The sequence below is a fragment of the Camelina sativa genome, chromosome 11, assembly GCF_030686135.1.
Source record: "Camelina sativa cultivar CO46 ecotype springtype chromosome 11, ASM3068613v1".
Classification (NCBI taxonomy): Eukaryota; Viridiplantae; Streptophyta; class Magnoliopsida; order Brassicales; family Brassicaceae; genus Camelina; species Camelina sativa.
In genome coordinates this window covers 16,977,966-17,050,054 of record NC_141890.1, presented here as the reverse complement: position 1 = coordinate 17,050,054, position 72,089 = coordinate 16,977,966, and the positions used below count along the sequence as shown (strand labels likewise).

The following is a 72,089-nucleotide window of genomic DNA, read 5'->3' as shown; positions in this document are numbered from 1 at the left end:
GCAGAACCTTACTGGTTTAAAACATAGTCCATGTTTTATCCTTCCTTGGTCGGCTTCTTAGGTCACCCAACCTCTTCCAGCTCCTTTGCTTATGAGGTTTGGTTTGATAAACCTTACTCATTTCTCGCCACTTAGCATAACAATACTTCTTCCTTGCCCTCCATTATTTTCTTGCACCCTCTTTGTCTATTCATAGATAATTACATCTTCTACGCATTATCTTCTTACACCCTCTTTTGCACTTAATTCCTGGACCATGCATTACTTTTTGCATTTTCTTGCTCATACTTGGTTCGACCTTCTCAATTTTGTTTTGCCATTTTTGATTGATTCGCACTGCTCCTTTGCTCCTCTGATTTCTTAGGATTCGCCTCATCCTTCTCCATCAATTCTCTTCTTTTTGCTCTCTCTCTTTTTTTTTTTTTTTTTTTTTTAATTGGTTCCCTTTTCTTGGTTAAACTTTCTTGGACTTTTCTTGAATTCTCTTGCACTTCTTCTCTTTTGTCTGATCGCGCTTTGTGGTGACTTACGTGAATCCTTCATCAATCACGCTAATGCAAGCTAATTATGCAATTAATTAACTATGCAACCTATAAAACTCAAGCAAATCAAAGCAAGCAGTTAAACATGCAAAGATTAGCAACAAACACACAACACCACAAACACGGCTAAAGAACACAAAGTACTTTACAAACGAAGAAAGATACAAAGGTTCTACACCACTTAGCCGAGACTTCAAGGGTTTGGATCATAGACAACACAACAAAGGTTAAGTCTAGAAGCTTACACACTATGAAAATTACCCAACCCTTACACTTAAACCTTAGAGAGAAACTTCCCTTACACAAACATTCTACTGGTTCCTGCGCTTGGTACACTCTTCGCAAGTGCACACACAAGCCCTAACTGGTTCATCAGGTCGCGGTTCAGCGGGAGACTCGGTCGAGGTAGAGGCAACAGACAATGAGGTTCGAGCTTGATCCATCGGGTTCTCTTCATCTCGAACAGCTCGGTCTAACGGGTTCTCCCCCGTATACACAAATTGGCTTGATGGGTTCTCTCCCTCTCGCACAACTCGGTCCGGACAACTGTGAGTAAAATGTCCACTCCTTCCACATTCGGTACAGATAACATGATCTGGGATCAACAGACGTTGTGGTCTTGTCCTCCAGCAATGGTTATTCAAATGTCCCGGCATCCCACACGAATCGCAGGGCCTTGAATGCCTCATGTAATCTGGGTTCGGACACTGATAGGCAAAGTGACCTCGCATACCACAATCTTCACACACCGTATTCTCTGGGGAAAACATACGTCTGAGTGACGTCCTCCAACAATTCCTGGTCCAATGACCAACTCCCTCGCATAGATTGCAATAAGGCTGATTCCTTATGTTGACTTGGTTTGGATACACCACTCTCTTTAGGGCAGTGGCTCTAGTCCTCAGTCGGCCCCTCGGTTGCATAGTCACAGACCGCGCGTCCTGCTGCTCTCTCAGCTGCATCTCCTTATATGACATCCTTGGCCTTTTTGAACTGCTCTCTCCTTCCTCGAACCTTACATGCCCTCGGTTCAATCTCCTTAGCTCAGATATCCTCTCCCACTCTAGATCTCTTAGTTCCTCCTCTTGATCAGCTAACACCATCCGCAAAGGTATGGCTCAAATAGGACTGTTGTGTCTCGGCACAACCTGGTCCGGTACTGCTTGGTCTGGCACCACTTGATCTGGTCCATCTTGGTCTCTCACAACTTGGCTTGAACTGGCCCTTGGTCTCGCATTTTCTCTGTGCTCCCTACTGGGATCAGCTTCTTGGTCATGGTCTCTTGGCATCACTCCTTGATCACTCCTTGGTTCTACCACCAAAGTTGGTATCCCCTCGTCATCACTTGACAGAATTTCGATCATCTCCACAAACTCTTCCCTTCTTGTCGTCGGCTCCTCCGACTTAGAGTCTCCGTCACCTGGATTCTCTTGCCTCTCGGTTTCTGGTACTATAGGCTCACCTTCAACTCCATCCGCTCTCTCCGGTGAGTGTAACTCGTTCAGCCTACGAAGAACTTCTGCGACCGTCTCCGCTTTCTCCTCCACTGGTTGTCCAACACTGGTACCTCCGGTCTCGGGTGTTGCCCCATTCCCACTAGCAGCAACTTCTTCTCCTGGTGCATACACCTCCGTCAAGAAGTTCAGAATACTCTCGAGTTCCTCCGGGTACTCTCTCATATAATCTTCGGGATTAACATCGCCATGATGATCCTCCACAAGTTCCAACAACAACTTTTGTAACTTATCGGCGAGCTCAATCTCCACCTCTCCGTGATCTCCAATTGGAACAGTTTGAAAACTTCCTTGAGCGTCTATCCAGACTTGGATACGACTCGGCTCACCAATCTCCAACACGACCGTCTGATCATCCTGATCCACTTCCACCTCCTCAGGTCCGTCTAGACATTCGGATGGATCGGTCTCAATAGACATGTTGTCATCGTCTCCGATCAACCGCCAATCCACACTCCAAGTGTTCAGATCAATTGGCTCGTGGCTACTCTCTGACTCTGTCGACAAATACCCATTGTGATGCTCATAACCCTCATGTCTCGGCCCCTCTTCCCCTGAACCATCCCTACAACCTGAATCACCTGAATACATCTAAACCCACACAAAACAAGGTCAGATGCTAACCCATTCTAAGTTTCAACTTACAACTAGACAAGCAAACAACCAGATAAAATTTTTTGTTTTTGCGACACATTACTCGATAAAACTTTAAAATGCACAAGTGCTCGCGGGTTCGAAAACACCGCTCTGATACCACCATTGTAACGCCCCCGAACTGACGTACGGCCGGACAGAACCGTGGACGGCACCGAGACGCTACTTGTTTGGGAACTGCACAATGGTGGTCCGGTCGAGGGACGGAAGCTGCAGCTTCCCGAACAGTCCTCCTGGACGCGACTCCGCGCGCGGCCGAGGTTCGCTTAGGCTTTGCAACCCTTGTGTCCCACGCACGTTGTGTTGACCTGGACAAGGCCGAGTACCATTTGCAACTTGCCATGTTTTCCCCGAAAACCGAATATATTATTTTAATAAATCATTTTATTGAAAACAAGTCATCAAAGCAATATACATAGGTAGTCAGATAAGTTTACAAATATCGTTTAGGAAAATATAGGGTTTTTATAAAGAACACAGAAAAGCCCTATCCGGTACCCTAAAGTTTGCTCCAGCTCTAGACTCACTTAGGCTTCCTGCACAACAAAAATATTATCATGAGTAATCTAAGATTACTCAGTGAGCCTGGGCTCCCCTTTCCTAAACAGGATTCTACTTCCCCAACCCGACTACCCCAACAGGAAAAGGAAACAAGCAAGGCAGACAAGCCATCAACAAACAAAGCTAAAGAATTACATGAAAGCCTACGCTAACATCATGCAAGACTAAGCAATGCTAAACTATCAACATGCAAGATGAAGCTATCAACATGCAAGCAAGCAATTAACAAACAATCAGAGCAACACAGCAGAAACAATAGCGGAAGCAATAAACTACAACCAAGCGAGAGAGATTAGAACGACACGACTCTACTCGGACGATCTATACATCGCTAAATACAGAAGAGACAACTAAAATAAAACAAGGGACACTTGAAATATTCTAGACTCTTTCAGCTCAACAACAAACAAGACATCTAGAGTACTACAAGGAATACTTGAGATACTTTAGACTCTTTCACCTATGGGCCCTCGATAATCTGTTCCGTTCCACAACACTTCCCATATTGAGACCACGAAGGTAACCAACATGAGCCCCCACAAAGGCTAGTAGCTAGCTATCCGTGACATTGTCCCACGCGAGTGGTCATCGGGAACTCTCGCGAGACAAAACGCAATTGGAACAGAAGATCGACTACACTATTCTAGCTAGGACCCAAGAAACAAATTCAAGATACTTAGCTAAAATACACCAAATAACTCAAGCATGAAATCAAGCAAAACAAGCAAGAAAATCAACCAAGAGAACATGCAACAATCAACAAGCAACTAGAATGATAATTCATGTACTTAGATTGTTCTACATGCATGCAACCCATTTATAAAACTTAAGCAATTAATGAAACAAGTTTAAAATATGCATGCAATCATATTTTAAGCAATTTAACCCATATAAATGCTTTAAATCCTTTTACACATGCAAGCTAACCTCCACCGGTTTTATGCAATAAAGATTGCGAATAAGCTTCAACAGTTTACTTGTGCATGTAATCGATTTTATGCAAGAACTATTGCAAACAAAATATTTCCAACTTAACCATGCATGCAACCCGTTTATCCAAATTTTAAGCAACTCCAATTACTTAACATGCACCCAAGTTCATTTTCTCATGGTGATCCCTATCTCAAATTCAATGTGCCTTTAAACATGAACTTAGCATGAATCCTACCATATTTCGCATGCATCAAAATTAAACTGATTCTAACATGAATCTGGTTTAAATGCATCACGCAAAGGGTACACGCAAAGATCTAAAGATCCATGCTGTGTCCCACACACAATTACCACATAACTTACCTTGGGGCAACAGATGATGGTTGGACTTCACTGCACCACAGATCAGACAACTCCCTCTTCTTGCGACCACAACAACTCTTCACAGCTCTTCTCCAATTCTCTCCTTGGTCCGCAACACTTCTCTCCTCTTGCCTCAACAACTTCACCCTCTCGAACCACTCTCTCTTCTCTTGGATTTGAGAGCAAAAAATCGCAACTTTTAGTGTTTAGGGTTTTCGAAAATGAGAGAGAATGATCTCAAGAATCCTATTTATAGGTCGAGCATCTCCCTTTCTTACCTTAGTGCGATTTGACAAATGGCAAGCATGAGCTTGCATGTGGCGCGTGTAAGCCACTCGCCAGCCACTTGGCGAACATGAGCGTGCATGTGGAGCGTGAAATAAACTCTCCTTTGCATGAAATTTGATTGGTCCAACTCTTAGAGACGTAATGATTATACCACCACTAGTACTTCATTCTTCAACCCAAAAACCGCACTGTCCTGCCGTACGGCACGTACGGTATCGCCCGGACATCTCTCAGCCATGGTTCGTTCTCGATCCAGATTGCGTTCGGCTCCTCCGGACTCCCTCGGTCGTCTCTCGGACAACTCTCGGCTTTCTCTCTCGGGTCCTTCATGTCCTTTCCGGTACTTCCCTCGGACCGTACCGTCCTTCCCGGCACCTCACGGACCGTACTGGTCTTTCGGTTACTTCTCGGTCTGTACTTTCCTTTCTGGTACTTCTCGGACCGTCTCTTCCGCATACGCGGTTTTCTGTGTAAACGGTCAACTCCCGTTCAGTCTTAAGGTCTCGATCGTACATCCGGCCACTCTGGTCTTGGCTTGGCTATCCTCCGATTTGTGCATTTTTCCTCGGACTTCCTTCGGCCATTCTCCTTTGTTTTTCTTCCTCTTCCTCTTTAATTCTTTTCCAGGCCATTTCCTCGAACTTTTCTTTTCGGGATTTCTACCCTTAGTGAGGGTCATTACATTCTCCCAGCCACCTCCCTACCGAAATTATGCGCATGCTACCTCCCTACCAATCAGCGTACCATCCGGAGTTTCCATGTGCGGACAGTATGGTCGGAAAAAAAGTAAACGTGGCTTGGCGGTTGGACTGGGGATCTGTACAGATACCTCTGTACATCGTCGAACTGATGTGCGGGATAACTCTCTACCGGCCAACTGTTGTATTGGGCAGATATTATAGCTTAGCATGCATTTCATGACATTGTACGACCTAAGGGAATTGTTATTGATGGCTACTTGGATTTCAGGAACGGAGAGTGATCATGAAAAAGGAACTGCTTAGGCGCGAGACTCATGGCCGGGAAGTTGAGTGGTTGTGTAAGGGTAGCTATGATCGATTATACAACTTGTACTAGCTTATATTCAAACTCATAAGTTGTATCGAATCCTTCGATTATTTGATACAATATCTGAATGTTTGCTTTACTCTAATTTATATCTTATAGACACTACATATTGAATCTCAGAATAAACGAATGAACTTTATTAAAGAATGGACCATAGAATATGACTAAGTAGCGAGTAAAGGACGAGAGAACCTCACTGGCCGTAGAATGTTCCGGGTTGGGGTCTTTCAAGTTGGTATCAGAGCAGGCTTGGTTCTAGGACTGGTAGTGCGGGTTTTGGGTATCACCACTCATCGACTTAATGGGATCTCGCGGTAGTTGTTCTTACTGTTAGCGGTTTATTTAACTTAACCGTGACTAAAATGCATGAGTTTTGCAGACGGGTAAGAGAACAAGGAAAAGAAGAAGAAGGACAAGGGGATGGCGTATCAGACCATTGACGCCACAGACACAGTAGTCAACGCGGGGGCAGGAAACATGGTCGCCCAGAAACCAGCTGGACCTGTGGCTGGAGAGAAGCAACCTGATAATGATATTCCGGAAAGTAGTGGTGCCACCCATGTAAATGGGCAACCAAATGCAGTACCATCGTCCCAGGAACAATGGGATACGATGAAGGCAATGATGGCACAGTTGGACGTGCTCACAAAGGCATTGGTACCGGATCCTGTGGTACCAGCGGTGCGTAGCAAGATTGTTACGGAGACCACTGAAATAGTCATGAGGATTCTCCGAAAAAGAGAAAGGACTACTTGGATGCGTTGGAGCATGTCTCTAGACTGAGGACAAATCATTTCCTAGGGAGTTCGGATTCGATCGTGGCTGACGAGTGGAGGAGTCGACTTGTGAGAAATTTTAATTCCACTCGCTACCCGGAGGAGTATCGAAAGGACATTACCGTCCATTTCCTTGAATAGGAAGCACATAAATGGTAGTTGACGGTTGAGAAACGGAAAGGTGGTCAAGTCCTAACCTTTGCAAACTTTGAGGCGGAATTCAACAAGAAATTCTTTCCAGCGGAGGCATGGGACCGACTGGACAGTGCGTACCTGAACCTGGTACAAGGGGATATGACAGTGCGTGCATATGATGTTGAATTTAGCTGCCTTAGGCGCTATGTTGGAAAGGATATCGAGGATGAGAAAGCACAAGTCCGTCCTTTTATCCAAGGACTATGGGTGGCAATCCGTAACCATTGCTTGATCGGTGTCTTTAACACGGTCGTTGAAGTGGTGGAAAGGGAAGCAATGATTGAAGTTGGTATGGAGGAAGAGAAACAACTTAGGCGCGAGAGGGTTTCTTTGCGTTCGACCCACCCAGCCAAAACCACAGACAGGAAGAGAAAATGGGATAAGGTGGACAACTCAAGGTCCGGCGCTAAGTATGGGGAGTGTAGGAATTGCGGAAACCACCATAGTGGTTCTTGCTGGAAGGCCGTAGGTGCATGTGGTTGCTGTGGGAGCAAGGATCATGCGATCCGGAACTGTCTAAGGTTGGAAAATGGGGATGGGCCAAGGACTTGCTATATGTGCTGAAAAGAGGGACATTTTAGGAGGGAATGTTCGAAGCTTGACGTGGGAAGACTGACCCAACAACATGGGTCCCGTGGCAAGGATTCTTTACCTCAACCACCAAAGAGACAGGCTGTCGCACCACGCGTGTACGAGCTGTCTGAGGAAACTGCTGCTGGGGATTTCAGGGCAATTACTGGTATGTTACGAGAACATTTCTAAGTTCAGTTCTTGCATTACATAGCATCATAATGCATGTGAAAGGGGGATATGGGTACTTAGCGTTCTAGAGGAATGTGTAGGGACCTTAAGTATAGGTGGTGTGGAAACGCACACCTTGTTTGATTCGGGGGCCACACATTGTTTTGGTGAGCCCTGAAATGATAGGGAAGGTGGGTTCATTAAGGTACCAAACACTGGATATGGAATGGTCCGAGCAGCCGGCGGGCAGGCCATGTACCCGTTCGATATGGTTCGGGGAATCTTGGTTATCGTCAATGGTGTTGATATGCCTACTGATCTGATCATTGTTCCACTCATGAAACACGATGTTATCTTGGGGTTGGACTGGTTGGGAAAGTACAAGGCTCACATTAATTGTCATCGAGGGCGAGTAAACTTTGAAAGGAAAGAAGGAACATTGAGATTCCAAGGAATAAGATCAACTTCAGGAAGTTTGGTTATCTCGGCAATCTAAGCGGAAAGGACGCTGGAGAAAGGATGTAAGGCGTACTTAGCCTCAATAATAACAACAGAAGTTGGGGAAAATGCGTAGTTGAAAGATATTCCAATAGCAAGTGAGTTTGCTGATGTGTTTGAAGCAGTACGGGGAGTGCCGCCAAATCGGTCAGATCTATTTACCATCGAGCTAGAACCGGGGATGAACCCTATATCAAAAGCGCCTTACCGGATGGCACCAGCAGAAAAGGCGGAGTTAAAAAAACAATTGAGACAATTGTTGGAGAAAGGGTTTATCAGACCAAGTAGTTCACCATGGGGTGCACCGGTCTTATTCGAAAAGAAAAAGGATGGTAGCTTCAGGCTATGCATTGATTACCGGGGGCTGAATAGGGTTACAGTGAAAAATAAGTACCCATTGCCCCGGATAGATGTATTGTTGGATAATCTTCGAGGTGCAAAGTGGTTCTTGAAGATAGACTTGGCCTCGGGGTTTCATCAAATTCCAATAGAGCCAACTGACATTCGGAAAACGGCTTTTCAAACAAGGTACTACCACTTTTAGTTTGTGGTCTTGCCATTCGGATTGACAAACGCACCGACAACCTTCTTTAAGATGATGAATGGTGTATTCCGAGAATTCTTAGACGAGTTTGTCATCATCTTCATTGATGACATAGTAGTTTATTCGAAGGATTGGGAAACCCATCAGAATCACTTGAGGGTAGTGTTGGAGCGGCTAAGAGAGCATAAGATTTTCGCAAAGTTAAGCAAATGTTCGTTTTGGCAAAGGAGTGTTGGTTTCCTTGGACACATTGTCTCGGACCAAGGAGTGTCTGGGATCTGGAAAAGATCAAGTAGTTAAAGGACTGGCCAAGTCCATAGAACATGCTAGGGAACCACCAAACATCCTAGGGAACCACACTGTAACGCCCATGATCCTGAATAGGATCGTAGGCTGTGGCTTGGTCCGGGATGGTAGGGAGATCTCAGACAAGTCGAGGAAGAGCTACTCGCTAGCTCGGTCAATGGGGAAAAACGAGCCAAGTATGGGACAAAGATCAATCAGCTCCGGACAGCTCTCGGCCAGCTGCAGACAGCTCTCGGCCAGCTGCGGACCGTTCCCGACCAGCTACGGACAGCTCGACCAGCTAGTGTCAGCTAGACAAGCTGCCAGGGAGCCCAACCCAGCTCAACCCAGCTCGACCCAACTCGACCCAGCTCGACCCAGCTCGACTTAGCTCGACCAGTTGGAGGGTAGTGGATGGTGTACAGGTCAGCTGGGGAGCTCGTGACCGAAAGGGCACGGCCGAACGGCCATGGCCGAATGGGTATGGCCGAGCGGACACAAGCGAACAGGAGAAACTGAACGGATTCGTCCGAAGGGTGCCTTTTGAGGCCAAAACCGCGGCCCAGGACCCTATATAAAGAGGGCATTTCTCTCATTTGGAACACACCATCGGAAACAGAGAAAAAACACCAAAAACTCGAGTGTTCGAGTATAAGATCAGGAAGAAGGTTCCAAGAGATAGAGAGATCGGCGAGTAAGGTTAAAAGGGTCGGAGGTACGGTACAGTACCGACCTTACGGGCTCTAGGGTATGGGTAGTTGCACCTAGCATGAGCATATATAATGCTTCGGTTGGTCCAGTTGGTCAGAGGAAAGGGAGTATGGCTCGGAAGTGGATCGGAAACCTCTAGGTTCGCCGTAATACGACCGAACTGATGCGCATGCTACCTCCCTACCGATCAGCGTACCATCCGGGGTGTCTGGGTACGGACAGTTTGGACAGAGAAAAGTAAACGCGGCTCGGCGGTTAGACGGGGATCTGTACAGATTCCTTGGTACACCATCCAAATTGATGCGCGGGATAACTCTCTACCGGCCGACCTCTGTACTGGACGGTTATTAGTACTTAGCATGCATTGCATGACATGTACGACTGAAAAGGGAATTTTATTGATGCCTACTTGGATTTCAGGAAAGGAGGGTGATCGCGGGAAAGGAAGTGCATAGGCACGAGACTCATGGCCGGGAAGATGAGTGGTAGTGTTAAGGGTAGCTAGGATCGATTATACAACTTGTATTAGCTTATTTTGCAAACTCATAAGTTGTATCGAATCTTTTGATTACTTAATGAAATATCGAATGTTGCTTTACTCTAAGTACTATATCATATAGACTCTATGTAATGAATCATGGGATGTGCGAATGAATGTTGGTTAAAGAATGGGCCCTAAAATATGACTAAGTAGCGTAATGGGACGAGAGAACCTCTCCGACCATAGATGGTCGGGGTCGGGGTCGGGGTTTTTCAAGTTGGTATCAGAGCATGCTTGGTTCTAGGACGGTAGTGCGGGTTTTGGGTATCACACCACTCATCGGCTTAATGGGATCTCGTGGTAGTTGTTGTTACTGTTTGCGGTCTATTTAACTTAGTCGTGACTAATGCATAAATTTTGCAGATGGGTAAGAGCAGCAAGAAAAAGAAAAAGAAGGGCAAGGAAGTGGACGATGAGACCATTGGCGCCGCGGAGACACTAGTCGATGTGGACGCAAGGAACATGGGCACCCAGAATCCAGTCGGACCTGAGGCTGGAGAGAAACAACCGGATAATGATAAGCCGGAGAGTAGCGGTGCTACGGACATGAATGGGCAACCAAATGCCGTACCATCGTCCCAGGAACAGTGGGAAACGATGATGGCCATGATGGCACAGCTGGACGTGCTCATCAGAGTAAGTCCCGAAGATTCTCCAAGAAAGAGAAGGGACTACTTGGATGCATTGGAGCATGTCTCGAGACTAAAGACAAAACATTTTCCGGGAAGTACGGACCCGATCATGGCTGACGAGGGGCGGAGTCGACTTGTAAGGAATTTCAATCCCACTCGCTTCCCGGAGGAGTATCAAAAGGACATTGTCGTCCATTTCCTTGAAGAGGAAGCACATGACTGGTGGGTATCGGTTGAGAAACGTACATGTGGTCAAGTCCTAACCTATGCGGACTTTGAGATAGAATTCAACAAGAAATTCTTTCCCCCGGAGGATTGGGACCGACTGGAAAGTGCGTACCTGAACCTGGTACAAGGGGATATGACGATACGTGCGTATGATGCTGAATTCAGTCGCCTTAGGCGGTTTGTGGGAAAGGAAATCGAGGATGAGAAAGCACAAGTCAGTCGCTTTATCCGCATACTAAGGGTGGACATCCGCAACCATTGTGTGAACGGTGTCTTTAACTCGGTCGTGGAAGTATTGGAAAGGGCGGACATTATTGAAGCTGGGATAGAGGAGGAGAAACAGTTTAAATGCGAGAGAGTTTCTTTGCATTCGACCCACCCAGCCAAAACCACCGACCGAAAGAGGAAATGGGACAAGGTGGATAATGCAAAGTCCGAATCTAAGTATGGGGAGTGTAAGACTTGCGGAAAGTACCACAACGGTTCTTGCTGGAAGGCCGTGGGTGCATGTGGTCTATGTGGAAGTAAGGATCATGAGATCCAGAACTGTCCAAGGCTGGAAAATGGCAATGGGCCAAGGTCCTGCTACTTGTGCAGGAAAGAGGGACATTTTAGGAGGGAATGTCCGAAGCTTGCTGAGGGAAGACAGACCCATCAACGTGGAAACCGTGGTGAGGAATCCATACCACCACCCCCAAAGAGATAGGCTGTTGCACCACTTGTGTATGAGCTGTCCGAGGAAACTGCCGCCGGGAATTTCAGGGCGATTACTGGTATGTAACGAGAACCTCTCTAAGTTCAATTCGTGCATTACATAGCATCATGATGCATATGAATGGGGGATATGGGTACTTAGCAATCTAGAGGAATGTGTAGGGACCTTAAGTATAGGCAGTGTGGAAACGCACACCTTGTTTGATTCGGGGGCCACACACTGTTTTGTGAGCCCAGAAATGATAGGGAAAGGTGGGTTCAGACGAGAACCAAGAACCGGATATGGATTGGTCCGAGCAGCCGACGGGCAGGTGATGTACCCGTACGGTGTCGTTCGCGGCATCTCGGTCATCGTCAATGGTGTTGATATGCCTACTGACCTGATCATTGTTCCACTCATGAAACACGATGTTATTTTAGGGATGGACTGGTTGGGAAAGTACAAGGCTCACATTGACTGTCACCGAGGGAGAGTAAACTTTGAGGGAAAGGAAGGAACATTGAGATTCTAGGGAATAAGATCAGCTTCGGGAAGTTTGATCATCTCGGCAATCCAGGCGGAAAGGATGCTGGAGAAAGGTTGTGAGGCATACTTAGCCACAATCACAACCAAGGAAGTTGGGGGAAAATACGGAACTGGATGATATTCCGATAGCCAACGAATTTGCCAATGTGGTTGAAGCGGTACGGGGAGTGCCGCTGGATAGGTCAGATCCGTTCACCATCAAGCTGGAACCGGGGACGACCCCTATATCTAAAGCGCCTTACCGGATGGCACCGGCAAATATGGTGGAGTTAAAGAAACAATTGGGAGAATTGTTGGAGGAAGGATTTATCAGACCAAGCAGTTCACCATGGGGTGCACCGGTCTTGTTTGTAAAGAAAAAGGATGGTAGCTTCAGGCTATGCATCGATTACCGGGGGCTGAATAGGGTGACAGTGAAAAATAAGTACCCATTGCCCTGGATAGATGAGCTGTTGGATAATCTCCAAGGTGCAAAGTGGTTCTCGAAGATAGACTTGGCCTCGGGGTACCATCAAATTCCGATAGAACCATCAAACATTCGGAAAACGGCTTTTCGGACGAGGTACGACCACTTTGAGTTTGTGGTCATGCCGTTCGGACTGACCAATGCACCGACAGCCTTCATGAAGATGATGAATGGTGTGTTCCAGGAGTTCTTAGACGAGTTTGTCCTCATCTTTATCGATGACATACTTGTTTACTCCAAGGATTGGGAGGCCCATCAAAGTCATTTGAGGGCAGTCTTAGAGCGGTTAAGGGAGCACAAGCTTTATGCGAAGTTAAGCAAATGCTTGTTCTGGCAAAAGAGTGTCGGATTCCTTGGACACATTGTCTCGGACCAAGGAGTGTCCGTGGATCCGGAAAAGATCAAGTCAATAAAGGACTGGCCGCATCCGAAGAATGCCATCGAGATACGAAGTTTTCTCGGGTTGGCCGGTTATTACCGAAGATTTGTCAAGGGCTTTGCAAGTATGTCTCAGCCAATGACGCGGTTGACGGGGAAAGATACCAAGTTCCTATGGACGAAGGAATGCGAGAAAAGTTTCTCGGAGTTGAACGGGATGCTCACAAGTGCTCCGGTACTGGTGCTACCGGAAGCGGACGAGCAATACGTGGAGTACACCAATGCCTCTATAACCGGGCTAGGTTGTGTGCTAATGCAGAAGGGTAGTGTAATCACATATGCTTCAAGGCAACTGCGTAAGCACGAGGGGAATTACCCAACGCATGACTTAGAGATGGCCGCGGTGGTGTTCGCGTTGAAGATTTGGTGTTCATATCTCTATGGAGCCGAAGTTCAAATCTTCACCGACCACAAGAGTCTTAAATATATATTCACCCAGCCAGAGTTAAATCTAAGGAAAAGACGGCGGATGGAATTTGTCGCGGACTATGACATAGATATTGCCTATCATCCGGGAAAGGCGAACCAGGTAGCAGATGCCTTGAGTAGGAGACGCTTCGATGTGGAAGCTGAGAAAAATCAAGAAGCATTGGTTTATATGGTGGGGACCTTGCATTTAAACGCATTATCGCATGAAGTGGAGCCATTGGGCTTAGGAGCAGCTGATCAAGCAGATCTACTTAGTTGAATTCGTTTGGGTCAAGCAAAAGACGAGGAACTTAAGGGTTGGTCGGAGAACAATAAGACTGAGTTCCAAACATCGAACAATGGAACCATTGTGGTGAATGGACGGGTGTGTGTGCCGCAAAGTAAGGAGCTAAGGGATGAAATTCTAAGGGAAGCACACCAGTCTAAGTTCTCGATCCACCCTGGTTCGACCAAGATGTATCACGATCTGAAACGATACTATCACTGGAAGGGAATGAAAAGAGATGTGGGCGCGTGGGTTGCCAAGTGTAAAACCTATCAACTCGTCAAGGCCGAGCATAAGGTACCAAGCGGTTTAGTCCAAAGTTTACCCATGCCGGAATGGAAATGGGATCATGTGACGATGGACTTTGTGACCGGATTGCCTATGAGTAAGGGAAAAGCACGATGCGGTCTGGGTGGTGGTAGACAGATTGACCAAATCTGCGCACTTCATCGCAATTGCAGAAACAGATGGAGCCGAGGTGATTGCGGTCAGATACATCAAGGAGATTGTCCGGTTTCACGGAGTGCCGGTGAGCATTGTCTCGGACCATGATACACGGTTTAACTTGCTCTTCTAGAAAGCTTTTCAAAAGGCCCTGGGAACAAGGGTGAACCCGAGTACGGCGTACCACCCACTGACTGACGGGCAATCCGAAAGAACAATTCAAATGCTCGAGGACATGTTGCGAGCATGTGTACTGGATTGAGGCTGGGAAAGTTACCTGAACTTGGTGGAATTCGCATACAACAACAGCTACTAAGCTAGTATCGGAATGTCGCCTTATGAAGCGCTGTATGGCCGGGCATGTCGAACGCCTTTGTGCTGGACGCCGGTTGGGGAACAGACGTTATTCGGACCCAAGATTGTGGACGAAATGGCCGACAAGTTAAATTTCTTGAAAATCAAATGGAGGGAAGCCCAAAACCGACAGAAGAGTTATGGGGACAAGCGTCGGAAGGAGTTGGAGTTTGAAGTGGGCGACCTGGTGTATCTTAAAGCCATGACATACAAGGGGAAAGGACGTTTCACTAAAAGGAAAAAGTTAAGCCCAAGGTATGTTGGTCCATACAAGGTGATTGAATGAGTAGGTGCGGTGGCCAATAAACTGGAGTTACCACCGAAGTTAGACGCCTTCCATAAGATCTTCCATGTATCACATCTTCGAAAATGCCTAAGTGAAGAGGATGAGGTAGTCGAAGATGTCCCATCCGAGTTGTAAGAAAACTTGACGGTGGAAGCATCACCTATTCGGATCATTGATCGAATGGTAAAGGAAATGCGCAGGAAAAAGATGAGCATGGTAAAGATCTTGTGGAACTGTGGTGGACAAGAAGAAGCCACTTGGGAGACTGAAAACAAGATGATGGCCGATTATCCTAAGTGGTTTAAGGAGATGGGTGAAGATCAACTTGATCCGGATTCGGGGACGAATCCCTTTCAAGGAGGGGAGACTTGTAACGCCCTGAATAGGATCGTAGGCCGTGGCTTGGTCCGGGATGGTAGGGACATCTCGGACAAGTCGAGGAAGAGTTACTCGTTAGCTCGGTCAATGGGGAAAACGAGCCAAGTATGAGACAAAGATCGGTCAGCTCTGGACAGCTCTCGGCCACCTGCGGACAGCTCTCGGCTTGCTGTGCACAGCTCTCAGCCAGCTGTGGACCGTTTGCAGCCAGCTAGTGTCAGCTAGACCAGCTGCTAGGGAGCTCGACCCAGCTCGACCCAGCTCGACGCAGCTCGACCCAGCTCGACCAGCTGGGCGGTAGTGGACAATGTACAGGTCAGCTGGGGAGCTCGTGACCGAAAGGGCTCGGCCGAATGGCCATGGCCGAACGGGTATGGCTTAATGTACACAAGCAAACAGGAGCGACTGAACGGATTCATCCGAAGGGTGCCTTTTGGGGCCAAAACCGCGGCCCAGGACCCTATATAAAGACAACATTTCTCTCATTTGGAACAAACCATCGGAAACAGAGAAAAAACACCAAAAACTCGAGTGTTCGAGTACAAAATCAGGAAGAAGGTTTGGAGGTACGGTTCAATACCGACCTTATGGGCTCTAGGGGATGGGTAGTTGCATCGAGCATCAGCATATATAATGCTTCGATTGGTCTAGTTGGTCAGAGGAAAGGGGGTGCGGCTCGGAAGAGGATCAGAAACCTCTAGGTTCGCCGTGATACGACCGAACTGATGCGCATGCTACCTCCCTACCGATGAGCGTACCATCCGGGGTGTCCGGGTACGGACGGTTCAGACGGAGAAAAGTAAACGTGGCTCGGCGGTTGGACGTTGATCTGTACAGATTCCTCAATACATCGTCCGAACTGATGTGCGGAATAACTCTCTACCGACCGACCTCTGTACTGGATGGTTATTAGTACTTAGCGTGTTGTGCATGACATGTACGACTGAAAAGGGAATGTTATTGATGCCTACTTGGATTTCAGGAAAGGAGGGTGATCGCGGGAAAGGAAGTGCTTAGGCGCGAGACTCATTGACGGGAAGATGAGTTGTGGTGTTAAGGGTAGCTAGGATCGATTATACAACTTGTACTAGCTTATTATGCAAACTCATAAGTTGTATCGAATCCTTTGATTACTTAATGAAATATCGAATGTTGCTTTACTATAAGTATTATATCATATAGACTCTATGTAATGAATCACGGGATATGCGAATGAATATTGCTTAATGAATGGGCCCTAAAATATGACTAAGTAGCATAATGGGACGAGAGAACCGGGGATCCCACCCATTATCGACTCGTCAATCGACCACAGACCGGGCTGATACTTCCAAACGACTTGTTGACCACTCGACCGATCAATCCAACCTCCGGCTCGTATCGTCGATTATTCGATCACCTGATCCGACTAGCGATTGAATCATCAATCAACCCTCGTTTGATCCGTCCATTGACGCCGATCGTCGATGACCTTTCGATCGGTCCGATGATATGATCGAACCGTCGATCATCCTGCGATCAATTCGACTCCATGGACGAACTGTTTCTTATCGTTCGATTGGTTCGACCCAATTGTTGAACCGTCGCTCATCTCATTGTACCGTCGATAGAGAGGTAGCATGCGCATCAGTTTGGACGATGTACCGAAGTACTCGCCTATCCGCACCCCATTTTCTTTTTAGGCATAGATGGACGATGGATGGACGATGGTGGTGTCTTGGAAATGATGGCCATGCCCTCTATTTATAGGGTCTTGGCCGAAGTCTAGGCCCCAAAAGGCACCTGTCCGACAAGACTGTTTGATCGCTCCCATTCGATCGCACACGTTCGGTCGTGGTTGTCCGGCCGTGCATGTTCGGTCGTGGCTGTCCGGCTTGGTCGAGCTCCTTGGCAGCTGGCCGATAGCTATCCAGAGCCGGCCGATAGCTGTCCGTAGCCGGCCGATAGCTGTCCGCAGCTGGCCAAGAGCTGTCCGTAGCTGAACTAACTTGTTCATCGAGTTTGTTCAGCTCGCTCAGCTCCTATTCCAGCTGATTGAGCTAGTAGCTATCTAGCTATTGTCTTTCTTAAAACAAATTGCCCCCCTTTAAGATCGCGGGACGCAGGTGTTACAAGTACTTGAGAGACTCCGACCCGGACGTCCCAGCGTCCGCGGTCACCGCTTCCATTCCCGGCCGAACATCCATTGATTACTTTGCTTTTGTTCGCGGCCTTGCCTTGTAATCGTTTATACGCAGCGGTATGTAACTTTACCCTTGACCATCCCTTTGTGCTTAGCCATACAACCAACCAACCCCACAGGCTTTGCACACATTAGGGATGAGGACTTATAGTCCCTTCGGTACATGGTGATCGGTTGCGCTATCGGCTTCCCGAACCACTCAAGTTCTCGAAGCTTGGCATTAGACGTGCCATTAGTTGACATGTCGGTCATACCTTGGTACCTTGATCAACTTGTCGGTCTTGGTATCAGAGCTTGGTCCGATCAGACGATCCGATCCCATAATCGAATCGCCGATCGACCACAGACCGGGGTGATACTTCTGAACAACTTGTCGACCATCCGGCCGATCAATCCAATCTACGGGTCGTATCGTCGATCATTCGATCACCCGATCCGACTAGCGATTGAATCATCGATCAACTCTCGATCGATCCGTCCATTAACGCAGATCGTCGAGGACCTTTGGATCGGTCCAACACTATGATCGAAACGTCGATCATCCTGCAATCAGTTCGACTCCATGGACGAACCGCCGCTTATCCTTCAATCGGTTAGAACCGATTGTCGAACCGTCGCTCGTCTCATCATAGCGTCGAAGAGCATTCGATCGCTCCCATTCGATCGCGCATGTTCAGCCGTTCCTGTCTGGCCGTGCCTGTGTGGCCATGACCGTCCATCCGTGTCTGTTCCGTCACCGCATCCCATGACCTCCCACGAGCTCCCCAGTTGACCCGCACACTGTCCACCATCGTCCAGCTGGTCGAGCTTGGTCGAGCTCCTTGGCAGCTGGTTGAGCTAGTGTAGCTGACTGGCAGCTGGTCAAGCTCACGCTAGGTGGCCAACAGCTGTCCGAAGCTGGCCGACAGCTGTCCACAGCTGGGCGATAGCTATCCACAGCCGGCTGATAGCTGACTGCAGCTGGCCGAGAGCTGTCTGTAGCTGAACTAACTTGTTCATCGAGTTTGGTCAGCTTGTTCTGGTCATATTCCAGCTGATTGAGCTAGTAGCTTAGCTACTTAAGCTCATCTAGCTATTGTTTTTCTTACAACATATTGCCCCCCCCTTTAGGATCGCGGGATGCGTGCGTTACCTGTCTACCCCCCTTAAAATGAATTTGTCCTCGAATTCGGTGGGTGTACAGATTCTCGACCTTCGTCCACTTGAGACTTGATCTATTCTCGATCTTGCTATTTTTGGGATTTGGTCATTTTCCTTGGTCTACGTCTTTCCCGACGCGATCTATTTCTCTTGATCTTGGTCACTCTCCGAATAGATCAAGTCTTTTCCCGTCCTAGTTCCATATCGACTAGGACAATTTCCCGACCGTTTTTCCCCGGACTCGGTTGCCATTACCGATCTTTGATTGTATTTTCCCTGACCTTTTGGTCGATATTTCCCGACGTTGGTCCTTCGCGGACGCGGTCGTAATTCCCGACCTTTGTCTTTCCCGGACGCAGTCGTAACGGTCGATATACTATGTGTTCGATGTTCTGAACAATCGCTAGATTCACGAGCGCATCTTGGCAAACACATTCCTGTTCCCAAGAATGTTTTCGATCTTATCAGGGATTTCTATTTCGTCTGAACACATAGCATAATTGCAGACTTCCTCAAAGGATCATGCATGCTCTAATACCAACTTCAAAGACCCTGACCCGGACATCCCAGCGTCCGCGGTCATGGCTTCCATTCCCGGCCGAACATCCATTGTTTCGTTTACTTAGCTTTGGCCCGCAGCCTTGTCTTGTGAACCTTTATACGCAGAGGAATGTAACTTTACCCTTGACCATCCGTTTGTGCTTAGCCATACAACCAACCAACTGAAAGACCCCGACCCCGGACCATCTATGGCCGGTGAGGTTCTCTCATTCCCATTCACTACTTAGTCATATTTTTAGGGCTCAATCTTTAAACAATGTTCATTCGCACATTCTGTGTTTCAATACATAGAGTCTATATGAAATAATCTTAGAGTAAAGCAACAATCGATATTGTATTAAGTAATCAAAGGATTCGATACAACTTATGATTTTGCATAATAAGCTAGTACAAGTTGTATAATCGATCCTAGCTACCCATATCACCACCACTCATCTCCCCGGCCATGAGTCTCGCACCTAAGCAGTTCCCTTTCTGCGACTATTCTCCTTTCCTGAAACCCAAGTAGCCATCAATAACATTTCTCTTAAGTCGTGCAAGGCCGTACAATGTCATGCAATGCATGATAAGTCATAACATCATTCCAGTACAGTAATTGGCCAGTAGAGAGTTATCCCGCGCATCAGTCCGACGATGAACCCAGATATCTGTACAGATTTCGGACCAGCCGCCGAGGCCCATTTACTTTTCTCTGACCATACTGTCCGTACGTGGACACTCCAGGTGGTACGCTGATCGGTAGGGAGGTAGCATGCGCATTAGTTCGGTCGTATCATGGTGAACCTAATGGTCCCCGATCCACTTCCAAGCCGCACCCCCTTTCCTCCGACCAACTAGACCAACCGAAGCATTATAAATGCTTATGCAGATACAACTACCCCGTTCCCAAAAACCCATAAGGTCGGTACTGTACCGTACCTCTGACCCTTAGGCCTTATCGCCGAACTCTATATCTCGGAACCTTCATCTCTATCTTATACTCAAACTCGAGTTTTTAGTAAGTTTTTCCTGTTTCCGATTGTGTCTTGGAAGGGAGAGGTATGCCCACTATATATAGGGTATGGGAGGCGGTTTTGGCCCCAAAAGGCACCCATCGGACGAATCCGTTCAATCGCTCCTGTTTGATCGTGTACGCTCGGCCATACCCGTTCGGCCATGCCCATTCGGTCATGAGCTCCCCAGCTGACCTGTACACCGTCCACTACCGTCCAACTGGTCGAGCTGGGTCGAGCTGGGTCGAGCTCCCTGGCATCTGGTCCAGCTGACACTAGCTGGTCGAGGTGACCGTAGCTGGCCGACAGTTAGTCGAGCTGTCTGCAGCTGGCTGAGAGTTGTCCGCAGCTGGCCGAGAGCTCTCCGCAGCTGACCGAGAGCTGTCCCATACTTGTCTGGTTTTTCCTCAATGTTCGAGCTAACAAGTAGCTCCTTCCCGACTTGTCCGAGATCTCCCTACCATCTCGAACCAAGTCCCAGCCTATGATCCTATTCAGGATCGTGGGCGTTACAAGTCTCCCCCCCCCTTGAAAGGTATTCGTCCCCGAATCCGGTTCAAGTTGATCTTTTCCCATCTCCTTAAACCACTTAGGATAATCAGCCTTCATCTTGTTTCCAGTCTCCCAAGGTAGCTTCTTCGCGTCCAACACAGTTCCATAAGATCTTCACCATGTTAATCTTTTTCCTGCGCATTCCTTTTTCCATTCGATCAATGATCCGAATAGGCGTTACATGAAAAACCTTATGAAAGGCGTCTAACTTCGGTGATAACTCCAGTTTGTACGCCACCGCACCTACTCGTTCGATCACGTTGTACGGACCAACGTACCTTGGGCTCAACGTTTTCCTCTTTCCTCATGGCCTTAAGATACACCAGGTCGCCCACTTCAAACTCCAACTCCTTCCGACGCTTTTCCCCATAACTCTTCTGTCGTTTTGGGCTTCCTTCAACTGGATTTTCAAGAATTTTAACTTGTCGGCCGTTTCGTCCACAATCTCGGGTCCGAATAACGTCCGTTCCCCAACCGGCGTCCAGCACAAAGGCGTTCGACATGCACGTCCATACAACGCTTCATAAGGCGACATTCCGATACTACCTTGGTAGCTGTTGTTGTATGCGAATTCCACCAAGTTTAGGTAATTTCCCAGCCTCCGCCCCAATCCAGTACACATGCTCGCAACATGTCCTCGAGCGTTTGAATTGTTCTCGCAGACTGCTCGTCAATCTGTGGGTGGTACGCCGTACTCAGGTTCACCCTTGTTCCCAGGGCCTTTTGAAAAGCTTTCCAGAAGAGCGAGGTAAACCGTGTATCACGGTCTGAGACAATGCTCACTGGCACTACGTGAAGCCGGACTATCTCCTCGATGTATCTGACCGCGATCACCTCGGCTCCATCTGTTTCCGCGATTGCGATGAAGTGCGCAGATTTGGTCAATCTGTCTACCACCACCCAGACCGCATCGTGCTTTCGCTTACTCATAGGCAATCCGGTCACAAAGTCCATCGTCACATGATCCCATTTCCATTCCGGCATGGGTAAACTTTGGACTAAACCGCTTGGTACCTTATGCTCGGCCTTGACGAGTTGACAGGTTTTACACTTGGAAACCCACGCGGCCACATCCCTTTTCATTCCCTTCCAGTGATAGTATTGTTTCAGATCGCGATACATCTTGGTTGAACCAGGGTGGATCGAGAACTTAGACTGGTGTGCTTCCCTTAGAATTTTGTCCCTTAACTCCTTACTTTGCGGCACACACACCCGTCCATTCACCACAATGGTTCCATTGTTCGATGTTTGGAACTCGGTCTTATTATTCTCCGCCCAATTCTACTAAGTAGATCCGCTTGATCAGCTGCTCCTAAGCCCAAAGGCTCCACCTCTCGCGACAATGCGTTTAAATACAAAGTCCCCAGCATCTAAACCAATGCTTCCTGATATTTCTCAGCTTCCACATCAAAGCGTCTCCTACTCAAGGCATCCGCGACCTGATTTACCTTTCCCGGATGATAGGCAATATCTAAGTCGTAGTCGCGACAAACTCCATCCACCGTTTCTGCCTTAGATTTAACTCCGGCTGGGTGAATATGTATTTTAGACTCTTGTGGTCGGTGAAGATTTGAACTTTGGCTCCATAGAGATATGAACGCCAAATCTTCAACGTGAACAGCACCGCGGCCATCTCTAAGTCATGTGTTGGGTAATTCCCCTCGTGCTTACGCAGTTGCCTTGACGCATATGCGATTACACTACCCTTCTGCATTAGCACACAACCTAGCCCGGTTATAGAGGCATCGGTGTACACCACATACGGCTAGTCGACTACCGGCAGCACTAGTACCAGAGCACTTGTGAGCATTGCCTTTAACTCCGAGAAACTTTTCTCGCATTCCTCCATCCATAGGAACTTGGTATCTTTCCCCGTCAACCGCGTCATTGGCTGACACATACTCACAAAGCCCTTGATAAATCTTCAGTAATATCCGGCCAACCCGAGAAAATTTCGTATCTCGGTGGCATTCTTCGGACGCGGCCAGTCCTTTATTGACTTGATCTTCTCCGGATCCACGGACAGTCCTTGGTCTGAGACAATGCGTCCAAGGAATCCGACACCCTTTTGCCAGAACGAGTATTTGCTTAACCTCGCATGATGACAAACTCGTCTAAGAACTCTCGGAACACACCATTCATCATCTTTATGAAGGCTGTCGGTGCATTGGTCAGTTCGAACGGCATGACCACAAACTCGAAGTGGCTGTACCTTGTCAGAATTGATGGTACCCCGAGGCCAAGTCTATCTTCGAGAACCACTTTTCACCTCGGAGATTATCCAACAGCTAGTCTATCCGGGTCAATGGGTACTTGTTTTTCACTGTCACCCTATTCAGCCCCCGGTAATAAATGCATAGCCTGAAGGTACCATCCTTTTTCTTTACAAAAAAGACCGGTGCACCCCAAGGTGAACTACTTGGTCTAATAAACCCTTTCTACAACAATTCTCCCAATTGTTTCTTTAACTCCGCCATTTCTGCCGGTACCATCCGGTAAGGCGCTTTAGATATAGGGGTCATCCCCGGTTCTAGCTTGTTGGTGAACGGATCTGACCTATCCGGCGGCACTCCCCATACCGCTTCAAACACATTGGCAAATTCGTTGGCTATCGGAATATCATCCAGTTCCGTATTTTCCCCAACTTCCTTTGTTGTGATTGTGGCTAAGTATGCCTCACAACCTTTATCCAGCATCCTTTCCGCCTGGATTACCGAGATAATTATACTTCCCAAAGTTGATCTTATTCCCTGGAATCTCAACGTTCCTTCCTTTCTCTCAAAATTGACTCTCCCTTGGTGACTGTCAATGTGAGCCTTGTACTTTCCCAACCAGTCCATCCCCAAGATAACATCATGTTTCATGAGTGGAACAAGGATCAGGTCAGTAGGCATATCCACACCATTGACAATGACCAAGATTCCTCGAACTGTACCGGACGAGTACATCGCCTGCCCGCTGGTCGCTCGGACCATACCATATCCGGTGTTTGGTTCTTGCCTGAACCCACCTTTTCCTATCATTTTCGGTCTCACAAAACAGTGTGTTGCCCCCGAATCAAACAAGGTGTGCGTTTCCACACCACCTATACTTAAGGTCCCTACACATTCCTCTAGAATGCTAAGTACCCATATCCCCTTTTTTTACATGCATTATGATGCTATGTAATGAACGAATTGAACTTAGAAGGGTTTACATAACATACCAGTAACCGCCCTGAAATTCCCGGCAGCAGTTTCCTCAGACAGCTCATACACGCGTGGTGCAACAACCTGTCTCTTTGGTGGTGGCGGTAAAGATTCCTCGTCATGGTTTCCACATTGGTGGGTCTGCCTTCCCTCATCAAGCTCCGGACATTCCCTCCTAAAATGTCCCTCTTTTCCACACAGGAAACAAGCCCTTGGCCCATTGCCATTTTCCATCCTTGGACAGTTCTGGATCTCATGATCCTTACTTCCACAGCGACCGCATGCACCCACGGCCTTCCAACAAGAACCGCTGTGGTAATTTCCGCAAGTCTTGCACTCTCCATACTTAGCTTTGGACCTTGCATTACCCACCTTATCCCATTTCCTTTTTCGGTTGGTGGTTTTGGCTGGGTGGGTCGAACGCGAAGAAAATCTCTCGCGTTTAAGCTGTTTCTCCTCCTCTATCCCAGCTTCAATCATGGTCGCCCTTTCCACTACTTCCACGACCGAGTTAAAGACACCATTCACGCAATGGTTGCGGATGTCCACCCTTAGTCTGTGGATAAAGCGGCGGACTTGTGCTTTCTCATCCTCAATTTCCTTTCCCACAAAGCACCTAAGGCGACTGAATTCAGCATCATACGCACGTACCGTCATATCCCCTTGTATCAAGGTCAGGTACGCGCTTTCCAGTCGGTCCCAAGTGTAACAACCTGATTCCCTGGGACGTACGTGGTACATGAGATGGTACTTACGCGGTATATGAGATGGTACGTACGCGGTACATGAGATGGTACGTACGCGGTACATGAAATGGTACATACGCGGGTACATGGAAAGTACCGATAGGGGTACATGAGAAGTGTCGATAGCTGTACATGGGAAGTGCCGATAGCGGTACATGAGAAGTGCCGATAGCGGTACATGAGAAGTGCCGATAGCGGTACATGAGAAGTGTCGATAGCGGTACATGAGAAGTGCCGATAGCGGTACGGTAACCAGTGTTGAGAAGTACCGATAGTGGTATGTAAAGTGTCGATAGCGGTACAAAACTCGGAACGAGAATAGGACGAATCATGGTCCGTAAAGGACAATGGCCGTGATTCGATAGCCGATACATCCAGATGGAAATAGAGAGTTCGAGACTACCGAAGTAGTGAACAGATGTTTGAACTGAAGAAAAAGGGAGTTCGTGACCTACATTGTAGATAAGGCAGGCATGTAAGTTTATGGATGAAAATGGGAGTGAAATTCCTAGTGATAGTGATAGTGATAGTGGGAGTGAAAGTCCTAGTGATAGTGATAGTGGGAGTGATAGTGAAGTAGACTATCCGGAAATGGTCGCATCACTGAACGATGGATCGGGCCGATGGACAAGGATGGATCGGTTAGACTATGGGCCGATGGGAGTCCCGGGAACTCGGAAATCTTGCAAAGATTTAAGCTGCCTCACGAGAAAGGAAACCCGAGAGAAATGGAAACTCACGGAAAAGGATAGGTGCGAAAAATATGGGAAGTTAGGGGGTGATAAGGCTTATTGTTTTGGGGCAACTCGATGTGGTTTAGTCGACCCTATAAAAGGAATAGAAACCCTTAGAGAAATTCTATAGAATTCGCACAACATCCGAGAGCCGCCGTGAAAGAGAGAGAGAGAGAAGAGTTCCATCGAAGCTTTAACAGAGAGATCCTCAGTCTAGATTGAGAGAAGAACGGTAAGTCTTCCCCCACCTTGATCTGTCGATAGTTATGGGTTATACATCGCTGGTTAACGATGTAGATCTGTCCGTGTAGAGGCGGGGATCAGTTTTGGGCATAGGAACCAAGAGATTAGCACTGTAGGTCAAAATCAGAGGTGAGTGTGTGACTGTGGCCGAGTTCCATGGTTGATTCTCTTGACCTGTGGTTTATTTAATCTTGTTAATTGCTTGTCTTGGTTAATGGTTAATGTGTTCTATTGCAATATGAATGGTGGTTGGTCTACACGACTTAGACAACTATCCTATGTGAATTATTTGACTTGCATGACTTGATTGAAATATACCCTGTGTCGGATTGAGATTGTTGAACTGAAGGTAGTGAGACGGGATAACCGCTCCACTAAGTAAACTTGTTTGCTTACGCCTCCTTTTATGGACGCAGGAAAAGAAAGGTCCGATGATCAGGACTTTAGTGGCTGACCAGCTTGTGTGACCGAGGCAAGGGAGGAAGAGGAAGGTGGCTTTGGGTAGTTTAATTATGGTTTTTATTTCTAAGGGTTTCTATTGTTACCATGCATGGGATGGGAATGTTGTTAAGGATAAATTGAGCCTATGATTTAATGAATGAGTATTTTTAAGTTATTTCACCTGTTATACCTATTCGGTGTTGCACAATATTAAACGAACGAATAGAATTGCATAGGCCCTAAGAAACTTTTACTGTCCGATACGGACATGTACGGTATTTTAGGGTCAGGGTCTTACATTTGGTATTAGAGCACGGTTATAATTCTAGGACATGGTTGTGTAACGGGTGCATGGGTTATTATTACTAAAAAGCCATCCTTCCTTGCCAAGAACGTCTCACGGTAATACTGGTCATGTTTAGATCATAGGGTGTGAGAGACTAAGTTGGTTTGGACACTAATTTAGAATCGGTTATGGTATTCCAGATGGCACCCAACACTCGTAACTAGGCTAATACCATGGCTAGACCAGGAGCCGGAGGGAACGTTGAGGGAACATCGAACCCTGCAGCGGTGAATGCTGGGCTAGTAGGTGCGGGGACCGGTACGGAAACCGGAGGACATGGTACCCATGGAGTCTGTATAGGAGCTACACCAACAATGGGTACGGGTGCTAATGCGACTGCAACCGTGGGGATGGGGCAAGTATTGGAGACCTTGGTCCAGATATTGAACCGAATGACACCACCACCGGCGCAAACCCGCCTGTATCAAACATGGTGCCAATGGGAATGGCAACTTCTTCGTACTTGACTATCATGGACCACATGTTAAAGTTTGGTACGCAATATTTTAGTGGTGGGGCGAATTCTATCGAGGCTAACGAATGGAGAAGTCGCCTTGAGAGGAACTTTGACTCCGTGCGTTGTCCGATGGAGTATCGGAAGGACATTGCTACCCACTACCTGTCCGGGGAAGCCCATGCATGGTGGACAGGCATGGTAAACCGTATGGCAAACCCGAATTGTTCATGGGAGACTTTTCGTGGGATGTTCCTTGCGAAGTATTTTCCGCAAGAAGCTCTTGACCGTCTTTAATCAGAATTCTTGGATCTGAGACAAGAGTACCGAACCATGCGAGAGTATGAGACCGAGTTCAACCGGCTCAAGAGGTATGCTCCAATGCATCCAAGTAGTTCCCGGAAAATGTTTTGTCTTTAGTCTCGAGACATGCTCCAATGCATCCAAGTAGTCCCTTCTCTCTCTTGGAGAATCTTCGGGACTTACTCCGATGGTCCCCGTAACAATCTTGCTATGTACCGTTGGTACCACAGGATCCGGTACCAACGCCTTTGTGAGCAAGTCCAGCTGTGCTATCATGGCCTTCATCGTTTCCCACTGTTCCTGGGACGATGGTACGGCATTTGGTTGCCCATTCACGTCCGTAGCACCGCCACTCTCCGGCTTATCAATATCCGGTTGTTTCTCTCCAGCCTCAGGTCCGGCTGGATTCTGGGTGTTCGTGTTCCCTGCATCCACATTAACTAGTGTCTCCGTGGCGCCAATGGTCTCATCGGCCACTTCCTTGCCCTTCTTTTTCTTTTCCTTGCTGCTCTTACCCATCTGCCAAACTCATGCATATTAGTCACGGTTAAGTTTAAATAAACCGCAATCGGTAAGAACAACTACAACGAGATCCCATTAAGCCGATGAGTGGTGATACCCAAAACCTGCACTACCAGTCCTAGAACCAAGCATGCTCTGATACCAACTTGAAAGACCCCGACCCCAGACCATCTATGGCCGGTGAGGTTTTCTCATTCCCATTCTGTAAACAATTTTCATTCACACATTCTGTGTTTCAATACATAGAGTCTATATTAAATAATCTTAGAGTAAAGCAACATTCGATATTGTAATCAAGGGATTCGATACAACTTATGAATTTGCATAATAAGGTAGTACAAGTTGTATAATCTATCCTAGCTACCCATGTCACCACCACTCATCTCCCCGGCCATGAGTCTCACGCCTAAGCAGTTCCCTTTCTGCGATCACTCTCCTTTCCAGAAACCAAAGTAGCCATCAATAACATTTCTCTTAGGTCGTGCAAGGCCGTAAAATGTCATGCAATGCATGATAACTCATAACATCATTCCAGTACAGCAGTTGGCCGGTAGAGAGTTATCTCGCGCATCAGTTCGACGGTGTACCCAGATATCTGTACAGATTCCGGACCAGCCATCGAGCCGGGTTTACTTTTCTCCAACCATACCGTCCGTACGTGGACACTTCGGGTGGTATGCTGATCGGTAGGGAGGTAGCATGCACATCAGTTCAGTCGTATCACGGTGAACCTAGTGGTCCCCGATCCACTTCCGAGCCGCACCCCCTTTCCTCCGACCAACTAGACCAACCAAAGCATTATATATGCTTATGCAGATGCAACTACCCCGTTCCCAAAAACCCATAAGGTCGGTACTGTACCATACCTCCGACTCTTAGGCCTTATACTCTATATCTCGGAACCTTCTTCTCTATCTTATACTCGAACTCCAGTTTTTAGTATGTTTTTCGTCCATTGACTCGGATCGTCGATGACCTTTGGATCGATCCGATGCTATGATCGAGCCGTCAATCATCCTGCGATCAGTTCGACTTCCTAGATGAACCGCCGCTTATCCTTCGATCGGATCGACCCCAAAAGTCTCCAATGCGACCAAAGCTCACCCAAAAGCCCCATAAGGCCATATAAACCACAAATCGACCACATGTAAGCAAGGAATCAATCATACAGCTCAAAGAATATTAGAAACATAAACTTATCAAGCTTAGATCAGCCATGGTCATGCACTCAGCTCTATAGCAGGAAGTATCTGACCAAAAACTTAGGAAAAACACACATAGCAAACCTCTCTCATGCCCCTTGTCTCAAATCTTCACTCCCACGGACAAATCCCTCAAGAAAACAGGTACAAACGGTTTAGGGAAGAACCTATTGGAACTCTCAGGAACTTTTCATGAAACGTTTTCTCTCTCAGATACAAAGGGGGACGAAAATTGGAGATTAAATCCTAAAAACGTCGGCCACAACCTTTATAATCCCTAAATTGAACCAGAAATAAACCAAGAAATCTTGTTATCGAACTGAATTCCTGACCAAACTTGGTGTCGAGCGACACCCTTGCCACAATTCCACTTTTTGGTTCACGGGCATTACAGTTCTCCCCCACCAACATAGATTCGTCCTCGAATCTTGAACAACCATCAGCCATGGACTTCCGTGCAACCGTCTCCATGGCCCGCACCTCTTCCGACTAATTTGTGAAGGTTACCTCCAGGTGATGAACTCGCGTTCCAAGCACTATTTGCTCTCGAATTTTGGACTTTCCTTTACTCATAAGTTTCAACCTTGCGTTTTTATTGGCTTCTCACCAAGCCTTAGCCTGCATGCCATTAGTATTGGCTCTTCAACGGGCCTAAGCCACATGCCATAAAATATAAGGGAAGTCCAATATTCTTCTCTTGGGTTGCCATCTACATTGCGCCTCTGGATCGTCATCCAAAGTCGATATACCAGCCACACTCTCAAGTCACAAAGTCTCTGTATATGACAGTACTAGGAGATTCCAAAGATTCCCCAAAGAGTCGTTAAGGACCAATTTTTCATAGAGCAAATAATTCTGAACACGTCTGAGTCCTATCTCCTAACCAGGTCTCCCTCATGTAGCTTGCATAAAACATCACAATGTCCTACCAACCACATATCCTCTAATTGGGATACCTCATGACGACACAGTGGTCATCAACATACCAAAATAGCCGCCACTAAGGCTAACAAATGTCCTAAATAGGACCGCGACAAAGGCCAACAAATGTCTAAATAGACCGCCACCAATACCTAACAAATGTCTTAAACAAGACCGCGACCAATGCCAAGTAATTTTCCTAACAAGGACCGCCACCCAGACCACACATCCCGAAGGACCATCACAAAAACCACTCATCCCGAAGGACCGTCACAAATTAACATTGTAATAGCAACATCTTTCATTTGTGCATCAAACATAGCTCTATACTTGTCCACTTGGCTCATAGGGTGGAGGCACAAATAGAGTCTCCTTGGAAACATATTTACTCTTCTTGGGAGCTTCATAAATGGTCTTATCTTTCTTTGGTTCCTCAACCATTTTACTCTTCCCTTTGTCAACCACAACCTTTTCAGCTTCTATGTCTTTACCACAATCTTTTTCTATCAACTCATCTTCATCTTCATTCTCAACCACTACCTCCCCTCCCTTAGGCTCAATGTACCTATTGATCTCTTGAGTAGGCTGAGTCTTACCACTTCTAAGTGTGATGGCATTAATATACTCTTTTGGGTTTGGTTCTGGGTTTCCCGGCAATGAACCCATTGGCCACTTTGTAGAAGAGGAAGATTTTCCATGGACCTGTGTTTGCAACCTCTCAATTTAGCATTTAACACTCTATACACATCATCAACCTTGGTGTGCATAGCTTTCATTTTTGAGTGGCCAACTCAATAGCACTTCTTCCTTGACCTTCTAGTAGTTGGCGAAGTAGAGCAAGAATCATCTTATCCATCTTGTCATTCAATGCCTTTGATCTCCTTGTCGTGCTACTCATTAATATCAGAATGATCCCTTGGAGTTATATCATAATCCTCCCCATAATTTCCATCACTTTGATCAAGATTCTCCACTAAGGTCATACCAACAACAACATAGGAAATCACCATTACTTGCTGTATCAACCAACATTCTTATCTTTGGGAGTACCCCTTTGTGTACTGTGCTTAGAATAGATTCTTTAGAGAAACCATGATGAGAACATTGAATAATATAGCTCTTGAATCTCTCTCATGCTTCACAAAAACTCTCATTCCCCTTTTGAGCAAAGCTTGATATTTCATTTATTTACCTTTTGTTCTTGTAGTAGAGAAGAACATGGATAGGAAAGCTCTCTTGCATTGATCCCAAGAGGTGACTCATCCCACTGGTAGGTTCTTCTCCAGAGTCCTAGCTCGGTCTCCAAGAGAAAATGGAAAGAGGCAGAGTTTGAATGCATTTTCAGAGATACAATTGATTTTGATTGTTCCACACATCATATCAAACTGATCCAAGTGGTCAAGAGGGTCTGCCATAGGTAAGCCATGGAACTTTGAGCTTTGCACCATGTTGATAAGACTTGACTTGATCTTATAGTTATTGTTCTCAACAAGCGGTGCTCTAATCCCCATGCAGTGCCGATGAATGTTCGGTTCATCAAAGGTGCCAGTGACTCTTGGTTGTCTTGGAGGATGGATATGAGCTTTTTCAACATTGGGCTGGTCATTTCCATTATGACCATCAACAGGAGGAGGGTTGTTCTCCATATCTTGTCATGCTAGCTAGCGATTCTCTCATTCAAAACGGCGAATATCTTCAACACACTCAAATAAATTGGCTTAGACTTGACTTCTCAAGTTCATACACCTTGCAAAGGAGAATCCAAAACACCAAAGCAAACCAAGTAAGTAATAATGTAAAGAAAATGTTTAGGCTCAAGCAAAGATTAAATTCTAATGGTGAAATCTATTGCAAATAGGCAACAATGCCAAATTTATGTAGTACTTATCTCTATTCATTTAATATCGAACCACAAATTTGCAAAGATTCAAACACTAAGAATACATAAATATGCTCAATCTAAACTTAACAAATGATTGTTTTATGAAACAACTTAACTAACAAGCTAGTTTAAAGAAAGCAAACAAAGCAAACTCAAAACAAAGCAAACACAAACTTAAAACTGCTTTTAATCAAGGTAAAACAAATGAACCTTGGGCAAGGTTAATAACTTGGTAGATGTAATGTCGCGATCCTGCATAGGATAGTAGGCCGTGACTTGGTCCGAGAATGGCAGGGAAGTCTCAGACAAGTCTAGTAGGAGCTGCTCATTAGCTCGGACAGTGGGAGAAACCGAGCCAAGAACGGGAATAGAGATCAACCAGCTGCCAAGGAGCTCAACCCAGCTTGATGGATATGTACCTTTTGGGGCCTAGACTTCGGCCAGCTGCCAAGGAGCTCAACCTAGCTTGATGGATAGGTACCTTTTGGGTCCTAGAATTCAGCCAGAACCCTATATATAGATGCATGGCCTTCATTCCAAACACACCATCGGAAACAGAAAACACAACAAAAACTCGAGAAAGAACGAGTACACAATTGTAAAGAAAGTTTCCAAGACTGAGAGTTCGGCGAGTAAGGTTGAGGGTCGGAGGTACGGTACAGTACCAACCTTATGGGTTTTGAGGGACGAGGTAATTGCATCTACATAAGCATTTATAATGCTTCGGTTGGTCCAGTTGGTCGGAGGAAAGGGGGTGCGGCTCGGAAGTGGATCAGGAACCACTAGGTTCTCCGTGCAATGACCGAACTGATGCGCATGCTACCTCCCTACTGATCATCGTACCATCCGGAGTTTCCATGTACGGACAATATGGTCGGAAAAAAGTAAACGCAGCTCGGCGGTTGGACTGGGGATCTGTATAGATACCTCAGTACACCGTTGAACTGATGCGCATGATTACTCTCTACCGACCAACTACTGTACTGGGCGGATATTATATCTTAGCGTGCATTGCATGACATTGTACGACCTAAGGGAAATGTTATTGATGGCTACTTGGATTTCAGGAACGGAGAGTGATAATGGAAAAGGAACTGCTTAGGCGCGAGACTCATGGCCGGGAAGATGAGTGGTGGTGTAAGGGTAGCTATGATCGATTATACAGCTTGTACTAGCTTATATGCAAACTCATAAGTTGTATTGAATCCTTTGATTATTTAATACAATATATGAGTGTTTGCTTTACTCTAATTTATATCTTATAGACACTACGTATTGAATCTCAGAATATGCGAATGAACTATATTAAAGAATGGACCATAGAATATCACTAAGTAGCGAGTAAAGGACGAGAGAACCTCACCGGCCGTAGAATGTTTGGGGTCGGGGTCTTTCAAGTTGGTATCAGAGCAGGCTTGGTTCTAGGACTGGTAGTGCGGGTTTTGGGTATCACCATTCATCGGCTTAATGGGATCTGGCGGTAGATGTTCTTACCGTTAGCGGTTTATTTAACTTAACCATGACTAAAATGCATGAGTTTTGCAGATGGGTAAGATAACAAGGAAAAGAAGAAGAAGGACAAGGGGCTGGCCGATGAGACCATTGACGCCACAGAGACAGTAGTCAACGCGGGGGCAGGAAACATGGACGCCCAGAAACTAGCTGGACCTGTGGCTGGAGAGAAGCAACCTGATAATGATATTTCGGAAAGTAGTGATGCCACCGATGTAAATGGGCAACCAAATGCAGTACCATCGTCCCAGGAACAATGGGATACGATGAAGGCAATGATGGCACAGTTGGACGTGCTCATAAAGGCATTGGTACTGGATCTTGTGGTACTAGCGGTGCATAGTAAGATTGTTACAGAGACCACTGAAGTAGTCATGAGGATTCTTCGAAAAAGAGAAGGGACTACTTGGATGTGTTGGAGAATGTCTCTAGACTGAGGACAAATCATTTCCCGGGGAGTTCAGATTCAATCGTGGCTGACGAGTGGAGGAGTCGACTTGTGAGAAATTTTAATTCCACTCGCTACCCAGAGGAGTATCAAAAGGACATTACCGTCCATTTCCTTGAAGAGGAAGCACATAACTGGTAGTTAACGGTTGAGAAACGGAAAGGTGGTCAAGTCCTAACCTTTGCGGACTTTGAGGCAGAATTCAACAAGAAATTGTTTCCAGCGGAGGCATGGGACCGGCTGGAAAGTGCGTACCTGAACCTGGTACAAGGGGATATGACGGTGCGTGCATATGATGTTGAATTTAGCCGCTTTAGGCGCTATGTTGGAAAGGATATCGAGGATGAGAAAGCACAAGTCCGTCCTTTTATCCAAGGACTAAGGGTGGCAATCTGCAACCATTGCTTGACCGGTGTCTTTAACACGGTCGTTGAAGTGTTGGAAAGGGAAGCAATGATCGAAGTTGGATGGAGGAAGAGAAACAACTTAGGCGCGAGAGGGTTTCTTCGCGTTCGACCCACCCAGCCAAAACCACGGACAGGAAGAGAAGATTGCATAAGGTGGACAACGCAAGGTCCGACGCTAAGTATGGAGAGTGTAGGAATTAAGGAAAGCACCATAGTGGTTCTTGCTGGAAGGTCGTAGGTGCATGTGGTTGCTGCTGGAGCAAGGATCATGCGATCCGGAACTGTCTAAGGTTGGAAAATGGCGATGGGCCAAGGACTTGCTATATGTGCGGAAAAGAGGGACATTTTAGGAGGGAATGTCCGAAGCTTGACGTGGGAAGACTGACCCACCAACGTGGGTTCCGTGGCGAGGATTCTTTACCGCCACCACCAAAGAGACATGCTGTCGCACCATGCGTGTACAAGCTGTCTGAGGAAACTGCTGCTGGGGATTTCAGGGCAATTACTGGTATGTTACGAGAACCTTTCTAAGTTCAGTTCTTGCATTACATAGCATCATAATGCATGTGAAAGGGGGATATGGATACTTAGCATTCTAGAGGAATTTGTAGGGACCTTAAGTTTAGGTGGTGTGGAAACGCACACCTTGTTTGATTCGGGGGCGACACATTGTTTGGTGAGCCCTGAAATGATAGGGAAGGTGGGTTCAGTAAGGTACCAAACACTGGATATGGAATGGTCCGAGCAGCCAGCGGGCAGGCAATGTACCCGTCCGGTATGGTTCGGGGAATCTTGGTTATCGTCAATGGTGTTTGTATGCCTACTTATCTGATCATTGTTCCACTCATGAAACACGATGTTATCTTGGGGATGGACTGGTTGGGAAAGTACAAGGCTCACATTGATTGTCATCGAGGGCGAGTAAACTTTGAAAGGAAAGAAGGAACATTGAGATTCCAAGGAATAAGATCAACTTCAGGAAGTTTGGTTATCTCGGCAATCCAAGCGGAAAGGATGCTGGAAAAAGGATGTAAGGCGTACTTAGCCTCAATAATAACAACAGAAGTTGGGGAAAATGCGTAGTTGAAAGATATTCCGATAGCAAGTGAGTTTGCTGATGTGTTTGAAGTGGTACGGGGAGTGCCGCCAGATAAGTCAGATCCATTTACCATCGAGCTAGAACCGGGTACGAACCCTATATCAAAAGCGCCTTACCGGATGGCACCAGCAGAAATGGCGGAGTTAAAAAAAAAATTGGGACAATTGTTGGAGAAAGGGTTTATCAGACCAAGTAGTTCACCATGGGGTGCACCGGTCTTATTCGAAAATAAAAAGGATGGTAGCTTCTGGCTATGCATTGATTACCAGGGGCTGAATAGGGTTACAGTGAAAAATAAGTACCCATTACCCCGGATAGATGTATTGTTGGAAAATCTTCGAGGTACAAAGTGGTTCTCGAAGATAGACTTGGCCGCGGGGTTTCATCAAATTCCAATAGACCCAATGGACATACGGAAAACAGCTTTTCAAACAAGGTACGACCACTTTTAGTTTGTGGTCTTGCCATTCGGATTGAAAAACGCACCAGCAGCCTTCTTTAAGATGATGAATGGTGTATTTCGAGAATTCTTAGACGAGTTTGTCATCATCTTCATTGATGACATAGTAGTTTATTCGAACGATTGGGAAACCCATCAGAATCACTTGAGGGCAGTCTTGGAGCGGCTAAGAGAGCATAAGATTTTCGCAAAGTTAAGAAAATGCTCGTTTTGGCAAAGAAGTGTTGGTTTCCTTGGACACATTGTCTCGGACAAGGAGTGTCTGGGATCCGGAAAATAACAAGTCGATAAAGGACTGGCCACGTCCATAGAACATCCTAGGGAACCACCAAACATCCTAGGGAACCACACCCTAGGGTAACCACCACAACTTAGGGAAACCACATGAAGACCCTGACCCGGACGTCCCAGCGTCCGCGGTCATGGCTTCCCTTCCCGGCCGAACATCCATTGATTCGTTTACTTAGCTTTGGCCTGCGGCCTAGCCTTGTAAACCATTATACGCAGCAAAATGTAACTTTACCCCTTACCTTCCCTTTGTGCATAGCCACATAACCAACCAACCTCACAGGCTTTGCACACATTAGGGATGGGGACTTATAGTCCCTTCAGTGCATGGTGATCGGTTGCGCTATCGGCTTCCCAAACCACTCATTTTCCCGAAGCTTGGCATCGGACGTGCCACTAGTTGACCTGTCGGTCATACCTTGGTACCCCGATCGACTCGTCGGTCTTGGTATCAGAGCCTCGTCCGATCAAACGATCCGACCCCATTATCGACTCGCCGATCGACCACAGACCGAGCTGATACTTCCGAACGACTTGTCGACCACCCGACCGATCAATCCAACCTACAACTTATATCGTCGATTATTCGATCACCCGATCCGACTAGCGATTGAATCATCGATCAACCCTCGATCGATCCGTCCATTGACGCGGGTCGTCGATGACCTTTTGATCGGTCCGATGCTATGATCGAATCGTCGATCTTCCTTTGACTAGTTCGACTCCATGGACCAACCGTCGCTTATCGTTCGATCGGTTCGACCCAATTGTCAAACTATCGTTCATCTCATCGTACCGTCGATAGAGAGGTAGCATGTGCATCAGTTCGGACGAGTAAACTCGCCGAGCCGCACCCCCTTTTCTTCTTAGGCTTAGATGGACGATGGAAAGATGATGGTGTGTTGGAATGAAGGACTTGCCCTCTATTTATAGTTTCCTGGCCGAATTCTAGGCCCCAAAAGGTACCTGTCCGTCAAGGCCCTTCGATCATGCCTGTTCGGCCGTGCCTGTTCGGCCGTACCTGTCCTACCGTACCTGTCCGGTTGTGCCTGTTCGCTCACCACGTCCCAAGACCGTCCACGAGCTCCCCAGATGGCCCGCACACTGTCCACCACCGTCCAGATGGCTGAGCTTAGTCGAGCTGACGCTAGCTGGACACTAGCTGGACGAGCTGATACTAGCTGGCCGCTAGCCGGACGAGCTGATACTAGCTGGCCGAGCTGTCTGCAGCTAGCCGCAGCTGGTCCATAGCTGTCCGCAGCTGGCCTATAGCTGTCCATAGCTGGCCGATAGCTATCCACAGCTGAACTAATTTGTTCATCGAGCTTGTTCAGCTCATTCAGCTCGTATTTCAGCTATTTGAGCTAGTAGCTTAGCTACTTAAGCTCATATAGCTATCGATTTCCTTAAAACAAACTGCCCCCCTTTGGGATCCCGGAATGCGGGTGTTACAACGATCCTAGATCGATCCTTCTAGGGTTTCTTTCAAGTCCAGTCCTGGTCTAAGTTGCGAGAAAGAGAAGTGAGACAAGAAGCAAAGATTCACTCTTCGGGAAAATTATGATTTCATTCAAGTCTAAAAACTCTAAGCAAGTGGCGTTGGGAGCTAACATAGTGTAAGGGTTTAGAGGAGCTAGGGACACGCGGACTCGCTTTGGTCTGCACACGTTGCCCTTGACGCATCTCCACTGACGGTGAACACGTCACACTATTCCAACGTTCAGAAGGGAAGGATCTAGACAAAGTTCAAAACGCAAAGTTTAAAGGAAAAGGACAAAAAAGAAAGGCTGCGTCCTGAGGCTGAGTGTGGATGCCACGTCACTGACGTTAAATGCGGCATTGCATGCATCCTTGGATTAAACGCGGCGTTGTGCGTCAGGACTCGTCGCCTCGTTAAAACCTTCTCTGGTAAACCTCATGGGAAAAACCCGAAGTAAGGAAAAAGAGTACGAGTCATATTCCCGACGTCTTTGGCGCCCTCATCCTTGGGTAAGGACGAAGGCCGTACGGACGATCTCGCCGATGGTTGCCTTGGCCGAGTCAATATCTTGGTCTTCTTGGACGAAGACTTGGACGAAGTAGTTGATCTTGTGCTTGGTGGTCCTGGCCGAGAGTGATCGTGGGCATGCTGGCTCTGAGTTGTCCTGCGGTTGATACGAGCGTCCGAGAGGTGTTCGGGTCCGACTCGAGCATTCCTGGTCGCGTGTCCGATCCGGTGCTCACATCATTCCCTCCCCCTTGCGAAGGTTTTATCCCCAAAACAGCTTCGTCATCACCTGCATCAAACGGAACTAGATCAGCAACATTGAACGATATTGATGTATTGTACTCACCGGGCAGCTCAAGGCGGTAGGCATTGTCGTTGATCTTCTCGTCGATCCGTAGAGGTCCGTCTCCTCGGGGGCTGAGCTTGTGATGTCACTATATTTTACCATATTTAAGGCCTTGTTTAGTTCATGTTTTGCATCATATAGAAATGATTCCTTAGGTTTTATAGCCATTTATGTCCAAATATGCACTTAGGATGTTTAAAAGCATGCATTGCGTACATTTGTGCATTTGGAGTATTATTAGGTGTTATGGAGCTATAAAAGGGTAAGGAAGTACTTGGTGTTATTTCTGGAGCTAAACAAGAGGACTGAAAGTATCAGGAAGTGGATTCGCAAGGCAACTCGACCATGCCACTCGACCAGGCACACGGTCGAGTACATGGTCGGATTCATAACGGGCTCCTCAAAGATAGATCAAAATGAAGATCTTTCTTGGCGATTCAGCTTGAGAATCCGTCATGCGAGTTGTAGGAAATTGAGTTAAATTTCTAATGGCGGTGGTTTCAAGTCAATCGGAGGTGTAGTTCAAGAGTTATCCCGATTTTAATGAACTGATATCATCCCAGATCGAAGACTCGAGCTACATGACGAACCAACCACTCGACCATGCACTCGACCGAGCACATGGTCGAGCACTTGCAGCCGAGTCTCTGTTTTGTCCTCTAGCTAACTAGGGCTTCTATCTCTTTACTATATATATATGTACTGGCACTTGTGGCCACAAAAGGAAGACCCTAGAGACCCTGTAGACATGTGATAACCTAGTTTTTGCCATTTTTAGCTGCTTTTACTTTATTGCATCATCTCTTATCTTTTCTCTAGATTTTTATAGATTTGTAACTGAAAGACCCCGACCTGGACGTCCCAGCGTCCGCGGTCACGGCTTCCATTCGGCCCTATTCCCGGCCGAATATCCTTTGATTCGGTCACTAAGCTTTGGCTCATGGCCTTGCTTCGTAGACCCCTTTACGCAGCGGAATATAACTTTAACCTTGACCCATCCCTTTGTGCTTAGCCATACAACCAACCAACCCAACTGGCTTGCACATATTAGGGATGGGGACATATAGTCCCTTCGGTGCATGGTGAACGGTTGCTCTATCGGCTTCCCGAACCACTCGCGTACCCAAAGCTCGGTATCGGATGTACCGTTTAAATGACCCATCGGTCATACCATTAATACCCCGATTAACTCGTCGGTCTTGGTATCAGAGCCAGGTCCGATGAACTATCCGACCCCATAATCGAATCGCTGATCAACCACAGACCTGGGCCGATACTTCCGACTGACTTGTCGACCACTTGACCACCCGACCGATCAATCCAACCTACGGCTCGTATCGTCGATCCTTTGATCACCCAATCCGACTAGCGATTGAATCACCGGTCAACTCTCGATCGATCCGTCCATTGACGCGGATCATCAATGACCTTTCGATCAGTCCGACTCTATGATCGAACCGTCGATCATCCTGCGATCAGTTCGTCTTCTCGGACAAACCGCCGCCTATCCTACGATCGGATCGGCCCGCTTGCCGAACCGTCGCTCGTCTCATCGTACCTTCGATAGAGAGGTAGCATGCGCATCAGTTCGGACGAGTAAACTCGCCGAGCCGCATCCCCTTTTCTTCTTAGGCTTAGATGGACGATGGAAGGATGATGGTGTGTTGGAATGAAGGCCTTGCCCTCTATTTATAGTGCCCTGGCCGAAGTCTAGGCTCCAAAAGGCACCTGTCCATCAAGGCCCTTCATTCGTGCACGTTCGGACATGCCTGTCCGTCCGTGCCTGTCTGGCCATGCCCGTTTGGTCATGCCTATTCGGTCATGCCGTCCCATGACCGTCCATGAGCTCCCCAGCTGGCCCGGAGACTGTCCACCACCGTCCAGCTGGCCGAGCTTAGTCGAGCTGACGCTAGCTGGACGCTAGCTGGACGAGCTGATACTAGCTGGCCTAGCTGTCCGCAGTTAGTCCATAGCTGTCCGCAGCTGGCCTATAGCTGTCCATAGCTTGCCGATAGCTGTCCATAGCTGGCCGATAGCTGTCCGCAGCTGAACTACTTGTTTATCGAGCTTGTTCAGCTCATTCAGCTCGTATTCCAGCTATTTGAGCTAGTAGCTTAGCTACTTAAGCTCATATAGCTATCGATTTCCTTAAAACAAACTGCCCCTCCTTTTGGATCGCGGGACGCGGGCGTTACAAGTCTACCCCCCTTAAAATGAATTCGTCCTCGAATTCGGTGGGTGTAGAGATTCTCGTCCTTCGTCCACTTGAGACTTGATCTATTCTCGATCATGCTCTTTTTAGGACTTGGTCATTTTCCTAGATCTACGTCTTCCCCGACGCAATCTTTTCCCCTTGATCCTGGACAATCTCCGAATAGATCAAGTTTGATCCTGTCCTAGTTCCATCCCAACTAGGACAATTTCCTGACCTTGGTCCTTCCTGGACGCGATCGTCATTTCCTGGACCCTTGGTCCATGTTTCTCTCGACCTTTGGTCGACACTCTCCCGACTCTCTTGTTGATGTGCTATGTGTTCGACGTTTTGAACAATCGCTCGATTCACGAGCGCAACTTGGCGAACACATTCCCGTTTCCAAGCATGTCTTCGATCTTATCAGAGATTCTATTTCGTCTGAACACATAGCACAATTGCATCGGTCCTCACAGGATCGCGCATGCTCTGATACCAACTTGAAAGACCCCGACCCAGACGTCCCAGCGTCCGCGGTCACGGCTTCCATTCGGCCCCATTCCCGGCCGAATATCCTTTGATTCGGTCACTAAGCTTTGGCTCATGGCCTTGCTTCGTAGACCCCTTTACGCAGCGGAATATAACTTTAACCTTGACCCATCCCTTTGTGCTTAGCCATACAACCAACCAACCCAACTGGCTTGCACATATTAGGGATGGGGACATATAGTCCCTTCGGTGCATGGTGAACGGTTGCTCTATCGGCTTCCCGAACCACTCGCGTACCCAAAGCTCGGTATCGGATGTACCGTTTAAATGACCCATCGGTCATACCATTAATACCCCGATTAACTCGTCGGTCTTGGTATCAGAGCCAGGTCCGATCAACTATCCGACCCCATAATCGAGTCGCTGATCAACCACAGACCTGGGCCGATACTTCCGACTGACTTGTCGACCACTTGACCACCCGACCGATCAATCCAACCTACGGCTCGTATCGTCGATCCTTTGATCACCCAATCCGACTAGCGATTGAATCACCGGTCAACTCTCGATCGATCCGTCCATTGACGCGGATCATCAATGACCTTTCGATCAGTCCGACTCTATGATCGAACCGTCGATCATCCTGCGATCAGTTCGTCTTCTCGGACAAACCGCCGCCTATCCTACGATCGGATCGGCCCGCTTGCCGAACCGTCGCTCGTCTCATCGTACCTTCGATAGAGAGGTAGCATGCGCATCAGTTCGGACGAGTAAACTCGCCGAGCCGCATCCCCTTTTCTTCTTAGGCTTAGATGGACGATGGAAGGATGATGGTGTGTTGGAATGAAGGCCTTGCCCTCTATTTATAGTGCCCTGGCCGAAGTCTAGGCTCCAAAAGGCACCTGTCCATCAAGGCCCTTCATTCGTGCACGTTCGGACATGCCTGTCCGTCCGTGCCTGTCTGGCCATGCCCGTTTGGTCATGCCTATTCGGTCATGCCGTCCCATGACCGTCCATGAGCTCCCCAGCTGGCCCGGAGACTGTCCACCACCGTCCAGCTGGTCGAGCTTAGTCGAGCTGACGCTAGCTGGACGCTAGCTGGACGAGCTGATACTAGCTGGCCTAGCTGTCCGCAGTTAGTCCATAGCTGTCCGCAGCTGGCCTATAGCTGTCCATAGCTTGCCGATAGCTGTCCATAGCTGGCCGATAGCTGTCCGCAGCTGAACTACTTGTTTATCGAGCTTGTTCAGCTCATTCAGCTCGTATTCCAGCTATTTGAGCTAGTAGCTTAGCTACTTAAGCTCATATAGCTATCGATTTCCTTAAAACAAACTGCCCCTCCTTTCGGATCGCGGGACGCGGGCGTTACAAGTCTACCCCCCTTAAAATGAATTCGTCCTCGAATTCGGTGGGTGTAGAGATTCTCGTCCTTCGTCCACTTGAGACTTGATCTATTCTCGATCATGCTCTTTTTAGGACTTGGTCATTTTCCTAGATCTACGTCTTCCCCGACGCAATCTTTTCCCCTTGATCCTGGACAATCTCCGAATAGATCAAGTTTGATCCTGTCCTAGTTCCATCCCAACTAGGACAATTTCCTGACCTTGGTCCTTCCTGGACGCGATCGTCATTTCCTGGACCCTTGGTCCATGTTTCTCTCGACCTTTGGTCGACACTCTCCCGACTCTCTTGTTGATGTGCTATGTGTTCGACGTTTTGAACAATCGCTCGATTCACGAGCGCAACTTGGCGAACACATTCCCGTTTCCAAGCATGTCTTCGATCTTATCAGAGATTCTATTTCGTCTGAACACATAGCACAATTGCATCGGTCCTCACAGGATCGCGCATGCTCTGATACCAACTTGAAAGACCCCGACCCAGACGTCCCAGCGTCCGCGGTCACGGCTTCCATTCGGCCCCATTCCCGGCCGAATATCCTTTGATTCGGTCACTAAGCTTTGGCTCATGGCCTTGCTTCGTAGACCCCTTTACGCAGCGGAATATAACTTTAACCTTGACCCATCCCTTTGTGCTTAGCCATACAACCAACCAACCCAACTGGCTTGCACATATTAGGGATGGGGACATATAGTCCCTTCGGTGCATGGTGAACGGTTGCTCTATCGGCTTCCCGAACCACTCGCGTACCCAAAGCTCGGTATCGGATGTACCGTTTAAATGACCCATCGGTCATACCATTAATACCCCGATTAACTCGTCGGTCTTGGTATCAGAGCCAGGTCCGATCAACTATCCGACCCCATAATCGAATCGCTGATCAACCACAGACCTGGGCCGATACTTCCGACTGACTTGTCGACCACTTGACCACCCGACCGATCAATCCAACCTACGGCTCGTATCGTCGATCCTTTGATCACCCAATCCGACTAGCGATTGAATCACCGGTCAACTCTCGATCGATCCGTCCATTGACGCGGATCATCAATGACCTTTCGATCAGTCCGACTCTATGATCGAACCATCGATCATCCTGCGATCAGTTCGTCTTCTCGGACAAACCGCCGCCTATCCTACGATCGGATCGGCCCGCTTGCCGAACCGTCGCTCGTCTCATCGTACCTTCGATAGAGAGGTAGCATGCGCATCAGTTCGGACGAGTAAACTCGCCGAGCCGCATCCCCTTTTCTTCTTAGGCTTAGATGGACGATGGAAGGATGATGGTGTGTTGGAATGAAGGCCTTGCCCTCTATTTATAGTGCCCTGGCCGAAGTCTAGGCTCCAAAAGGCACCTGTCCATCAAGGCCCTTCATTTGTGCACGTTCGGACATGCCTGTCCGTCCGTGCCTGTCCGGCCATGCCCGTTTGGTCATGCCTATTCGGTCATGCCGTCCCATGACCGTCCATGAGCTCCCCAGCTGGCCCGGAGACTGTCCACCACCGTCCAGCTGGCCGAGCTTAGTCGAGCTGACGCTAGCTGGACGCTAGCTGGACAAGCTGATACTAGCTGGCCTAGCTGTCCGCAGTTAGTCCATAGCTGTCCGCAGCTGGCCTATAGCTGTCCATAGCTGGCCGATAGCTGTCCATAGCTGGCTGATAGCTGTCCGCAGCTGAACTACTTGTTTATCGAGCTTGTTCAGCTCATTCAGCTCGTATTCCAGCTATTTGAGCTAGTAGCTTAGCTACTTAAGCTCATATAGCTATCGATTTCCTTAAAACAAACTGCCCCTCCTTTCGGATCGCGGGACGCGGGCATTACAGTAACCTTCATAACATTGAATCTATTGAGTATTTGCTTTCACTTCTTTGTATTAAACTGTTCATCTTTATCTCATCTTTCTACTCATGATAGTTTCATTAATTTATGGGTTTGTGTTCTTCATGATGATTTTTAGATCTTATTAGTGGCGTAGGATCTTAGGGATGGATTAGGCTGGATAAGGGTTATGGTTGTTTAGATTAGATATGCTCTATGTTGTTCTTATACTGAGAGGTTAAGGATAGATCTTAAGCTTCTTAGCATCACACCAATGTCTAAGTTGTTAGTTAAGGCTAATGCTAGAGATTATCATGAAGCATGTTAAGAGATTAGATGTTTAAAGTGATTTTTGACATTGATGATCTGGTTGTTTAATGCCTGCTTTTATATGTAATAGCTAGTGAGAACTAGGTCTAAGAATATCTAAGCTTGATTGTTATTGTCATGAGAATGGATTAACAAGTATTATAAGATCATTGTCTAGAGATAGCTCATTGTTGATTGAGGTTTGTTGACCAGTTTAGATAACCTTAGCTTGAGTCCAGCCCATGAATCCATCCTTAGGACCTTTCCTTGTTTATTGATTTTCCTGTTTGAGTATTGTTATTTGTTTGCTGTTTGATTTACTTTCGTTTTGCTCTGTTTTGATTGTTGTTCTGTCTTTGTTCTTCATCCGGAAGTCCACTCGACCATGCACTCGATCGAGTGCTAGGTCGAGCTCTAGTTTACTTTCTTGTTTATGCATTGTTCTGTTCTTGTTTTCTTCTGCATATTAGTTATTTCTGCTTAGTCTTGTTTATTGCACTTGTTCTACAGTTTAATTCAGCATTAGTATTGTCTTAAGTTGCTTTAGTTCATTGCATTTCATTATTGTCATTAGGTTGTGAGAAACAAATCAACTTGATATTTGGCTTAACTTGAATGCATTGATCTCAACTTGACTGCTTACATATCACACTCTTTATGGATTGACATCCTTTATGCTACAACATCATAAGGGTATTGAAACACCTTACATACATTTTGATCATCTTAGCCTAAGTTTGTTCGTTTGTTAGCATTCATTCATTCATAGGTTAAGATAGAAAAATCCTTGTTTCAATTGGCGCTGTTGCCATTAGGGTGTTTATATGTTCCAGTTGAGATTTCATTGTTTCAAGATTAAGCTATGTTACTTTTTATTCTATTACTCACCTCTTTGTTGTTCTGGTGTTCTGTTTTGATTCTCAGGTACCACTCGACTAGGCACTCGGCCGAGTACCTTAAAGCAAACGGTCGAGTGCTTGTTCAAGCACCTGGTCGAGCACCTGTTCAGAGTCTCAAAAAACAGAAGAAGAGGTTGAAATGGAACTACAACAGGATCAGATTGAACCTCAAAGGAGAAGGAAGATTGGTGATAGTGATGCTCCCACTACACATACTCAGAGATTTGGGATAGTGCCTCCTCCTATCCACAACACAACCTTCACAATCAAGAGTAGTCAGGTCTCAAGGGTTCAAAGCAACAGATTTCATGGACTGCCTATTGAAAACCCCCTTGCCCATCTTGATGAGTTTGATAGGCTCTATAGCCTCATCACTATAAATGGAGTCAGTGAGGATGCCTTGAAGCTGAGGTTGTTTCCTTTTTCTCTAGGAGATATAGCCCATCAGTAGGAGAAGACTCTACATTCTAGAAAAATTACCTCTTGGATTGATTGTAAGAAGGTATTCCTTGCAAAGTTCTTCACTAGCTCAAGGACTGCACATTTGAGGAATGAAATTTCAGGGTTTCTCCAACAGAATGGTGAATCTTTCAGTGAAGCATGGGATCGCTTCAAAGGCTACCAAAGACAATGCCCACATAATGGATTTAGCAATGAATATTTGTTGTGTACTTTGTATAGAGGTGTTCTTCCCAATATCAGGATGCTCCTGGACACAGCCTCCAATGGAAGCTTCATGAATAAAGATGTAGATGAAGGTTGAGACTTAGTAGAGAACTTTGCTCTGTCCATTGGCAATTACAATGAGGAATATGATAGAAGCTTAAGAGAAGGTGTTGCTTATGAGGAAGGGCACATAAAGGAACTACAAGCCTTAAAGGAGAAGCTTGAGAAGCTTGATAAACTCCTTCTAACCCAGCAGATGCAAGTACATGTTGTTTGTGAAGCTGAGAAGTTTATGGTTCAAGTCAATCCTCCACAACAACCCCAGAAAGCTCCTGCTCAAAATCATGAGATGAAGAATATGCTTCAGCAACTCCTACAAAGTCAAGCTAATGGAGCTATGGAAACAAGTAAGAACCTCACAGAGATGAATAACAAGGTCTACTACAAATACAGTGACCTTAAAATCAAGATTGAAGCTTTAACTTGCAGAATGCTTCACCTAGAGAGCAAGAGTGACTCTTCTTCTTCTAGACAATTCAATGGGGCATCAATGGACAATCAAAAGGAGTATGCCACTGCCCAAGCTATCTCTCTCAAAGAACTATCTTCAAAGCTCACTGAGGACATTGACAACCAAGTTGGGGAGGATTTTCTTTAACCAGAGGTGCACAATGAGAAGAGAACTGAGCTTGAGACACCACTCGACCATACACGCGACCATGCACACGGTCGATTGCCTGGTCGAGTGCCTGATCGATTCATTGCTCAAGAATCTAGCAAGCCGGTTCGGTTCATTCCTCCTCCCTATCAGCCACCTTTGCCATTTCGAGGACGGTTTAAAGAGCAAATGCTGAAAAAGTACAAGGCTTCTATTGATAAGCAAGCAGTGATGGTCTTGAGTCATGAACCTTTGTTACAAGATGTTGAAATGAAGGATAAGCCACAAGTTAAAGAGCTTGAGCAGAAGAAGCCAACTATTGATGGACAGACCTTCAGGATTGAAGAGAAAGGTCATGAAACTGAGTCTGAAATCTTTGAGGGTGTGAATGGGGTAGAAACAGAGATTTTAGGTCACTTGGCCTTCCACTCGACCTACCACTCGACCGATCACCTTAAGTCACTCGACCGAGTGGTACCAAGTCACCCAAAATGCCCAGACTTCATCCCCAAGCTTCATCAACAACAAGAGCCAAGAAATCCTTCTTCTAATGGTTTGTCTGAGCTTCAAACTATCAACATTCTACATGATCCAGTGAGGGAGTTAACAACTCAGGAAGAGGATATAAGTGGGCAAATCAAGAAGCTTCATGGTAAAGTAAGAAGTTCCTCTCCAAAGAAAGCAAGGGAAGGTCTGAGTATTATTAGCAGACACAGCTCTTTTAGCATTGACCTAGGAATAAGAGGAGAAATACAATCTCTAAGAACTGAGAGGACTTCACCACCTCTCTATGACCCTTCCAAAGCATAAAGTTTAGGGTGGCATGTGGTTGGCAAAGAAAGTTTCTTGACCATATAGGAGCTCTGAACGACCCCGACCCCCGGCCATCTATGGCCGGAGAGGTTCTCTCGTCCCATTACGCTACTTAGTCATATTTTAGGGCCCATTCTTTAAACAATGTTCATTCGCACCGTGATTCATACATAGAGTCTATATGATAAAATACTTAGAGTAAAGCAAACATTCGATATTACATTAAGTAATCAAAGGATAAGATACAACTCATGAGTTTGCATAATAAGCTAGTACAAGTTGTATAATCGATCCTAGCTACCCTTAACACCACCATTCATCTTCCCGGCCATGAGTCTCGCGCCTAAGCTGTTCCCTTTCCGCGATCACTCTCCTTTCCTGAAACCCAAGTAGCCATCAATAACAATTCTCTTAGGCCATGCAAGGCCGTACAATGTCATGCAATGCATGATAAGTCATAATATCAGTCCAGTACAGCAGTTGGCCGGTAGAGAGTTATCCCGCGCATCAGTTCGACGGTGTACCCAGATATCTGTACAGATTCTGGGCCAGCCGCCTAGCCGCGTTTACTTTTCTCCGACCATACCGTCCGTACATGGATACTCCGGGTGGTAAGCTTACCGGTAGGGAGGTAGCATGCGCATCAGTTCGGTCGTATCACTCCCAATCCACTTCCGAGCCGCACCCCCTTTCCTCCGACCAACTAGACCAACCGAAGCATTATAAATTCTTATGCAGATGCAACTACCCCATTCCCCAAAACCCATAAGGTCGGTACTGTACCGTACCTCCGACCCTTAGGCCTTATTGCCAAACTCTATATCTCGAAACTTTCTTCTCTATTGTATACTCGAACTCGAGTTTTTAGTATGTTTTCCTGTTTCCGATGTATGTTCCAAATGAGAGAAATGCCCTCTTTATATAGGGTCATGGGCCGCGGTTTTGGCCCCAAAAGGCACCCTTCGGACGAATCCGTTCAATCGCTCCAATTCGCTCGTGTACGCTCGACCATACCCGTTCGACCATGTCCGTTCGGACGTGCCCTTTTGGCCACGAGCTCCCCAGCTGACCTGTACACCGTCCACTACCGTCCAGCTGGTCAAGCTGGGTCGAGCTGGGTCAAGCTCCCTCACAGCTGGTCTAGCTTACACTAGCTGGTCGAGCTGTCCGCAGCTGGCCGGGAACTCTCCGCAGCTGGCCGAGAGCTGTCCGCAGCTGGTCGAGAGCTGTCCGAAGCTGACCGATCTTTGTCCCATACTTGGCTCGTTTTCTCCATTGACCAAGCTAACGAGTAGCTCCTCCCTGACTTGTCCGAGATCGGCCTACCATCCTGGACCAAGCCATGGCCTACGATCCTATTCAGGATCGTGGGCGTTACAAGTCTCCCCCCCCCCCTTGAAAGGGATTCGTCACCCATCTCCTTAAACCACTTAGGATAATCCGCTTTCATCTTGTTTTCGGTCTCCCAAGTAGCTTCTTCTCGTCCTCCGCAGTTTCACAAGATCTTTACCATGCTCATCTTTTTCCTGCGCATTGCCTTTACCATTTGATCAATGATCCGAATAGGCGTTGCTTCTACCGTCAAGTTTTCTTGCAACTCCGGTGGGACATCTTCGACTACCTCATCCTCTTCACTTAGGCATTTCCGCAGTTGTGATACATGGAAAATCTTGTGGAAGGCGTCTAACTTCGGTGGTAACTCCAGTTTATACGCCACCGCACCTACTCGTTCAATCACCTTGTACGGACCAACATACCTTGGGCTCAACTTTTTCCTCTTGGTGAATCGCCCTTTTCCCTTGTAAGTCATGGCCTTAAGATACACCAAGTCGCCCACTTCAAACTCCAACTCCTTCTGATGCTTGTCCCCATAACTCTTCAGTCGGTTTTGGGCTTATTTCAACTTGATTTTCAAGAACTTTAGCTTCTCGGCCGTTTCATCCATAGTATCAGGTCCGAATAATGTCCGTTCCACAACCGGCATCCAGCACAAAGGAGTTCGACATGCCCGGCCATACAACGCTTCATAAGGCGACATTCCGATACTAGCTTGGTAGTTGTTGTTGTATGCGAATTCCACCAAGTTTAGGTAATTTTCCCATCCTCCGCCCCACTCCAGTCCACATGCTCGCAACATGTCTTCGAGCGTTTGAATTGTTCTCTCAGACTGCCCGTCAGTCTGTGGGTGGTACGCCGTACTCAGGTTCACCCTTGTTCCCAGGGCCTTTTGAAAAGCTTTCCAGAAGAGCGAGGTAAACCGTGTATCACGGTCCGAGACAATGCTCACCGGCACTCCGTGAAGCCAGACTATCTCCTCGATGTATCTGACCGCAATCACCTTGGCTCCATCTATTTCCGCAATTGTGATGAAGTGCGCAGATTTGGTCAATCTGTCTACCACCACCCAGACCGCATCGTGCTTTCGCTTACTCATAGGCAATCCAGTCACAAAGTCCATCGTTACATGATCCCATTTCCACTCTGGCATGGGTAAACTTTGGACTAAACCGCTCGGTACTTGATGCTCGGCCTTGACGAGTTGACAGGTTTTACACTTGGCAACCCACGCGACCACATCCCTTTTCATTCCCTTCAAGTCATAGTATCGTTTCAGATCGTGATACATCTTGGTCTAACCAGGGTGGATCGAGAACTTAGACTGGTGCGCTTCTCTTAGAATTTTGTCCCTTACTTTGCGGCACACACCCGTCCATTCACCACAATGGTTCCATTGTTCGATGTTTGGAACTCGGTCTTATTATTCTCCGCCCAACCCTTAAATTCCTCATCTTTTTCTTGAGCCAAACGAATTCTACTAAGTAGATCCACTTGATCAGCTGCTCCTAAGCCCAATGGCTCCACTTCTTGCGACAATGCGTTTAAATGCAAGGTCCCCAGCATATAAACCAATGCTTCTTGATTTTTCTCAGCTTCCACATCGAAGTGTCTCCTACTCAAGGCATCTGCGACCTGATTCGCCTTTCCCGGATGATAGGCAATATCTAAGTCGTAGTCTGCAACAAACTCCATCCACCGTCTTTGCCTTAGATTTAACTCCGGCTGGGTGAATATATATTTAAGACTCTTGTGGTCGGTGAAGATTTGAACTTTGGCTCCATAGAGATATGAACGCCAAATCTTCAACGCGAACACCACCGCGGCCATCTCTAAGTCATGCGTTGGGTAATTCCCCTCGTGCTTTGTGTAGTTGCCTTGAAGCATATGCGATTACACTACCCTTCTGCATTAGCACACAACCTAGCCCGGTTATAGAGGCATCGGTGTACACCACGTACGGCTAGTCCGCCTCTGACAGCACCAGTACCGGAGCACTTGTGAGCATTACCTTCAACTCTGAGAAACTTTTCTCGTATTCCTCCATCCATAGGAACTTGGTATCTTTCCCCGTCAACCACGTCATTGGCTGAGACATTCTTGCAAAGCCCTTGACAAATCTTCGGTAATAACCGGCCAACCCGAGAAAACTTCATATCTCGGTGGCATTCTTCGGACGCGGCCAGTCCTTTATTGACTTGATCTTTTCCGGATCCATGAACACTCCTTGGTCCGAGACAATGTGTCCAAGGAATCTGACACTCTTTTACCAGAACGAGCATTTGCTTAACTTCACATAAAGCTTGTGCTCCCTTACCCGCTCTAAAACTGCCCTCAAATGACTTTGATGGGCATCCCAATCCTTCGAGTAAACAAGTATGTCATCGATAAAGATGATGACAAACTCGTCTAAGAACTCTCGGAACACACCATTCATCATCTTCATGAAGGCTGCCGGTGCATTGGTCAGTCTGAACGGCATGACCACAAACTCAAAGTGGTCGTACCTCGTCCGAAAAGCTATTTTCCGAATGTCTGATGGTTCTATCGGAATTTGATGGTACCCCGAGGCCAAGTCTATCTTCGAGAACCACTTTGCACCTCGGAGATTATCCAACAGCTCATCTATCCGGGGCAATGGGTACTTATTTTTCACTGTCACCCTATTCAGCCCCCGGTAATCGATGCATAGCCTGAAGCTACCATCGTTTTTCTTTACAAAAAAGACCGGTGCACCCCATGGTGAACTACTTGGTCTGATAAATCCTTTCTCCAACAGTTCTCCCAATTGTTTCTTTAACTCCGCCATTTCTGCTGGTGCCATCAGGTAAGGTGCTTTAGATATAGGGGTCATCCCCGGTTCCAGCTCGATGGTGAATGGATCTGACCTATCCGGCGGCACTCCCCGTACCGCTTCAAACACATCGGCAAATTTGTTGGCTATCGGAATATCATCCAGTTCCGTATTTTCCCCAACTTCCTTGGTTGTGATTGTGGCTAAGTATGCCTCACAACCTTTCTCCAGCATCTTTTCCGCCTGGATTGCCGAGATGATCAAACTTCCCGAAGTTGATCTTATTCCCTGGAATCTCAATGTTCCTTCCTTTCCCTCAAAGTTTACTCTCCCTCGGTGACAACCAATGTGAGCCTTGTACTTACCCAACCAGTCCATCCCAAGATAACATCGTGTTTCATGAGTGGAACAATGATCAGGTCAGTAGGCATATCAAAACCATTGACGATGACCGAGATGCCGCGAACTACACCGTACGGGTACATCACCTGCCCGCCGGCTGCTCGGATCAATCCATATCTGGTGCTTGGTTCTCGTCTGAACCCACCTTTCCCTATCATTTCTGGGCTCACAAAACAGTGTGTGCCCCCCCCGAATCAAACAAGGTGTGCGTTTCCACATCGCCTATATTTAATTTCCCTACACATTCCTCTAGAATGCTAAGTACCCATATCCCCCATTCACATGCATTATTATGCTATGTAATGCACGAATTGAACTTAGAAAGGTTCTCGTTACATACCAGTAATCGCCCTGAAATTCCCAGCGGCAGTTTCCTCGGACAGCTCATACACGCGTGGTGCAACAGCTTGTCTCTTTGGTGGTGGCGGTAAGGATTCCTCGCCACGGTTCCCACGTTGATGGGTTTGTCTTCCCTCATAAAGCTTCGAACATTCCCTCCTAAAATCTCCCTCTTTCCTGCACAAGTAGCAGGACCTTGCCCATTGCCATTTTCCATCCTTGGACAGTTCCGGATCTCATGATCCTTACCTCCACAGCAACCGCATGCAGCCACGGCCTTCCAGCAAGAACCGCTGTGGTACATTCCGCAAGTCTTGCACTCCCCATACTTAGCTTCGGGCTTCAATCATGGCTGCCCTTTCCACTACTTCCACGACCGAGTTAAAGACACTGTTCAAGTAATGGTTGAGGATGTCCACCCTTAGTCTGCAGATAAAGCGACGGACTTGTGCTTTCTCATCCTCGATTTCCTTTCCCACAAAGCGCCTAAGGCGGCTGAATTCAGCATCATACGCACGCACCGTCATATCCCCTTGTACCAGGTTCAAGTACACACTTTCCAGTCGGTCCCAAGCCTCCGGGGGAAAGAATTTCTTGTTGAATTCTCTCTCAAAGTCCACATAGGTTAGGACTTGACCACATGTACGTTTCTCAACCGATACCCACCAGTCATGTGCTTCCTCTTCAAGGAAATGGACGACAATGTCCTTTTTGATACTCCTCCGGGCAGCGAGTGGAGTTGAAGTTTCTTACAAGTCGACTCCTCCACTCATCAGCCACGATCGGATCCGTACTTCCTGGGAAATGTTTCGTCCTCAGTCTTGAGACAAGCTCCAACGCATCCAAGTAGTCCTTTCTCTTTCTCGGAGAATCTTCAGGACTTACTCTGATGGTCCCCGTATCAATCTTGCTACGTACCGTTGGTACCACAGGGTCCGGTACCAACGCCTTTGTGAGCACGTCCTGCTGTGCCATCATGGCCTTCATCGTTTCCACCTGTTCCTGGGATGATGGTACGGCATTTGGTTGCCCATTCACGACCGTAGCACCGCTACTCTCCCGCTTATCATTATCCGGTTGTTTCTCTCCAGCCTCAGGTCCGGTTGGATTCTGGGTGTCCGTGTTCCTTGGCTCCATGTCGACTAGTGTCTCAGCGGCACCAATGGTCTCATCGGCCACTTCCTTGCCCTTCTTTTTCTTTTCCTTGCTACTCTTACCCATCTACAAAATTTATGCATTAGTCATGGCTAAGTTAAATAGACCGCAAACAGTAAGAACAACTACCGCGAGATCCCATTAAACCGATGAGTGGTGTGATACCCAAAACCAACACTACCGGTCCTAGAACCAAGCATGCTCTGATACCAACTTGAAAGACCCCGACCCCGGCCATCTATGGCCGGAGAGGTTCTCTCGTCCCATTACGCTACTTAGTCATATTTTAGGGCCCATTCTTTAAACAATGTTCATTCGCACAGTGATTCATTACATAGAGTCTATATGATATAATACTTAGAGTAAAACAAACATTCGATATTACATTAAGTAATCAAAGGAGTCGATACAACTCATGAGTTTGCATAATAAGCTAGTACAAGTTGTATAATCGATCCTAGCTACCCTTAACACCACCACTCATCTTCCCGTCGATGAGTCTCGCGCCTAAGCAGTTCCCTTTCCGTAATCACTCTCCTTTCCTGAAATCCAAGTAGCCATAAATAACATTTCTCTTAGACCATGCAAGGCCGTACAATGTCATGCAATGCATGATAAGTCATAATATCAGTCCAGTATAGCAGTTGGCCGGTAGAGAGTTATCCCGCGCATCAGTTCGAAGGTGTACCCAGATATCTGTACAGATTTGGGGCCAGCCACTGAGCCGTGTTTACTTTTCTCCGACCATGCCGTCCGTACATGGACACTCCGGGTGGTACGGTGACCGGTAGGGAGGTAGCATGTGCATCAGTTTGGTCGTATTACGGTGAACCTAGTGGTACCCGATCCACTTCCAAGTCGCACCCCCTTTCCTCCGACCAACTAGACCAACCGAAGCATTATAAATGCTTATGCAGATGCAACTACCCCGTTCCCCATAACCCATAAGGTCAGTACTGTACCGTACCTCCGACCCTTAGGCCTTATCGCCGAACTCTATATCTTGGAACCCTCTTCTCTATCTTACACTCGAACTCGAATTTTTTGTATGTTTTCCTGTTAGCGATGTATGTTCCAAATGAGAGAAATGCCCTCTTTATATAGGGTCCTGGGCCGCGGTTTTGGCCCCAAAAGGCACCCTTCGGATGAATCCGTTCAATCGCTCCCATTCGCTCGTGTACGCTCGACCATAACTGTTCGATCATGTCCATTCGGACGTACCCTTTTGGTCACGAGCTCCCCAGCTGACCTGTACACTGTCCACTACCGTCCTGCTGGTCGAGCTGGGTCGAGCTGGGTCGAGCTGGGTCGAGCTGGGTTGAGCTCCCTTGCAGCTGGTCTAGGTGACACTAGCTGGTCGAGCTGTCCGCAGCTGGCCGGGAACTGTCCGCAGCTGTCCGAGAGCTGTCTGCAGCTGGCCGAGAGCTGTCCGGAGATGACCGATCTTTGTCCCATACTTGGCTCGTTTTTCCCCATTGACCGAGCTAACGAGTAGCTCCTCCCCGACTTGTCCGAGATCGCCCTACCATCCCGGACCAAGCCATGGCCTATGATCCTATTCAGGATCACGGAAGTTACAGTTACATTCGTGCAGGATCCTCCAAAATTTATCAAGCCACACACCTTACCGCTTACAGTGCATCGCGTGTGAAAGATGTTGTCGCGCTGGTTGGAGTCGTCCGGCTCCTGACTAGCGTTGAGGAAGCGTTGGATCATCATAAGCTCTCCGACTTTAGGTTCAGCTAAGGCTTCCTCCATGTCCGCTTCGTCTTGGTCATTGCCTTCGGTCATTTCTCCTTCGGACTCGAGCTCTCCGGACTCGGTGATGATCATGGTATGGGCGTTCGGACAGTCGCGAGCATAATGGCCTCGGCCTTGGCACTTGAAACAAATAACATCGCGGCTATGAAACGTCGTTGGCCGTCTTGCATGGATCTTGGCGGTTGTCTTTGGTTGGCTCCTTGGGTTTGAAACGCGAGTCGACAACGGCCGCTTTAGACTTCTCTTATGGTCGGTTGGATGGTGATGCGTTTGGCGACCAGTTAGGAACACCCTGATTTCTGGTCTGGCTTGTGGCTGCGAGCTTCTGAAAGACCCCATCCCTTTAAACAATGTTTGTTTGCACATTCTGTGATTCATACATAATCCTTATGATATCATACTTAGAGTAGGAAAACATTCGATATTCATTAAGTAATCAAAGGATTCGATACAACTTATGAGTTTGCATAATAAGCTAGTACAAGCTGTATAATCGATCCTATCTACCCTTTACACCACCACTCATCTTCCCGACCATGAGTCCCGCGCCTAAGCACTTCCTTTTCCGCGATAACCCTCCTTTCCTGAAACCAAGTAGGCATCAATAACATTCCCTTTTCCGCTGTACATGTCATGCAATGCACGCTAGGTACTAATAACCGTCCAGTACAGAGCTCGGCCGGTAGAGAGTTATCCCGCGCATAAGTTCGGACGGTGTACTGGGGGTCTGTACCGATCCCTGTCCAACCGCCGAGCCGCGTTTACTTTCTCCGCCCGATAAGTCCGTACTCGGACACCCCGGATGGTACGCTGATCGGTAGGGAGGTAGCATGCGCATCAGTTCGGTTGTTTCACGGTGAACCTGGCGGTTCCCTATCCACTTCCGAGCCGCACCCCCTTTCCTCCGACCAACCGGACCATCCGAAGCATCACTTATGCTTTTGTTTGATGCACTACCCCAATTCCCAGAGCCTATATGGACGGTACTGTACCGTACCTCCGACCCTTATTACCCTTCTCGCCGAACTCTTTATCTCTCGGATCCTTCTTCCTGATCTTTACTCGTACTCTCAAGTTTTTGGTGTATTTTTCTGTATCCGATCGTGTCCTTGGAATGAGAGGAGCGCCCCCTTTATATAGGGTCTTGGGCCGCAGTTTTGGCCCCATAAGGCACCCTTCAGACGAATCCGTTCATTCGCTCCTGTTAGCTCATGTACGCTCACCGTACCCGTTCGGCAATGGCCATTAGGCCGTGCCCTTTCGGTCCCGAGCTCTCAACTGGCTAGTGAACTGTCCATTGTCGCCTAGCTGGTCGAGCTGGGTCGAGCTCCCTGGCAGCTGGTCGAGCTGGCACTAGCTGGCCGAGCTGACCGCAGCTGGCCACGAGCTGTCCAGAGCTGTCCGAGAGCTGTCCAATACTTGTCCCATACTTGGCTCGTTTTTCCCCCTTGACCGAGCTAACGAGTAGCTCTTCCCCGACTTGTCCGAGATCACCCTTCCATCCCGGACCAAGCCATGGCCTACGATCCTATTCAGGATCGCGGGCGTTACAACTTCTTCTTGATTTGGCTCCCTATTTGCATTGCAAGATGCAATAGCTCCTCAAAACCTTGGTATGGTTGGCGCTCGACCTTGCGCGCAATTCGATTTTGTAGACCATCGATAAATTGGGCCATGAGGGACTCCTCGGTATCTTCGACTTGGAGCCGGTTGCTTAGGTGCTCGAACTCCTTGTAATATTCCTAAACGGACCGCAAGCCTTGAGTGAGTCTCCGAAACTTCTTTTGGAACTCGCGGTGATAGAGCGGCAGGACGTAGCGACGCCTCATAACGGCTTTCATGACTTCCCAAGTGCCACTAGGTCGGTCATGGTTGCGACGCTGTTTAGCTACCAGGCAGTCCCACCATGTGAGTACATAGTCGGTGAATTGGGCCATGGCGTAAGAGATCTTGCGTATCTGAAAGACCCCGACCCAGACGTCCCAGCGTCCGCGGTCACGGCTTCCATTTGGCCCCATTCGCAGCCGAATATCCATTGATTCGGTCACTTAGCTTTGGCTTGCGGTCCTCCTTCGTGACCCCTTTACGCAGCGGAATATAACTTTACACTTGACTATCCCTTTGTGCTTAGCCATACAACCAACCAACCCCATAGGCTTGCACACATTAGGGATGGGGACATATAGTCCCTTTGGTTCACAGTGAACGGTTGCTCTATCGGCTTCCCGAACCACTCGTGTTCTCGAAGCTTGGCATCAGACATAACATTTAAATGACCCATCGGTCATACCATTGATACCCCGGTCAACTCATCAGTCTTGGTATCAGAGCCAGGTCAGATCAACGATCTGACCCCATAATCGAATTGCCGATCGACCACAGACCTGGGCCGATATTCTAACAGACTTGTCGACCACCCGACCAATCAATCCAACCTACGGCTCGTATTGTTGATCCTTTGATCACCGGTCAACCCTCGATCAATCCATCCGTTGACGCGAATCGTCGATGAACCATCGATAGTCCTGCAATCAGTTCGGCTCCATCGCTGAACCACCGCTTATCCTACGATTGGTACCTTTGATAGAGAGGTAGCATGCGCATCAGTTCGGACTAGTAAACTCGCCGAGCCGCACCCTCTTTTCTTCTTAGGCTTAGATGGACGATGGGAGGATGACGGTGTGTTGAAAATGAAGGCAAGGCCCTCTATTTATTCTATCCTGGCCGAATTCTAGGCCCCAAAAGGTACATGTCCGTCAAGGCCCTTCGATCATGAACGTTCGGCCGTGCCCGTTCGGCCGTACCTGTCCGGCTGTACCTGTCCGGTCGTGCCTATTCGCTCACCACGTCCCATGACCGTCCATGAGCTCCCTAGCTGGCCCGCACACTGTCCACCACCGTCCAGCTGGCCAAGCTTAGTCGAGCTAACGCTAGCTGGACAAGCTGATACTAGCTGGCCGTTAGCTGGACGAGCTGATACTAGCTGGCTGAGCTGTCCGCAGCTGGTCCATAGCTGTCCGCAGCTGGCCTATAGCTTTACATAGCTGGCCGATAGCTGTCCGCAGCTAAACTAACTTGTTCATCGAGCTCGCTCAGCTTATTCAGCTCGTATTTCAGCAATTTGAGCTAGTAGCTTTGCTACTTAAGCTCATATATCTATCGATTTTCTTAAAATAAACTGCCCCCCCTTTACGATCGCGGGACACGGGCATTACAGTATCTCCGGATAATTGTAGCAGGAGTAGATGTGATCCATCTGACTCTCCGAGTCGAGGTATGCTTCGAGGTCGGTCTTGCCGGCGAAGGTCAGAGCTGACAACTTGTGTCCCAGTTCGACCGGACGTGGAGCTTCCTCGTACCGATCCTCGCGACGGTGTCGATGCCTCGGACACGGTTCATACTCGTTGTCGGACTAGTCACCCTGTTCCAGCTCTTGCCTCCGTCGTCGTACGGGCGGCGGATCTTCTCTCGGAGGGTTGGCGAGTTCAAGTTGGGCTAAGCGTTCGGCTAGATTTTCTATGCCGTTGTGAAGGGCCATTAAGGTGGCACCAATCTCCGATGGTGGTAACGGAATCTGCGGTGGTTGTTGTGCGTCCATAGCGTCTATGGTACGGACGGTGGTCGTACTTGGAGTCGAGAGATGGACAGGAAACTCGAACGGCTGATGTCACGCACAGACTTCGGGTTGCGAACAGTTGTTATCACGATCGGGAATGACTCTCAAACGATGACGTGGACTTGGTCCGTACGCGATGTGCTGGTCGAGTGAGTCACGTACCTCGTCAAAACAAAAACGAATATTCGTGAGTATATTGCGTCTAAAGCTGGCGGATAAGATATTATCTGGGCAGACAATGATTAAAGTCAGCAAAGCAATCTTACAACCTATGACTAACGAAAAAGCAACTACACACGCCTAAAAGCAAACTCACACAAAAAAAAAACTTTTGGGACCACAACAAGAACAAAAAACAAAAGACGCTACTTTACGGATCTAACAAGTCCTAGGCAAGAACATCGACAAACAAAACCCAGAAACAGACAGAGCAACGATACAATAAACGATCTAACAAGGATGCTACATATATAATGAAACCTAACTGACCTATGCGACTCTAAGGACGAACTAAGGAACCGCAAAAGACATAAAACGAAAGCTTTAATGATAGATGGAAAAGATCTGGAGTTTCAGAAAGATACAACCTTTGGTAGAACCTTTTAGCTCTGATTCCAGCTGATGTGAGCGCCAAGCGGCTAAGCGACTCGGACGGAGGTCGGAGTCGTGGGACGCTAATGAAATCGGTGATGTCAAGCCCAGTCTCGGACTAAGTTGCAAGAAAGAGAAGTGAGACAAGAAGCAAAGATTCACTCTTTGGGAAAATTATGATTTCATTCAAGTTTAAAAACTCTAAGCAAGTGGCATTGGGAGCTTAAATAGTGTAAGGGTTTAGAGGGAGCTAGGGATGTGGTCGTAATTGCCAACCATCTGGTCGAACCACTCGTGTACCCGAAGCTTGGCATCAGACGTGCCATTAGTTGACCCATTGGTCATACCATTGAACGCCATCGACTTGTCAGTCTTGGTATCAGCGCCTGCTTCGATCGTACGATCCGACCCCATAATCGAATCGCCAATCGAACTCCGACCAGGCCGATACTTTTGACAGACTCGTCGACCACCCGACCGATCAATCCAACCTACGGCTCGTATCGTTGATCCTTTAATCACCCGATCCGACTAGCAATTGAATAACCGGTCAACCCTCGATCGATCTATCCATTGACGCAGATCGTCGCTAACCTTTCGATCGGTCCGACTCTATGATCGAACCGTCGATCATCCTGCGATCGGTTCGTCTCCATGGACGAACCGCCGCCTATCCTACGATCGGATCGGTCCGCTTGCCGAACCGCCGCTTGTCTCATCATACCTTTGATAGAGAGGTAGCATGCGCATCAGTTCGGACGAGTAAACTCGCCGAGCCGCACCCCCTTTTCTTCTTAGGCTTAGATGGACGATGGAAGGATGATGGTGTGTTGAAATGAAGGCCTTGCCCTCTATTTATAGTGTCCTGGCCGAAGTCTAGGCCCCAAAAGGCACTTGTCCCTCAAGGCCCTTCGATCGTGCACGTTCAGACATGCCTGTCTGTCCGTGCCTGTCCGGCCATGCCCGTTCGGTCATGCCTGTTCGGTCATGCCGTCCCATGACCGTCCACGAGCTTCCCATCTGGCCCGAAGACTGTCCACCACCGTCCAGCTGGCTGAGCTTAGTCGAGCTGACGCTAGCTGGACGCTAGCTGGACGAGCTGATACTAGCTGGCCTAGCTGTCCGCAGCTGGCCTATAGCTGTCCATAGCTGGCTGATAGCTGTCCGCAGCTGAACTACTTGTTCATCGAGCTTGTTCAGCTCATTCAGATCGTATTCCAGCTATTCGAGCTAGTAGCTTAGCTACTTAAGGTCATATAGCTATCGATTTCCTTAAAACAAACTGCCCCCCTTTAGGATCGCGGGACGCAGGCGTTACAAAGGCCGCGAGCCAAAGCTAAGTAAATGGGTTAAGTCAATGGATGTTTGGCCGGGAATGGGGCCTAACAAAAGTCGTGATCGCGGACACCAAGACGTACGGGTTGGAGTCTTTCACACCACGGAGACAGTAGTCAACGTCGACATAGGGAACACGAACGCCCAGAATCTAGCCGGACCAGTAGCTGGAGAGAAGCAACCAGATCATGATCATCCAAAAAATAGTGGTGCAACTGACGTAAATGGGCAACCAAATGCAGTACCATCGTCCCAGGAACAATGGGATATGATGAAGGCAATAATGGCAGACTTGGACGTGCTCACCAAGTAAGTCCTGGAAATATATGCAGATGGGTGATACTTCCAAATGACTAGTCCGATCGAACGATTAGACCTCATAATCGAATCACCGATCAACCACCAACCAGACCGATACTTCTGAACGACTAGTCGACCACCTGACCGATCAATCCATCAAACGGCTCGAATCGTCGATCATTCAATTACCTAATCCGACTAGCGATTGGATCACCGATTAACCCCTTGATTGATCTGACCATTGGCACAGATCGTTGCTGACCTTTCGATTAGTTTGACTCCATGATCGAACCCTCGATCATCCTGCGATCAGTTCGACCCCATCGCTTATCTTTCGATCAGTTCAACCCGATTACCAAACCGTCGCATGTCTCAGCGTACCTTCAATAGAGAGGTAGCATACGCATCAGTTCGGACGAGTATCGATGTACTCGACCCTCGTTTCATTTCGAGGGATGGGTCACGGGTAATATTTTCCATTTCGTTCAAACACGTAGCATAATTGCATACATCCTCACAGGATCGCGCATGCTCTAATACCAACTTGAAAAACCCCGACCCGGATGTCTCAGCGTCCACGATCACGGCTTTCGTTCAGCCCCATTCTCGGCCGAACATCCATCGATTTAACACATTTACTTAGCTTTTCCTTGTGGCCTTGCTTTATACGCAGCGGTATATAATTTTTACCCTTGACCCATCCCTTTGTGACTTAGCCACCAAACCAATCAACCCCATAGGCTTTGCACATTTGAGATGGGGACTTATAGTCCTTTGGTTCACGGTGATCGGTTGCGCTATTACCTTCCCAAGCCACTCTTGTTCCCGAAGTTTGGCACCGGATGTGCCGCTATTTGACCAATCGGTCGTATCATCCATTGGCCTCTCGGTCATATCTTACGAACCTCCATCGAATCGTCGGTCTTATTATTAGAGCCAGTTCTGATCGGACCCCATAATCGAATCACCGATCAACCACCGACTAGGCTGATACTTCTGAACGACTAGTCGACCACCTGACCGATCAATCCAATCTACGGCTGGTATTGTCGATCATTCAATCACCCAATCCGAGTAACGATTGAATATCTGATAAACCCTCGATCGATCCGACCATTGGCATGGATCTTCGCTGACCTTTCGATCAGTTCAACTCCATGATCAAACCGTCGATCATCCTGCGATCAGTTTGACTCCATCGTCAAAGCGTCGCTTATATTTCGATCAGTTTGACCCGATTGTCAAACCGTTGCTTGTCTCATTGTACCTTTGATAGAGAGGTAGCATGCGCATTAGTTTGGACGAGTATCGATGTACTCGCCGAGCCGCACCCCATTTTCTTCTTAGGCATAGACGGACGATGGATGGATGATGGTGTGTTGAATGGCCTGGGCGTCCATCCTTTATATAGGACACCAATGGGTGTGTTCCATGAAAGGACACACCCATTCCTCGCCCCTTTTCGATGGGTTGCCTCTCTTTGAAGAGTCGCACCCTTCCGATGGTGGCCGCTCATGCAACTGAGCTACCACACTCATCCTCGAGTGTTAGCCGACCGGACCACCCAGCTGGTCAACACCGGATTTGATAACCGAGTTAAGTTGAGCTGTCGGCCAGCTCGTCTAGCTGATCTAGCTAGTGTATCATCTTGTGTAGCTGACCACAACTTAGCTAGCTGGTTCCCCAAGTTTGTTGAGCTCCTTCAGCTATCATTTTCCTTAAAACAAATTGCCCCCCTTTAGGATCGCGGGATGGGGGCACTACAATTACTAATTGGGATTTCTAAATGATATATTGAAAAAAAACAAAAGATTATAAAATACCATTGGTTTTCCATAGAAGATCTAAAGCATACAAAGTGAATATATTAAAAATATGAACTCTAGAAAAGAACATGTAACCGACAGAAGCGATAACCAAAACCAAAATTCATGTCTTAAACTGATCAATCTCAAACATAGCCGCATAAACTTAGAAGCAATAAACATACTTCATTCCATCAATTCAGAACAATCAATTTACTTCAATTCACTTCTGAAGACAAAAATATGTTGTATTAGGTTGACATTGTTTCCCCACTTATGTAAAACCCAAGTACAAGCAAATGAATCCAAATCTCAACACTACAGGTACCACTTTATCCTCTGGCCATGCAATAGAGGTTTCATGCACATCTTCCATATACTTGATCTTAGAAGATAGTCTCCAACCTACAACATCTGTAACCTTTACAACATCCACCCAACCTCGACATGCATTAGGGCCCAAAAACAAAGTGGAAAACATGGTCAGGATTATTCGATAGCCAAAGTCATTCATTAGGGCCTAAAAACATGGTCAGGTTTACCTAAAACCTATAATTTTTAAAATCGCAAAAAAAAAAAGAAATTGATTGATTCTTATTTACTTAAAGTCAATTTTCAAAATATGTCTGTTAAATTGATTCTTATTTACTTAAAGTAATTTTAAGTTATTTTTATATAATCTTTATATGTAACAGAACATTCCTAAAATACATCTACAATAAGTTTGTTTTTCTAAATTTTAAATATCTCATTTTTGCTAATATTCTACAAAATCTCTATTAGAGTAAAATTAACATTTCAACTTTCAAATAATATGTTTATAGAAAATGAAACCGATTTTATCTTCTAGGATCAAAAAATATATTTGTTATTTTGGTTATCAATTATTATATAAGTTATGTCACTTGGGTTTAATTTTTAAAATAGTACAAATTTAACACTAAACTAGAAAACTGTAGAAAGTTTGTACTAATATTCTACAAAATCTCTATTAGAGTAAAATTAACATTTCAACTTTAAAATAATATGATTTAGAAAATGAAACAAATTTTATCTTCTAGGATCAAAAAAAATATTTGTAATTTTGGTAATCAAATATAATATAAGTTATGTCAGTTGGGTTAAATTTGAAAAATAGTAAAAAATTAACATTAAACAAGAAAACTGTAGAAAGTTTATATATATGCATATAGATTTACCCACATATATCTTATTATATAAAGTTTGGTTTTCAAAGTTAGTAACTTATAGTGACACTTGTCAATTTTAACGATTAGAGATTTTGCCATGTGTTATACAAAAACTTTGTTTCAACTAATTTTATAATTAATAAGATAATTATAAGACATAAAAGATTTTAACAATTTTAATAAATATAAAAAGATAATTGTTATATGTATATCAAAGAAGATAATACTCTTCCTAATTTGAAATAACTAATTCTATTAGGAAAAATAAGGAAATTATACAATTTTTTTATATAATACCATAATTAATAAAATTATACTATCAATTATTAATAATAGTAAAAGAAAAAAGATTTTAGATATTCACCAATAAATTGTTGTTATAGTTTTTTCAAATACACCACCACTAAACTTCTTTATATTATTAAAGCTATGTGCAATTTATGACCTATATTAATTATATTTTCTTTTTTTGTTTCTTTCTGTTTGTCAAAATTTAACTATGAGATCAAACTTTGAAAAAAAAAATAACATATATATTTATATATATGTTTACGTAAATTAGAGCATATATTTACATATTATGCATATATATATATATATATTCTTGGAAGTAAATTTACCTTTAAATTCATAAAAATTTGAGGAAACTTAATAAACGTCTATGAATTTTTGATATTGTTAGTTTTTCAATTATGAGATAATATTAGTATTCAGTTTTTTCTTTGAGAATTATGTTTCACTAATTTTTAATTGTTTTAAATATGAAGTAAGATATAACTTTGATACAATGATTGATTTTAATATGATGTAAAAATCTAATTTTAATATAATATGATATAAAAATCTACAGTAAAATTGTATTGCAAAATGGAGTGCGTTAACTATAAATCAGGTTTAATATATATATATATATATATATATAACTTAAAATTTCTTATATTTTTCTTATAATTAATACTAGATTTTAACTCGCGGTATACCGCGAACCTATATTTTATTTATCACTAAACTTTATTTTAATTGATGTTGTATGTTTGATGTTGTATGTTGTAAAATTTTATTTATGACAGTTTTATGAATTCAGGTTACACACTCCACCTTCTATTTATATAGAATTTAGTTACTTTAATCTTTTTTGTTCTCAATAGATTAATGTTACATTTATGGGCGTATATGCGGGTAGATATGTATATTGAATATTGAATATAAATTTGGTTAATATGTATATTATTTTAAGATGAAAATAAGTATATTGGTCGTGTTCTTTTAATAATCCAGCGACACATCTGCTATTGAAAAACTTAAAGTAGCGATGCAAGTGTCGCTAAAGTGAGACGCCTAATAAAACGGCGACTCTGAATAAAACCAGTGACACCAATTATTAAGAACAAAAGCTATAACAATGGAGGAAGGGAGGAAAACCAGCGACAGTTAAAGAGAAAAAAACCAGTGTCCTCCGTGTAATTTCTGGTCGCCAGAACATGTCGCCCGAGAGAGAAAAGAACAGGGCTATTGTGTGTTAAGTATGGCCAATTATACAAATAGATGGTGGAGTGTAATAAAACTGAATGAAAGTAAAAACCAAACCTTAAACTTATTATAATCAAAAAGAAACACTAACACATATAAAATAGAAGAGAAACATAATTTTTAGTTAAAATCAATTAACTGTTGTTTTCATTTGTTTACATGTTTCTTTTTTTAACCTGGTGTACACCACATACATTTAATTTTTATTCTTATTTATATTTTATATTGTATTTTTTTGTTAAATATTGTATGTCTTCCAAATAGAGGAATAACTAAATTTCCCGACAGTGTATGCGTCTAAATATTTATATTAATTTTTTAACCCGTAATATACTTCATGACCATTTGTTTGCTATATTTAGTTTGTTTTGTTTAGTGTTTGAGATTCGATTTTGATTTTTAGTTATTATAACAAAAAAAAAATATCTAAATACCTAGTAAGTCATTTATACGCTATGATTAAGTCACATTTTTCCTAATGATTTCATTGTTTTACACAATATTAGTTAAATCAACTTAATTTTTATATGTCAAATATAATAATATTAATAGTGTTGACAAATAATAAAATGAGGATTTAACCCGTGTTAGCACAAATTTAATGATGTTTTATTAATTCGAACATGTCTTTTTTATAAACCATTTATTAGATAACCATATTATATAGTATTTTATTTTTAAAAAATTTTACATATTCGTAATATTATATAGTATTTTAAGAATCAAAGCTCACTTGTTTTGGAAAACAAAATAGGAATCAAATTGTTGTTTTCTTTGTTTGCAAAGAATTCATAGATAAAATATCTTCAATACACAATACAAGGTGTGGTTAAATATATCATAGTTTATGTTTTCATATTGATTATGCTGTATTTTTTTAGTTGGAATGGTATGTAAAATATTTTGGAAACAAAATCTAAATTAATGCTATTTTTGGAAAAAATTTAGAAATTAACTTTGTAAATAGTTTTTTTAATAAGTACAAATATAAGGGTAGAACCCAAAATGTACTTCAAAAATGTATATATAGATTTGAGAGATTAATTCGAATTAAGTTGTATTATTTAAATTTGTTTGTTAAATATTTTTGAAGTACTTAATCCGCATGTACTTCACAAATATTTGTTTTTTAGATAATTGGTTTCGTAAGATACTTAATCCGCATATACACCCAAAATGTATTTAAAACTATTAAATATTTGAGAATATTGGTTTCCTAATCATTCGAAAATTGGGTTCTCGTTTTTATGAACTTTATTAATCTTAAAATAATTATGAGGATTGTAAACTTTTGTTATGAAAAATCAGTTGTATCATTTAAATTTGAGAGATTATACAATCTCTAAAGATATTTTTGGATATTTTATGGGAATAAAACTTTAATGGGCATAATACAAAATGTACTTCAAAAATGTTAATATAGATGTGGGCCTAATCTAGTATAAATATACACACATTTAACCTGGGATAATTTTTACTTTTACACACATATATATGTTATGTAAGTAACTAAAATATTTTAAAACGTATTAAAATTTTGTTGGAGGTAAGGAAGAGTTATTTAACATAGATTTTCTAATTATATTAAACCTTACCGTGAGATTTTGGCAGGTGGTAGAAATCTAAAATCTCACAAGATTCTGAAATTCTCTGGGGCAAGTTTGTAATTGAGTTCATTAGAGCGAAATGACTTCAATCAAACTAGTATAAATAACAACCTGCAAATGAAAATGTTGTAGTCTAAGTTATCAGGTTTTCTATTTGTCACTCATTTTATTTGTCAAAAAAATCAGAGTAAGCTTAGGGGAGAGCAGCGACACTATGATTTAATTTTTATTCATCTCTCGACACACAACATGTTGGATTATAGATTTCGAGATAGAGAGCATCCTTGTGCCATAGATTCACGTAGAGAGCAACCAGAGGCTTCAAAGCCAAAGCTCCGCTAGTCGCCATAATTTGAGCTGGAATCCCATAGCCAAAGCTCCGCTAGTCGCCATAATTTGCAGGCTCTGAAAATTGTGTAACAAGGTGTGTAACCGATGCCCAAAGAGAGATGCATCAGTAGGGTAATTATTGTTTGAAATTGCTGCTTCATCATTTTATTTGCAAGGACGTACTCTGAATGAGAAGAAGGAACAAATTAAGTAGAGACAAGCAACAATAGAAAAAAAATCTAAAATGTAGAGTTGTTTCTAATGCATTGCTCTTAGCGCATAAGTCCAGTTGAAACAATTAAACTCACTGTAAGTCCAGACAATTAATACTCACGAACTGAGCTGAGTACTGTCATCAATTTTAGATATATATAGACAGAGCTGAGTACCTGAGTTGATGGAGTTATTGTTTAAAAAGGCTGCTTCATCATTTTCTTTCAACCGCCTGAGCTGAAGGAGAAGATGAAACAAATTTAAGTAGAGACAAGCGTTAAACAAGAGAGCAACAATAAGCGTTAAACATCTAACATGTTGTTCATTAGCGGATATTGAAACAAAGGAAAATAAGAGAAGAAGCAATATCCTTTACCTAAGGAGTAGAGAATTGCATCCAAAATAAATTACTCTCATGTTATACGATCATGAGATTTACATTTGTGTTTCTGGTTAAGTCAAGAAAGAGTAGAGGTCTTTAGAGAGCATCCACAGCCACAAATTCGAGCTGGAATCCCATAGCCAAAGCTGTCCTAGTCGCCAAAATTTGCAGGCTCTGAAAATTGTATAACAAAGCTTGGTAATCGATGCCCAAAGAGAGATGTATCATTAGGGTAGCATAAATTCGAGATAGAGGGCATAATTGAAGGACTTGAGAAGACACGCCCAGTAGAGCTAAATCAACAAGGAAAAGTAGAGAAGCAAATCGCAGCCCAGTTTCCCCTAAATTTCCCGAAAATCCCTATTCCATTGAAGCTACAGAGAAACATAAAGAAGGAGAAGACTTACAGTAAAATAATTCCGAGACAAACACAAGTAATGACATGCCAAAATATTCAATAAAAGAATCAAATGCGACATCAAACTCTTTTATGGGAGACAGGAAAACATGTAAGCTTTTTAAGAAACAAACCGATACTCTTTGTTTTCTGGCCCTTACTGACATTGGTATTGCACTTTTCCATCTTAATATGCCCACAAGAACATATGAATGATCATGACTCATCATCAGCTATAATAAAGAAAGGATGCATCTTTGTGTAACAAAAACAAGACAAAGGAGAAGACTTGCATAATTCATAGTGAAATTATATGCTTCAACCAGTTCAGTCGTCGTAGTGAAAAGCTATTTCAAGAGATTCGAAGTTACCTTACCGTAGCTGCTTTGGAGCCCACGGCAATTAAAGAATAATTGCCTCCGAAAATTGCAGGTGTAGCAACATAAACCCAGAAGTAATTGCTTAAGAGTTTGCTGAGTAGAGGAGCTACATCCCAGCCGAGTTGAGAAGCGGAGGTCTGCGTTTACTTGCATCAACCTGCAAATGAAAATGTTTTAGTTACTTCTAGTGCAGAGGGTGGTCTTATCTAAGTTGACAAATCAAATAAATTGCAGGTTCTAAATCCCATTATTAGCTGTAACCAGTGTCGATAGTATGCTACATCAACTCCTAAAATTCTGTTCACCCCTAATCCATTGAAACTACACAAAGTCATAACGAAGGAGAAGAGTTACAGTAGCATAATTTCGAGATAGAGAGCAACCAGAGGCTTCAAAATCGAGCTGGAATCATATAGACAAAGCTCCGCTCGTCCCAAAACTTTGCAGGCTCTGAAAAATGTATAACAAAGGTGTGTAATCGATGCCCAAAGAGAGATGCATCCGTAGGGTAAAAGCAGTTAATTGAAAAATCCCAGAAACGATGAAAAGCAGAGAAGTAAATCGCCCTAATCCATTGATGCTAGAGATAAACATAACGTAGGAGAAGACTTACAGTAGCATAATAGCATAATTCCGAGGTAGAGAGCATCCGTACGGCATAGATGCCTGTCTTCTACACATTATAGACGAAGAAGAAATAAATCGTGTTTGCTTTCTTCTAATTCCCTATATGTTATGTTCTTTTAGGAAGTGGGATAAATTGTAATTAATTAAAAATACAAGGGTGATTAGTCAATTAAAAAATCCAGCGTTCTAATCCCTTCCTTGCTTCTCTTGGCCTACGTCTCCAAATTGAATCTAAAAAGGGATTTGCAAAACTTTAAAACGCGATAACTTTTGCTATGGTATACCGTTTTGGTCGAATTTTTTTTTCATCTCTTCAATTTTGCGAGAGGAACGTTGTGGCCGGGACGCTTTAGCAGCCCGGTCCGTATAGTTTTGTCAATTGAATTTTTATTTTTTTTATTTTTAACTTTTTATATTTTAAACTGTGATTTCATGGTCAATTAAAAGTTGTTTTTGTGTTTTGAATACATGAATATGCTTGTGTTAGTCTCTAGTTTCATGTCACATACTCAGATTTTAAAACACACAAATATTTTTGATGTACCATGATTAGTTATATTTATTTGTTTCGATTACATTGCATAATATAACATGTAGCTTGGTGGCAAAATCTACTTGTTTTTAGCGTAAGCAATCCATGTTCAATTCCTCTTTTCCGCACATTATTAATATTACTCCCTTTAATCATGTTATATATACTACTTAAACTATGTTAAAATGTTAAAAAGAACATTGGTTCAATGGCTAAGATTCACTTTGTTGCCTCATGTAACCCGGGTTCAATCCTATCTTTGTGTGTTTTTTTATAGTTTTTGAAATTTTCTTATATGTAAGTTGATTTAATTTAGTATGTTGGTTTTGATAATTTTTTAACAACCTTGGTTCAGTTTCTCTATAACCGTATATGTTACATTTTGGCATTTTCTTGATAGTATTTCAGCATAATTCTGTTATTTTATTTTATTACAAATATTAAATCTGTGCGTATGCACAGGTCATATACTAATAAATTATAATCAGAGTTTCGCTTTATTGCTTATATAATAACATTCGCACTTCTCCACAATTTCATATAATCATATTTCACAACAATAGCTCTCTCTCTTATTTCAATCTTTTTTTACGACTCTCAAGTCTCATCCATCTCTCTTTCTCTTAAATTCACTCCGATAATAATGGAAACCAAACCAATTGACGTCGATGTTCATGTAACGGGTTGGTCTCATCCCTTGCCATAGTTCTTAAGCGATGTAATAATCAGTCGAGACAGAGAACTCTAGGAACTTATCATAGACGATACTTCTCCTTAATTCCGACCCACTCATCTTTCTGAAGTTCGAAAACTTCAAACCAAACAACATCTATCAACTTGTTCTCACCCAACTCCACGATCGTGTCATGTCCAAACAAATATCTGATCAGATTCTTGTTAAAACCCATTCTTGTTAAAATCCAACGTACCTTTATGACCCAAGTCTTTCTTCTTTAGTATGTTATATCCCAAAACATTTCAATCGACCCTCGACCGACCCTTGACCGACCCTTGACCGACCATTGACCGACCCTTGACCGACCTTCTATCGACCCTCTCGACCCTCGATCGACCTTCTATCGACCCTCTCGACCCTTGATCGATCCGCGATCGACCCTCGACCCTCGACCGACCATCTCTCGACCCTCGACCCACGACCAACCATCTCTCGACCCTCGACCCACTCTCAACCCTCGACCGACCATCTCTCGACCCTCGACCGACCATCTCTCGACCCTCGACCCACCATCTCTCGACCCTCGACCAACCCTTGACCGACCCGTGACCGACCCTTGATCGACCTTCTATCGACCCTCTCGACCCACGATCGACCTTCTATCGACCCTCTCGACCCTCGATCGACCCGCGATCAAAACTCGACCGATCCTCGACCGACCTTCCACCGACCCTCGACCGACCCTCGACCGACCCTTGACCGACCCTTGATCGACCTTCTATCGACCCTCTCTACCCTCGATCGACCCGCGATCGACCCTCGACCCACGACCGACCATCTCTCGACCCTCATCCGACCCTCGACCGACCCTTGACCGACCTTCTATCGACCCTCTCGACCCTCGATCGACCTTCTATTGACCCTCTCGACCTTCGATCGACCCGCGATCGACCCTCGACCCACGACCGACCATCTCTCGACCCTCGACCGACGACCGACCCACGACCGACTATCTCCCGACCCTTGATCGACCTTCTATCGACCCTCTCGGCCCTCGATCGACCCTCGATCGACCCAAGACGCATCCGGACGACATCCGACAATTTCAAGACGACATCAGGACGGTATCAGGCCGCATCCGGACGTGATTTTTTTTTTCTTTACAATTTAGACATCTACATAGACATCTAGAACTCTTCATTGATCTTTTGTTCCAA

The 72,089-nt window shown here is 45.7% G+C and overlaps 2 protein-coding genes, 2 non-coding genes and 1 pseudogene across 18 annotated transcripts; 2 read left to right on the top strand and 3 right to left on the bottom strand.

Annotated features, from left to right (window-relative positions):
• The first annotated feature begins 30,988 nt into the window (after window positions 1–30,988).
• On the top strand, window positions 30,989–31,095 carry LOC147934131 (small nucleolar RNA R71). Its single transcript, XR_015573391.1, has one exon. It is a non-coding gene; the product is annotated as a small nucleolar RNA R71 (small nucleolar RNA).
• Window positions 31,096–33,426: 2,331 nt separating this feature from the next.
• Window positions 33,427–34,388, top strand: LOC147934130 (uncharacterized; annotated as a pseudogene).
• Window positions 34,389–45,980: 11,592 nt separating this feature from the next.
• On the bottom strand, window positions 45,981–46,086 carry LOC147934129 (small nucleolar RNA R71). Its single transcript, XR_015573397.1, has one exon. It is a non-coding gene; the product is annotated as a small nucleolar RNA R71 (small nucleolar RNA).
• A 2,984-nt stretch (window positions 46,087–49,070) lies between these two features.
• Window positions 49,071–49,385, bottom strand: LOC147934128 (uncharacterized). The gene has a single exon (XM_087472518.1). The coding sequence runs from the start codon at window positions 49,383–49,385 to the stop codon at window positions 49,071–49,073; it is 315 nt and encodes a 104-aa protein (XP_087328644.1).
• Window positions 49,386–67,415: 18,030 nt separating this feature from the next.
• On the bottom strand, window positions 67,416–69,891 carry LOC104773859 (uncharacterized). Of its 15 annotated transcripts, none has more exons than XR_015570932.1 (6): window positions 69,651–69,891; window positions 69,421–69,487; window positions 69,034–69,194; window positions 68,255–68,434; window positions 68,055–68,115; window positions 67,416–67,849 (listed from the first exon to the last, which is right to left on the bottom strand). XR_015570932.1 is itself a non-coding variant. In XM_087471644.1 (6 exons), the coding sequence occupies exons 1-4, from the start codon at window positions 69,716–69,718 to the stop codon at window positions 68,602–68,604; spliced, it is 363 nt and encodes a 120-aa protein (XP_087327770.1). In that variant the 5' UTR covers window positions 69,719–69,779; the 3' UTR covers window positions 67,416–67,849; window positions 68,055–68,115; window positions 68,255–68,601. The 15 variants fall into 15 exon arrangements, 10 of the variants coding, with proteins under 10 accessions (XP_087327770.1, XP_087327772.1, XP_087327771.1 ...); XR_015570931.1 differs by having other exon boundaries at window positions 68,255–68,634; window positions 69,029–69,194; window positions 69,651–69,869; XR_015570930.1 differs by having other exon boundaries at window positions 69,029–69,194; window positions 69,651–69,869.
• Between the last annotated feature and the right edge of the window lie 2,198 nt (window positions 69,892–72,089).

Excerpts from the sequence above, each read along its gene's own strand:
- LOC104773859 (XM_087471640.1), bottom strand. The coding sequence starts at position 69,718 with ATGTGTAGAAGACAGGCATCTATGCCGTACGGATGCTCTCTACCTCGG. Across the intron at positions 69,488-69,650 it reads AATTATGCTATTATGCTACT|AGCCTGCAAAGTTTTGGGAC; the intron begins GTAAGTCTTCTC and ends TACATTTTTCAG. Across the intron at positions 68,435-69,028 it reads TCCAAAGCAGCTACGGTAAG|AGCCTGCAAATTTTGGCGAC; the intron begins GTAACTTCGAAT and ends TACAATTTTCAG.
- LOC147934128 (XM_087472518.1), bottom strand. The coding sequence starts at position 49,385 with ATGACTTACAAGGGAAAAGGGCGATTCACCAAGAGGAAAAAGTTGAGC.